The 72,089-nt window shown below is 38.2% G+C and overlaps 1 protein-coding gene across 2 annotated transcripts; it reads left to right on the top strand.

Annotated features, from left to right (window-relative positions):
- The first annotated feature begins 20,633 nt into the window (after window positions 1-20,633).
- On the top strand, window positions 20,634-65,646 carry NDFIP2 (Nedd4 family interacting protein 2). Of its 2 annotated transcripts, XM_058044881.1 has the most exons (9): window positions 20,634-20,808; window positions 38,963-39,119; window positions 40,460-40,587; window positions 44,316-44,375; window positions 47,386-47,473; window positions 55,812-55,936; window positions 58,965-59,031; window positions 62,123-62,228; window positions 64,102-65,646. In XM_058044881.1, exons 1-8 carry the CDS (start codon window positions 20,773-20,775, stop codon window positions 62,224-62,226), a joined length of 765 nt encoding a protein of 254 aa, XP_057900864.1. In that variant the 5' UTR covers window positions 20,634-20,772; the 3' UTR covers window positions 62,227-62,228; window positions 64,102-65,646. The 2 variants fall into 2 exon arrangements, with proteins under 2 accessions (XP_057900864.1, XP_057900865.1); XM_058044882.1 differs by lacking the exon at window positions 44,316-44,375.
- The last annotated feature ends 6,443 nt before the right edge of the window (window positions 65,647-72,089 follow it).

The following is a 72,089-nucleotide window of genomic DNA, read 5'->3' as shown; positions in this document are numbered from 1 at the left end:
CACCACAATCTGTTTTTCCTTTTTTTAATTGATTTATTACCCTGTGAAATGTCCAAGTTTCAACTATTGTGTGACAGAGATCAGGAAAAAAATCACAAACTCATGGAAAATAAGGTGGGGATTGACTCCCAAGAACTACATACACCATTTTTTACCAATGTGTTTTTTACCATTGTTATTTATTTCCAGCAGAGGTAATCACACTGGTGCCAGCGGACTACTCAGAGTGAGATACTTTTTAATACAGGCAAGAGGATCATAGTCTGCTTGCTTAAAAAATACAATGCAAGGAATGAGACTGAATCCACAAAGGATTGCACAATCAAAGTCTGCTTTTCACAGGTTAATATTTTAATATCCTGTCTGAGGAAGTGAGGTGCTGAAAAGCTGGAAAGAACATCCTAGTCTAGTGGGAAAGATATTGTGGAAAGGATGTGGTGGGAAGGTCTTTTCTCACTGATGTTAGTATAAATGCACCAAGTGGATTAGGCTAATCTTTAGCAAACAGGAACAGTGAAATAGTACAAAACCCAGCCAAATGAGAGGCTCTGTTTTCAGAAATCCTGAGCACTGAGGAGTGCTTACTAGCCATGACTGTGCTAGCAATTTCAAAATACTGGAGAGAATCCTCAGGCACTTTAATTTAATGCTTTGTATCATTAAACTGCAACTATGATCCCTAGGAGAAGTGCGGGCTTTGCCCAGCTATCTGACATTTCCTAGGCATGGTATGGGGAACAGCATGGGTAAGGGACCTTTCCCAACAGGCAATTCAGGTCAGGACACCCTGCTCAGGACAGCCTCTCACATAGCTATGGGAGTGAGGGCTGCTCCATGCCAATTGCCTTCAGTGCCAGCAAAGAGTCCTTGGTACATTTGATTTCTTAATATAGCCCAGCAAGCTGATGTGGAAATTTCCAGGTGCCTGATAATTTAGAAAGTTCGATTGCTTGAGTTGAATGTATGGATTTGGGGCCTAATTATAGACTGTTTTAAAAACTACATTGGCCTGAAGAACTGGATGAGTACAGGGCAAAGAGTTCTTCCTTAATGCAGGAGGGAACTTGATGGCTAGGAGACATGCCAGATGCCACTTGCCAGCTGGATCACTCCTCCTGAGCACTGTATTGGCTTTCCCCTCCTCTGGCTGCTCAGTAAATGTCCAGAAATGCTCCCTCCATTGCCCATTTGTTATAATTTAGGCACACAGAAAGACTTAGGTTACTGTCAGCAAACTGTTGTAAATAAAACAGCAATGCTAATTACTTGACTTGATTTGCTTATCTTCCTTTACTGTCTTTATTACAGCAATGCACCTTCCAACAAGTCATGCCTAAAAACTAATTGACAAACTAACAAGTTTCAGGCTGGAAATATATCAAATATATCCTCATGTTAAATGCTCAAAGTTGGAAGAAAAAGACACTGCACAGACACTTCACTCTTTGAAGTGCACAGCTTCTTTTGGCTTCAATGAACCATGAAAATATCAAAGGGATAACTTACAACTCAGTATTTTGATGTTCATCAGTCCTCAGATTGCTTTACTAAGAAGAACAGTGGCATCAGTATTGTACAGCAATGTGTTACATGCTTCAACTTTGTTTTTTTTTTTCTGTTGATATGATTGTCTCAATTAATTAATTCTTTTAAAGAACAGAATTTTCAGTGGCTGTTGTGAGGTGATGATTCTTTAATAACTCAAAGCAGAAAATTTTTCAGGAAAAGTGAAAAAATCAGCTGATTTTCTATGAGTGTATTCTTCTTTTTGAACCTATTTATGCTTTCAAGGTCTTCTTGAAGAAGGAATTGAAAATTTAAAGGAAAATTATGTTCTATAAATTTACAAAAAAAATGAAATTCACTGACCTAAATATAAACTGGTACTTCATTTTATAATGTATTGTGTGGAGGGATAGAATAGTGAGAAAATAGGATAGAATGTGAGAAAATAAAGATAGTGCAGAAGGCAATCTCACCCCTGAGGAGTTGCAGCTGTGCTAATCACCAAAGATTAGGAACAGGCCTGCCCTTAACAGGCCACAGCTGTGTCCAATGAAGATGAGAGCTACACTCTTTTAGTACTCTACTACTAAAAGAGTGGGTTAGCTGGTTGTGAGGAGAGGGTTGGAGTTTGTTGGCTGTGAAGATGGAAGAGTCAGTGCTGTACGGAGCTGTGCATGAGCAATCACCTGGAAGGTATGGGAGCTTTGCAATACAATGACAACAGTATTGAATTGTCTTTCTCACTCAAATGTTCTATCTGTAAAAATAACAACAAACAAAGCCTTGTTAAAAATCTTGTATGTGAGAAAGTATTTCACAGTTAGTTTTTGGTATTGAAGTTATCTGAAGAATAATTATAAGCATTGTGTTTTTCTCCCCAGGCCATCATTTACTCTGTCCCCAAATTATTCTTAGTTAATGCTTGTAGTAATTTCAATTGCTTTAACTTACTAATATTTATGTTTACAGGCTGGTGGCTAATGTAATTTGTCAGGTTACAATAAGTTTCTATTTGTTACTGGTATTGATCTCAAATTATTTTGTCCAGTCCAATAACTCTTTTTTTTTTTTTCCCCCCACAATCTATCTTATTTCATAACCAAATTATTAGCATATCTAAAAACATGGTGGAACTCTTCTGTAGTTGTGATATTCTGAAAGTTTTATCTTGTTATTAAAAAAAATTTCAGTACTCATTTTAAAGAAGCCACTGTATAACCTGGAGTACTCCTAAACTGGTATACTGCAGAGACTTCCTTCTTTATCTATATAGTACATTTTTCACCTTCCAGCACCTAATTTTATTGTTCAAGTATTTTAAGATTACTAATTTTTCATCACAACCCAAGGCTATTTTATGAAATGTCACAATATGCCTTCCCCCTTGCAACTGATTTTATAAAATCAATAAATTTAACAGTATTTTCATGTTCTTCTTGAGTAGCTGACAAATATGAAACACTTGATCCCTTAGGAGTAGCTTTATTTTAAGTCTCCTATTGATGTTGCCTTCTCATTGCCTTTGATTTTGGGACTGTGTAGTGAAGATGGTATTAATGATAGAGATGCTAAGACAGACAAAAAACTTTGGAGAAAGTATGATTAGATGAATTTGAAAGACTAACTGTTCTTCTGCTCCACTGAGATATCTTCTGACTTCTAAACTTAGCTTGTTAAGTCCTTTTGTTTTGCATTTTATAATTAATCAAGAGATCTACCAGCATGTCATTTTGCTGTTTCCAAGCAGTCTGATTTCCTCTTGTTAATTTAAAAATATATTTCTGCTATATTAGTTTCCAGAAAAAGCTGTTTGCTTATGAGATAATTAAGCAGCTTAAGGAAGAATTCTCTCAATTTTTCTATAACTGTGTTCTTTAAAATAAAAAGATATCCATTTTCATTCTCCATCAGATCTTTTCCACTTCAGTGATGGTGTCTGCCATATTTCCCTCTGCCCCATTTCATCCCCTTCAGAGCTATATAGCCAGTGATTCTACCACCAGCTCTTCACTGGTTTGGAAGTCTGAAAGGGAAAAGGAAGCAGTCTACATGAGTAGGGTGAAGCATATGGATGGAAATCAACTGCTGATTATCTTTTTGAAAAAAAAAAAATTAGGGGTATCAAATAAAGGTTGTGAGGGTCAAATTTAAAAAAGAGGAAACAAAAAATCCAGACAGAAAAGGAAATACTTCACACAATGTAGAAGTTTTTGCCATGCCACACTGGAATATTAAAATGTCACAAGAGTTCAAAAAGCAATGAACAAACATGTTGAAGGAAATTCTGTGGGGACTATTAGGTACAAAGACAGTGCATACACTTGGCAAGCTACAGGCTGGGCAATTATTCTGTGATGTGTCACTATGTGCTTGTCTTGTTCTTACTCCCCTCTCTGAGCACCTGGCAGATTTTGGGAGCCAGATCGAGGTAGTCAGCTTCCCTTATTAGTAGTCTAACAAAAAAGTGAAGTTGCCACCAGCTAACATCGTAATATTTCAAAGCATCTTATCAACTCATCATTTTGAATATGTAAAGCATATCCATAACTTCTACATAACTGATATAGGAAAAAAAAGTCATTGAGTAATGCAAGCTACAGATATCCCTCAAACTTTAAATGCTTGGGAGGTAGAGGCTATTAGGCCACTGTAATTACTGTCCATAGCTTTTACTTCTCATCAATACTTAAATGCAACCCAGTCAGATGCCAGGAAGGAATATTATAGAACCAAATGCAAGATTATTGTACAGCAAGTGCAAGGTGTTGCACCTGGATCAGGGCAACCTCTGGCAACAACACAGGCTGGGGGATGAACAGATGGAGAGCAGCCCTGCTGAGTAGGGCTTGGGGGTGCTGGTGGGTGAGGGGCTGGACATGACCCAGCCGTGGGCACTCACAGCCCAGAGAGCCAAACGTGTCCTGGGCTGCATCCAGAGCAGCGTGGGCAGCAGGGACAGGGAGGGGATTCTGCCCCTCTGCTCTGCTCTGACCCCACCTGCAGGGCTGCATCAGCTCTGGGGCACCAGCACAGGGAGGACATGGACCTGTTGGAGCGAGTCCAGAGGAGGGCCAGCCGCATGATCATATCTCCCACGAGGAAAGGCTGAGACAACTGGGATTTCTCAGCCTGGAGAAAAGCCTCTGCAGGTACCTTATGGCAGCCTTACAGTGCCTAAAGGGGGCCTCAAAGAAGGCTGGAGAGGGTCTTCTTACAAGGACAGGCAGTGAATGGCTTCAAAATGAAAGAGGAAAGGTTTAGGTTAGGTATTTGGAAGCAATGTTTTACTGTGAGGGTAGAGAGGCACTGGAACATGTGCAGAGAAGCTGTGGGCACCCCATCTGTGGAAGGGTTCCAGGCCAGGTTAGATGGAGCTCTGAGCAATTTGGTCTAGTGGAGGTGTCCCTGCCCAGGCCAAGTGGGTTGGAACTATGTTATCTTTAAGGTCTCTTCAACCAAAACCATTCTATGTTTCTATGATACTATATTATCGAAAAAAAAAAATCCAGGAAAAACCCTATTTTCCAGCAGAGTCAGATAATGGCTAGAAAAGACACTCTGACATCTCAAGTACTGGCTGTTCTCAGTATTCTTGATCCATTGCTTTGCTTTCTCTAGAATTTACTGTTTGTTTCATTGGTAAAATATGTGTGGAAATTGTGTAAAGATTTTCATGACAGTCCATCTAAGAATAGAAATTAGGCAAGACCAGTGGGGGAAAGACTTTAATAGATAACTGCTAGATCAGGGAAAAAGGCAGGCATAACTAGTTATTTTTTAAGGATATTCTTTCTATCTACACGCCATTCCTCCTTTAATAGCTGCATAATTTAAAATCCCCATTATTTTCCTGGGCATTTTTCTTATAATAATAGCACATTTTTAATGGATATAGTTGCAGATCTATACAAGATTTTACTCATCTGCTGTGCCTTTATCGTCATCATGTTTCTGTTTCGCTTACTAATGATTTGTTTCTGTGAAAATTTAAAACAGTCTGTCTGTTTTTAAACTTTGAGAAGTTTAAAAAAAATTATTTCAGAAAGATAATGTTATCAATTTTTAAAAAAATGAATTGCTATTGTGAATATATTAATTTCATAAGAGACTGCTGTGTGGGTTTACTGAGCAGAGTGGGCAGAAGGAACACATAATCAGTCAGAAAAATTACAAAAGGTTGGTTCAGTTGCTATTTCAAAGGCCCTCTGGTTTCTGAGGTAGATGACTTCAGACACCTCTAAAAGCTGAGGTATCTCCAAGGTAGGGCCAGTACTATTAGGATGTCTTGATTATCCCAGGGAATTTCAGATGGGTCTCACATAGAGCCTCAAATGATGGGAAAATGGTGGTAGGGGGAGTAGCTTGTTTGTTTCTTTGTTTGTTTGTCTGTTTTTAATCTAGCATTTCCAGTTGATTTGGTAACTTGTGTAGCACAACTAAGCAAAGGGAGACAATGAAAGGAAGTAATTGCAGTCATCCAGCCTTACTTTCCCAGGAACTGGGGCAAATCTAATCACTGCCACAAGTTATTTCACGGCTATGCTTTTTTAAAATCCAGTAGTCTGTGTTCTGTTCCATGGGAAATCAACTCTGTTCCAGAAAATAATATTTAAAAAAAGTTTTGGAGCAATACAGCAGATTGATAACATGTGGGTTTATTGGTTTGGGATTTATGAATAATGTTTTTAAAGCTATTTCCTTATTTTGAGCATATGAAAGCAGTTAAGGACGTGCAAAGTATCTGGCCCTCACATTCAAAGATGTTTAGTTTAACCTTGCTTAATTTAAACATAGGAAGTTCTACTATTGCGGTACTAACTGTTAGTGCAAAAGGCAGTATTATTTTATTCTAGACTTATTTTAAAATAAATTGTAATGACTCACTGAATCAATTATTCATACTTTGCTGAAGTGACAACATGGGCTTTTTTTCTGTACTAATATACAGGAAAATATAAAATTGTGTTTGTTCCTTAGCTTTGGACACAATGGCATTTTTAAAAAATCAAATACCAGTGTGTACTTTGGCACAACATTGTCAGCGTTTGTGCCTCCCTCTGACAAAGTGCAATGCAAGACCTTTCATCCAGCCTCTGTACAGACAAGGACACTGCTTCAGGGGAATGCCAGACAATGAAGTAGCTCTCTGAGGTAGCCAGTGAAAACATAGTTTCCCTTACATTTAGCTGCTAGAATAACTTTGTTTTTATCACTTTTCCTTTATAAGTAGCTAGTTTTGCTCTTGTTCAGGTCAATGAGTGTTTCTGCAGGAAATCTGCTTTTGTTCCACAGAAATTTACAGGAAGGAAGTGGTCCTTTAGGATGAGTTCATTCCTGTGCATTTATGAGTTTTCTATAGCAAGGTTTACAGCAACAGCAATTTCACTACATTTACCTGCAATTCAGAAATAGCCTTAAACTCTCATTGTTGTCAACTGCATGTGTTTATTTCTCTTTAAATCATGACAGACATTTAAGATCCTCCTGTGACCTTAGTAAACTAACTCTGTGTTTTCCTAAAACACCAAACAAATTTATGTGGTTTTGTATCCATTGCCACCCTCTTGAGGGGATAACTGGTGCTGAGGGGCTGCACATTAGATGCTGCTTCTCTTTTGCTCTCATAATGGGAAATCGGTCAGTTTGTACCATTGTCAAATGTGTTACCACGAAAGAAAATTAGATTGCACCTTGGACTTTGGAGTAAAAAGAGGAGGAAATTGTGACAGATTTTTGCATCTACTATAGATTTTGGATCATATAGAAGCTACTCAGAAGTCACAAGCAGTCATTACACTCATTCTTGCATGCTTCATTTTGTGCAAACAGTGAGTTGTTTAAGATTTGCAGCTTTTCCTGGTTGTCATGGGCATAAATAAATATGTCACAGTCTGGAGGCAGGTACTCCAAACCTTGAACTCTGTATGACATTCAATACAAAGTCAACATAGTGTTATTTATTTTTCTGAAGAACCAAATTGGAGCGCTTGGCTATGAATATTCCAGCTGTGGTGTATATAGTGCAGTATTTAAGGTATATTCCAGTTAGCAATATCCACGGGGATTGTGTTTGTGTCCTAAGTATTGGCAAATTTCTGTATGGAAAATACAAAGAACGAAAGAAACTTAATCACCACACAGTGGTTTGGTTTTTTCCTTACTCATGCTGTTGGGAAATAAGCCAGTCGCTAACTGCTGGGGCCTTCCATGGGCTGACTCATTGCCATTTTTGCCTTAGTCATTTGTTTCTGTACAGACAGTATTTTTTTTTCCTGATAGAAATATTTAATCTAAATTTTTCAGATTTATGAGCTCTTGTAGCCAGGCTGTGAGATGATGATCACATAAGCCAATTCCAATGGGGTTTACAAATAGAAGCACTGAATGTAATTATGTGCTTTTAGTGGCAACAGTACTACTAGTGAAATGAATTAGCAACTTGATCTATTTGATATATTAATTTGCCAGCCAGATTTGGACAAAATAGCCTCTTTATCTTGAAAAATAGAGGATACTGGCACTGATTTCCTGAACTGCACCATGATTATTCTCTCTGTCATACGAATCACTATACTTTTAAGTAACATATGTGAGGTATAATGTTTAGAAACAGCGGAGTAACAAGTTACAGCAAAGATCCATACTGCTTTGGCATTTGTTAAATCTGAACTTTGCACCCTGGTGATAAGCAGCCTTCTCAGAACTAGAAGAGGTTAATTACATGACAGATCCCTAAACTCCCATGAAAAAAATATTTCCTATTTAAGCCATACCTTTCTTTCCCTGGATTAAAAAAAAAAAAAAAAAAAGAAAAAGCCTGAAAAGCTGTATTTTTTCCCCTCTTAGCTCTGGTTTTATGGACATCTGGTTCAGATGGAATTAAGGGTCTTCTAGTTCATTCAGACATCTGGAACTAAAAATATTCATGACTTGGTATGATTCCAATTTTTTTTGTGTCCATTGGCTTCTTTTGCTAAAAGATATATGAGGAGTTTATATGAGAGGAACTTTCCTCCTTGTGAGTGCTTGCTCAGAGTTATGACTGTATCTCTAAAACTGCTGAAGAAGGAAGAAAATTGAGATTGTAAAAAAGCATTATTACTAGACTGAGTGAGACAAAAAAACTCCACCACAAACATTTAGACCATCATTTTCTCCATGACACCAATCCATAATTCCGCATTTGACTGTGATTTCACATAGAGTTCCTCGGTGTTTCATTAATCCTTGTCTAAAGCTACCAGAGAAGTCCTTCTTATAGCCAACTGAGAGAACAGAATTAGTCTTTTACAGTTGAGACAGATTCTCCATCCTGGGAGATATCCAAAATCTGACTGGGTAAGGTCTGAGCAACCTGACCTTACTTGGCCTGCTTTGTGCAGAATTGGCCTAGCTGAGCTTTGCATGTCCCACATAAGCCACATGATTCTGTGACTCTGATTGTTGTATTTAGCCTTCATGAATTGACAGCTAACACCTGGCATCTCTTCAGCTGTAAATGAGTGTGTCAAAACACACATTCAGTATCCTTTTGACAGCAAACAGGCTATAGCTAGATGCCTGTGTATGTGCTTGACACCGCGCCTCCCATTAGAGTCTGTGGACACCAAATCAATAGAGTTGGTAGTTACATCAAGTTTTAAGAATCTAGGCCCACAATATAGGTCCTCCTCAAAATGAATACTGATTTTTTGCATTTAAATTACAACTTAGGTCATCAATTTGGTGCAATACAACTTTGCAGTTTATGTGGGTCACTTACATTTTATGCAGAATTGGGAATTTACTGCTAGTCTAATTCATGTCTTGATAGTCTAATCAAAGAATTTTTATTAGCCTGAACATAATGATACTATCAATTTTAATTCCAATTATCCAAACATCATGGCTCATCCCTATAATCATAGGGTGAAAATACCTAAACTTTATAGCAGTTGTCTCCTTCTCTGGAATTATGCTCACCCTTCCAGTGTTACTCTGGTGACATAGTGATCCTGTCCTGAAGTTGATGGCTTCTCTCTGGGGGGGTCTGGGTGTGTCATGGCAAGACATCCATGGAGGAGATGTGATGTGGAGGGTTTCTTACTTCTCTTTACTGAAAATACGATGTTGGTATTGATGGTTTTCTCCTCCTCACTCTTGGATCATAATTATGTACTTCTTAACATGATTTACTTGGTTCTTAGTCATTGGTTCGCAGTTCCCTATTACAGCAAAATCTACTATGTACAACGTGTTTTAACATATATCAGATACCTGTTTTTTCCTCTTTTTTGTCACCCCTAAATCATTTTACCCATCTGCCAAGTTAGCATTCCTTTGGCAGCCAGTAACTGTCTGCTCCCAAGTTGCTTACAACCAGAGGCCTCTGTTATCAACCTGTGTCTCCACTGTTAAGGCTGCAGTTATCATCCATTGCCTGTACATCTCTACCCTGTATTTTTATTGTAGCATTATCATAGATCACTGGAGAAAGACAAATTACATGCTGCATTTACATGGATGTTTATAAAAATATATATTGTAATAAGCCTTATACCATTCAGCTGTACAAAGATAAGCAAAGGTTGAAACAAATCAGGTAACTGTCAGCTGGTTATCAGGCAACAGCTGTTACAGCTAAACAAACTAACCTCAACCTTCAGGCAGGTCAAGGCAAGTCCACATGAATCCTGATATGTCTTAAAATTGTGTTGACAACTTAAAACACACAGAGCCTGCTACTCATACTGGTACTGTATGTGCTGGGCTGTAAGACTGAAGGATCTGGACAGATAACTCCGCTCACTCTGAGCAAATGCCTCCATTTGAGGCACCCAGTCCTGCCTATAATGTCCTGAAAAAGATTTGAATCCTGGTGATGAATGCTCAGAGTTATGACTGTATCTCTTGATCTTCAAGGAGAGTGAATTATTAACATTTACTTTACCTAGTTCTGATAGTGCTCAGATAAACTAATGTTTCTAAAAGTCATCCTGAAAGGCACATGCTTGGCAAAACTGTTTTGATATGCAAATACCATGGTCTTATCTCAGATGGTTTATGTCAGTAAGAGCTCATACATCAGAACTGGTATATTCCACATTTGGAACCAAGTTTTCTATCAAGTCTGACGTCCCAAAGAGCCAAACAAACGCCACACTTCCTGCATGACTGGGACATCTGTCACAGAGTGAAAGTAGTGGAAACCAGCATGTCCTGCCAAGTGGACATTTGTGGGCTGAGGTAAACATTCTGTGTTACTTGTTAACACCTGAGTTGAAGTCCTGTTCCAGTAGCATTTCTTGAGTTCTAACTACAGGCACTATGTGTAGATTTATATTTACTGGGATTCTGGCACAATTCCAGTTGGAAATGCCAGAAAAAGATGCTGTAAAAATCTATGGGTCCCATTCAGCTCTAAAGCCCTGGCTTTGTTTCAATTGAAACACGGTATGCTAAATATCAAAGGCTAGGGAATTTGGTATAATGCATGCCTGAGGATGTCCCTCAAAAGGAGTTGGGATACGGTCAAGGGAAACTGGACCAAGGAAAGCAGTCTTAGATCTCTAAGTATTGGGAGCAAAGGATTATTTCTTAATTCTAGTCAAACTCTCTCAAAGTATCAGCCAGCATCTTAGACAATATGGTTTCTCCCATTTGTTGGTTTCAAAGTTTCCAAAGATTTTTGCAAATGATTTTCCACCTTTTTCTCCTTCTCTGGTGCCTATTCTTCTTTCTGAGACTCAATATTTGAATCTTGCCTGCAGATTTTACAGAGGTTTCCATTTCCAGTTCCCATCATCTTAATAGCAGTGTTGTTAGTACATGACCCAGCACTTCTGGAAGATCTCACTGAAGAGCTTTCCAAATCACATGGAAATAACCTCACTTAATTGTTACTCAGTGTACTTATGCACTTATGGCTGGAACATGCCATGATCCTGATCTCTAGTTACTCATTCTCTTTTCTGAGATATGTACCTGGGTTTTGGTCTGTTTTTCAATATTTCTGCTTTGGCCACATTGCAGAACTAGCATGGTGGTTGATTCCCACAAGGTTCTCATCTCCAAGAGACTATGGCTGGCATGTGGGCACATTTCCAGAAGCACAGGAGACTTATCTCCTGTTCAAATTCTTGAACATCCTTTCCCTCTTTCATCTTTCCTCCCTTATTTTGTGGTGAAAAAAATAGCCCCTAAACATCCTTTCCCTCAACTTTCCAGGTAGAAAGGGCCAATCAAATGAGATCTCAAAATACAATAAAATAAAGTACAATAAAATAAAATAAAACAGCTCCAACATTGAAGTAAAGTACCTTCTGCTATTTTTTTGAAAAACATATCCTTATTAAAGATACATTCTGCACACCCTGTGGGTCACCTGTCACTTCCCTCATCTCATGCACTTCTTTTTTATATCTGAATTAGTTTAGGAGATCTTTGCTCATCCATGCAGGATTCCTGCTGCCTTTGTTTGATCTCTTACTTGTTGGAGTGAAGCTTGCTTAAGCTTGAAGGAGGTGATATTGGATTTTGAAACCAGCTCTCCTGGAACCTCCTTCTATCTAGGGTCAAGGGTCATATCCTATGGGATTATTCCAAGAAGTTCTATGAAGAAGTTGGAGTCTGAGCTCCCAAAATGTAGTCTTGTAGTCCTGACTTTTTCCCTTCTCCCTCCTCTCAGGAAATTCTTCCCCCTGTATCCTTCAGAATCCTGTTACTCCAGTGGTGATATGCTGCTCCAACTTTCATATCCCTGACCAATTATTCCTTGTTTATAACTATAAAGTTAAGAAAAGCACCTTTCATTGTTGGCTCCTTGAGGAGTCTGAGAGAGTTGGGCACAGAGAAGAAAGGCTGAAGGGAATTCCACCCATGTGTAAAAATACCTGCAGGGAGGGACTGAAGAAAAGGTGACCACACATTTTCCAGCAGTGCCCAGTGACAAGACCAGGAGTGTGTATCTTAGAATGAGATTAATTGCATCACGGAAGTGCCTTTTTTCCTCCACTAACTATGAAAAATACCCAGATATCTGGATCCAGTGCAGACATCTGTGACAGAAACATCTAAATTTAGGTGAGCTAACTGCTCTGTAGTACAATAAATCAGGACAACACAGCTGACAAATATTTCAAGATAAGCGTTCCTCCTTTCAATTAGCACATGTGGGATCAGATCCTTACTGAGCTGCTTGGTTTAGAGCCCTTCTGCATATTACCAGCAGCATTTAAGGCTTTCAATCATAGCACTGCTTTCTTTGTCTCCAAATTGACAGGAATGCTGAAATATCATGCCTGAAGCTACCTACACATACCACACAATGGAACAAAAGCTAGCTTCAGTGGAAATCTCCACTGAAGATTATTTCTCAACATTTATTTTTCATTTCTGCCACTGCAGCCCTGGGTCAAATCAGATGTTGATGGAGACTTCCACTCAGATTCACCAAAGGAAGCTTTTTTTCCAGAGCTACATACTTCTTAAAACAAGAGTATGCAAAAGACCTGATGAACTTTTATGTGTTTGCATATTACTAATTCCTGAGCCGTGACTGAATAAAATTTAGGCAAGTGTATCTGAAATAGCAGTGTGTATTCTGGCAATGGGACACAATGTTGTTTGACTGTCAGCATGCTCGAGCAGTGGAAAAGAGCATTTTTCTTCATGTTTAAGAAATTATCTGTTGAGGTAAGTGGTCACATTCACATGCTACCTAACTTGTGTGGTAAATAATAGGTAAAATCTATGTACATCAGAAATCCTCTGAAAGTCATTTGAGGAGTCATTTGAACGAAGAAACGGAATGCTTACTCAATAGGAAACTCGAGGCACGGGGCCTTAGCCAGAATTTAGGCTGAGTTAGCACTTGCTGGCTAGGTCTGGTTGATGATCTGGTGGTTAACAACACTTCTGTTTTATTCTGCTCTATTTCTGTTTGTGTTCTGCCTTATGTTCAAAGGAGACTAAGCTGGCATTACAAGGAGCCACTTTAACAGCTCAACAGCTCTGAAACCACTGTGTGGTTTTTAATGCAGTTGCATTACAAACACAGAATACAAGGGGGGATGTTCATAATAAAAGAGGTTTATAATTTATGCAGAACTGTATTTTATGTAGAAGAAAATCAATTTGGGCACAAAGCCTGCTCAAGAGCTGGATTTATGGAGAACACAGACAGTGATGAACAACTAAATGTTATTTAGAAAAACTCACTAACAGTGCTGTGCAGGGCAGTGTTACAGCACATCTGATTTGAATAACCAGCATCATTTGGGTAACTGAAGAGCTCATTTTCGTCTTATAGCTTTTTCAAATAGATCTTTATATTGTGTTGTAAGCGTCAGGAGCAATACCAACACTTCAGACTTAATGGATCTAGCAGTAAATTATTGTGAATATATATCCAGCTTCCTTCTGTTCCTGTAGGACAGAGAATATGCTTTGCAGTTAATACCTACAGCAACATTGGCACTACAAGAGCCAGGAGTTACTTGTGTATCTATTGCTTAGTCTATTTTCTATTTTCTAGTTGTATAAGAAAATGGTTTTCAGATAACATCAAGTCCTTAACTGATTGGATTTTGTTTTGCATACAGCCAATTTAATATCAAAGTAGCTTTCAGATAACTGGATTAACAAATATTTGAATATTTTTTTCCTACAGAATATATGCTAAAACTGTTTTCTACTTAAATTCATGCCATATTGATGTTACAAAAAATGAAAAGTATTGCCAAGATCAGAATAGAAATATCTTGTCCAAATAAGACTTCATAACAGCATTGGATTTCTTCTTGTAGCATGCATCTATATTGACTTCTGATGCACTAAGCCTACAGCTGTCTGTATTTTCTACCATTTCCTCCTTTTTTTTCCCCCAACAGATTTCAAGGGTTTGGGGATTGCTTTGTTGTTCATTGGTTTCCAGCTGGAGGTCTTTTCTCACATATTTCCCACATTCCTTCACAGTTTGGTGTATATTTACATCCTTTATTCTGTATTTCAAATTTACTGTGATCAGTTTTATCAACTCTGACTGACTTCTGCACGTTCTGTTCAACCTCACTTGTTAAATGAAAACTTCAAAGCCATAGAGGGATTTTTTGTTTGCTAAACATTGTGTATTTACATAATAGCACATGTTGGCAACTGTCAACATCAGGTTTTTAACATCAGATCTGTAGCTGAAAACACACTGAAAAGCTAGGCCATATAAATTTTAGAAAATTCTAGTTCTTTCTCAGCTTTTGACATGTGGTGTGTTTAGGTAGTGTCCACCATCAGTGTTCATCACACACAAATATTTAAATTATTATATTCTATTGCAAGGGATTAAAAATAGTTATAAATTATTTTTTTAAGAGAAAATCTAGTTTTAAAGTGAAAAACTTCAAACTGGCACACACTCATGTGTCTATTCCTGTGACTCTCCTGCTTTAAACTGATTTCTCTCATGTACATGTGCCTCTCCAGAAAGGTGGGACTTGCCAGGTCCTTTTTTCTCATTGCTAGACCCTCCCCTATCACCTGTGTGAAACACCAGCAGCCTTTGCATTCATTCTTCATTCTCAGTGTGCCATATTATATGGAAATATGACTTTTAAGAAGAATCTACTCTGAGAGACAAGCACACACTGCCTCAGACTTTATTTATGGACCCTGTACCATTTCCTCTAGACTCATAACTTACTGCATGAACTGGCTAAGCAATCATCTTGCAGTGGCAGCTCATTATTCTTTTTTTTCTCCTTGCAAAACCATTGAGCTGTACTGAAGAAGCTGTACTGCTGCTGACGTGAGCATTGGCTCCCTGAACTTGTCTGAAGACTTATAAAAAGATGGTGTTCCTTCACTTCTGTGGTGTCCTGCTTTAACTGTGCAGCAAAGTCAGCAAAGGTAATTAATGTAGGCTGCAAGGGAGACAACAGAGATGTAGGGATTTATCCATGCTACCAGCTTAGACAAAGTACAGCTGTGCAACACACAGCTGTGTGGAGCTTGTCAGAATACAGCTGAGCTAGTTCAGAACTGTCTCTGTAATTTAGCAGGAAATAGCTGCAGCAGTAAAGAGATCCATGCAGGCTGCAAAATCTGTCCCAGACCAAGGCAAATATTTGAGATATTTCCCAGCCTGAGCTCTGTGTTGCAGTAATAACTTTTAGACCTGGTTTAGACACACCTGCATGGTATTTGGACATATCCAAAGGCCAGGTTTGCAGGACTGTACCCGTGTATAAACACACTGAACACAGATGATGACAGTGCAATTGAAAATCTACATTGGGCTACAAAATCTTAAAAGTAACCCAGTGTTCCTGCTAGTGATGGCTCTGGCATTGCCTATGTTGCCTAAAAAAAGGAGAAGAAAACATGAAGAAAACCAAGCCAAAGTCCTGCTGTTTCTTTCTAAGAAATTCAGTCCCAGTGGTTTGTTTAAGCCAGCTTCCTGCTTAAAGTAACTATCTAACCCCCTACAGGGATCACAAATTTTGTGCAGTTTACATAACCAGGAACATAGAACTAAAACCAAACAGCTTATAAAAGGAGCTTGAAAATACAGAGGAAAACAAATACAGTCAATAAATTCACAGCCTGGTTTAGGATTGGTCCATGAGTAAATTAAGTACATTAATTTCATTAGATTTATATTTGGAAAAAAATATTTATTTCTCACTGATGTTATCTGTATTAGACATTTAAAAACACATATTAAAGGCATAAAACAAAGCTATAAAACATGAAATTTTATTTGTTTCACAGGTTTTGGAAAGGTATGTACAGCTTTTATTCTTAAATTTTTAAATTATTTATATGGTACAGCAAGTAAACTACTATAGTAATTGCAATATTTACTTAAAATAGTACAAAATTATGTACTATAAGTGTAATATAAATATTTGTATATAACCAATATAAGTATTTGTTTATGTATCTTTATTAAGATAAAATTGACTTAGCTTTGAAACCTACCTACTCTGTAAGTTCCATAAGAAACCTTAAAAATTTGAATGAAGAAATGAAGATAAATACTGAAGAAGAAACTGGTGAATAAATGTAAAGATAAATACTATGCCTTTTTATTTGCTGGCCATTGATTGAATAATGAAGGAAAAACACGATTAAAATTTCTAACAGTCCTTGCCTTTGTGCAGTTCAGACTTGTCTGAATTCAGATGCCATCCTTCAAGACAACTTTTCACAGAACTGGGCTTGCAAGAGCTGTTGTTACCAAGAATCTTTTCTTGGCTCATTTTCATGGTGGAACAAAGTTTAAACTATTGTAAGTTTGCTGACTAACAGCAATTAAGTTGTTTTTTTTTTCCTAAAAAGACCTGTCTGAAGCAATACTTCCTTTTAAATGTAAATTTGAAACTATTTTGATTACATGCTATTTAGAGCACTATTTCTGTTTCTTTAAATACAGTTCTTTGACAGAAAAACAATACTTTAAGGATCCAAAATATAGTCCTAACCATTACTGTCATTGCAGGCCTGCTAAAGTTTAAGAAGGTCAAAACAAAAAAGTAAATTTTAAAACTAGCATTCAAGGGTTTTAGTCAATAGGACAGTCCACATAATTTGTTCATCTAAGTAATAAAGTCCTAGCACTTCTGAAAGACACGTTTCCTACATTCAATATGTATTCTGTACAAGAGAGTACAGAAGAAATATGGACTCGTGGCAGAGAGTCCAGCAAAGAGCCACAAGCGCGATGAATGGACTGGATCATTTCTGTGAAGAAGGTCTTTGAGACGTGGGGCCCTGCAGAAATGCCTCACGAGGGATCCCATCAATTTACACAAATACCTGAAGGGAACTGCTTAAAGATGGAGCCAGGCTCTTCTCAGCAGTGCTCTGTGTCAAAACCAGCACAATGGGCCCACACAGAAACACTGGAGGCTTCCTCTGAACATCAGGAGTTTTTGTTACTGTGAGAGTGACTGAGCACTGACAAGCTGTCACGAAGACTTGTGGAGACTCCGTTCTCAGGGATATTCAAAAACCCCCTGGTCCTGGGCAGCCTGCTCCAGGTATCCCAGCTTGAGCAGATGGCCTCCAGAGATCCCTTCCAACCCCAACCATTCCGTGGTTCTGTGATTTTAAGGAACCCTAGTGCTTGCCAATTTCTTTGCGTTATGGATTAATATTATGCCATGGTAAAAACCTCTGGAATCAGACAATTAAATGAAAATATACAGATAACACTTTTTTGAAAATACACAGATGTGAAAGAAGTGCATGATCTGTTTTTATATTTTGATGTTCCAGAAAGAATGAGAATCAAAAGAAGGCATATTTAAAGCCTAAATCGGTCACATGGCCTGCTTTGTTATAAGTCCCATAACGATACTTATATTCCTGAAGTAAATGAAGTTTGGTCTCTGTATATAAGTTAGACCATCCATCCAAAATTTGTCCCTAATTATGAAACTCCCTCTCCATACACAACTCTATTATCTCTACTGAATCTTCTCCTGCCTCTGCTGACTCTTCTCCCAAGCACGATGGAATATTTTCCTATTAAATGCACTTTGGTTCTCACCTATTGTCCTTTCTTCCCTTAAAAGACATAAATTGCACGAGTTCAAAACTGAAGGTTTCATCTTAATAAATGGTTACTCAATTTTATTCCAGCATTTGCAGTGTCAAATTCCAGTTTCTAGGATTGTACGGCAAAGCTGAGACACAGCACTTAAAAAGCCATGGAGATCAGGTGACAACTTCTTGAGCTGAGATGTCACATGCAGCACTTCAGAAAATGTTTGCTTTGGAGATAATTGTTGCTGTCGGCAGAGAAGATGTTAAACTAATTACACCAATGGTCCAATTTCCATGTCCTGTGAAATCTGGAAATATAATTAAGAGGGTTTGGAAACTGAAACACGCTGCAATGCTCTGTACAAACTTTCTTAAACTCAAGATGACCTTTACTAATAACTGTTCCTTAAAGGACAGAATAATTAAACGTTTATTATGTATAATGAAGGAATAGGAGAAAATCCTGTTAGGAAAATAATATTAATTAATTTCTTACCTATAGAATCCCATCCATTTCTAACCAGCTTTGTTTCCTAACTGCTGATGCTTTTGATTTGCAACACAGTTTGTACAATAAACAAAACAAATGCAACCAACAGAATAGGCCTGCACTTTCCAAACACGTTTTTATTTTCATTTGGATAGCTTTAGTAACTGCTGCAGTAGCCAGGTATGGGCTGCAAGCAAGGTCCCAGGCACACACACAGCGTCTCACGCTTCCACCTCCTCCTCCCCTATAATCCTGCCTATCTTCGCTCCCACCCCATCTAGAGACAGAGCTCCAACAATGGAGCTCGCTCCACTTCCCCTCCCTCCCACACGCACGCAGTGGCGCTTCACCCCGCTCCGCAGGGATGGCAGCCTGCACAGGGACACTCACTGCTGCTCAGGGATGGCAGCCTGCACAGGGACACTCACCCTGCTGCTCAGGGATGGCAGCCGGCACAGGGACACTCACTGCTGCTCAGGGATGGCAGCCTGCACAGGGACACTCACCCTGCTGCTCAGGGATGGCAGCCGGCACAGGGACACTCACCCTGCTTCTCAGGGATGGCAGCCTGCACAGGGACACTCACCCCGCTGCTCAGGGATGGCAGCCTGCACAGGGGCACTCACCCTGCTGCTCAGGGATGGCAGCCGGCACAGGGACACTCACCCTGCTCCCCAGGGATGGCAGCCTGCACAGGGACACTCACTGCTGCTCAGGGATGGCAGCCTGCACAGGGACACTCACCCTGCTCCCCAGGGATGGCAGCCTGCACAGGGACACTCACCCTGCTGCTCAGGGATGGCAGCCTGCACAGGGACACTCACCCTGCTGCTCAGGGATGGCAGCCTGCACAGGGACACTCACTGCTGCTCAGGGATGGCAGCCGGCACAGGGACACTCACCCTGCTGCTCAGGGACGGCAGCCGGCACAGGGACACTCACTGCTGCTCAGGGATGGCAGCCGGCACAGGGACACTCACCCTGCTGCTCAGGGATGGCAGCCGGCACAGGGACACTCACCCTGCTGCTCAGGGATGGCAGCCTGCACAGGGACACTCACCCTGCTCCCCAGGGATGGCAGCCGGCACAGGGACACTCACCCTGCTGCTCAGGGATGGCAGCCGGCACAGGGACACTCACCCCGCTGCTCAGGGATGGCAGCCGGCACAGGGACACTCACTGCTGCTCAGGGATGGCAGCCGGCACAGGGACACTCACCCTGCTGCTCAGGGATGGCAGCCAGCTGCCGAAAGGTGCTGATGACCTGAGCTGCAGGATGAGCTCTGCGTGCTGGCCATCAGTGCCAGCCAGAAGCCAGCTTTGCGAGAGCATTTGCCTTGCACATCTGCTACAGAGCAGCACTCGCGAAAGCTCCTCTCCGCTGCAGCCGAGAGATGAATCTCCGGCTATTTGAAGTTGCTGCATGCCACAGCTGCACATCTGGCAGTTCGGGAACCTAGAAATGAGCCAGCCTCGTCCCATACACCTTTATGGGTGCAGGCGTTTTTAACTGGTTTTATATCCAGGAGGTCATAAACATCTGTATATTTAATTTTAGGAGGAAGAGAGAGGAGGAAAATCACATTTCCTTGCCACAGAACGGTGCTTTGCCTTCACAAGAGCAGCAGGCAAACGGGCTCAGCATTCTTAATCACTTTAGGTAGATGCCAATTCAAAATCGCTGTCCGGGTCCCCAGTATGTCTTCCATGCCATATTGTACTTCTTCTTGCCCCACGGTGATCAATAGCGATAAATACCCAGGCAAGGCCTGGGCTGGGCACGTAACAGCCTCACTGCTGCCGAGCGAAGAGCGGCGAAAGACGAAGACCCGCTGCCGGCAGCCGCGGTAGAAGCGCCCCGAGCTGAGCGCGGCCGGGGCAGCGGCCGAGGGCGGAGGGCACACCCGCCGAGCCCCGGGCCGAGCCAGCCCCCCGGGCCGAGCCAGCCCCCCGGGCCGAGCCAGCCCCCCGGGCCGAGCCAGCCCCCCAGGCCGAGCCAGCCCCCCGGGCCGAGCCAGCCCCCCGGGCCGAGCCAGCGCGGCTCCCGGCGGGGCGGGGCCTGGGCCGCTCCGCCGCCGCGGGGGCGGGCAGGGGGCGGCCGCAGCGGGGCAGGGCCGGGCCGGGCGGCGGCGGCGGCGCCGGGCGAACGGGCGGGGGAAGGAAGGAAGGAAGAAGGGAAGGACGGACCGAGCGACGCGGCGCCAGGTCGGAGGAGCTGTGGCCGCGCCCGTACGTGTCGGCGGGCGGCCAGGATGGATCACCACCAGCCCGTCAGCCGCTACCAAGTGGTGAGTGCGGCGTCCCCGGCGAGGCCCCGCTCGCCTTCCCCCGCCCCTCGGGCCGGCGCGGCGGGCACGGTGCGACCGGGGCGCCCTTCCCCCGCCCCCGCTTCTCGGCTCCTACGGGCGAGGCTCTGGCAGGGACCAGCACCGGGCCGGGGCCGAGCGCGGGCCGTCCCACGGAGGGGCTCTGACAGCCGGGCCTTGTTCGGGCGGCGGGGGCTGCCTCCCTCGGCCCCCGGCAGCCCCGGCCTCGGAGAGGGCGGCTGCCCGGCCTGCTCGGGAAGCCGCCTTTGCCCGCCTCCCTCTCCCCTCCCGCCGGCTCCGCGGCCGCCGGTCCCGGCCCGGGCTCGGCGGATTTTCCCGGGCGCCTCCCCCGGCTCGGAGCGGGTGGCGGCTCCCGGGAGAGCGCGGCCGGGGAGGAAGGGACACGGGTCCTTGTCTCTGCTCAGTACGTGCCGCGGAGCGAACCGCTGGAACCTTGAGGCTTCTAAAAGCCCGTAGATGTCTGGCACGGGGATGGAGTGCAAGGCCTGTGTGAAGAAGATTAGAGGGAGGGAGGAAAGTGTGAAATGCAGGAAGAAGACTGACCTTCAGTGTGTTTGTGTCTGTGTGTATGCACACGCACTAACAGGCTCTTCTCAAGAACGGTCTGCAGCTTTGGGGGTCACTGAGACCAGTTTTTCTTTTGTTCCTGAACTTAATCATGGAAGTAATCATTTGGAATACAAAGATTTTCATCCTGCCCGAATTGATTGTCTTGTCTGTTTCTTGCAGTCATCAGTTTAATGTCATTTACATAAATCTTGCAGTCATTAGCTTAAGGTCAGTTACACTCAAAATATGTAAACTTTCCTGATTATTGGGTGTAAAAATGACTTAGGTGCAGTCAGTCTCCTCAAAAGTTTAAATTTTATCCTTAAACTCCTTGTACTTAATAGCTTTGCCATGAATAGAAAGATAAAGAAGTCTGAAATCTTTGTTATTCTCTGTGATTCAAATTTCTACTGCAGTCTTCTAGCTAAATCCTAAATTATTTATCTTAGTGTTTGTGTTTTACAGCTTGAGTAGTGAAAAGAATGTCCGCAGAAGTAATCACACTTATGTCTGTTCATATGTAAATAGTGGTATTTATATTCAGATTGTTCCTAAGTTATGATTTAAGAAAAAATAATAGGAAACACTTTTATTATATTTGGAATATTTATTTTGATAGTCTTACAGCACTGTAGATTTTAGTATGCTTTTGGGCACTTAGATACAGGGATTGTCACAGAGGTGATGAACTCACCACATGCCCTGTGACGTATTCCTTTAGGGCGGTAGTTGTTCACCAGCTGCTTTTTTTCTGGCACTGTGCTTCCATAACTTGGAATCAGTAGAAGTCCTGAAGTCATTCCTTCTTCTCTGCAACAGAGAAGAAAAATGCTGGCAGAGCATTTTTTTGAGAGCCTACAAACACTATCTTCCTTGAGGCCTGAGGTAACCTGGGCATGTTTTAAAAGGCCTTGAAAGAGCATATGTTATTAGAGGTCAGACAGGTAGAAGGGAAATTTTAATTTAGTTACTCAAAGGAGTAAGAAAAACCCCAACACATGAAGAAATAATTTGTCTCTGTAATATTTTTATCTTATGCTTGTTAGGAACTTCCAGTGATGGTGCTGATGCCCAGCTTTGGGTAAATCTATTTGATATGGCCTTCCAAAAGGGCTTAGCTTAATGTTTGTCTGCATGAGTTGGCCTCCTCAGTTTGCTGTGTACATTAAATTGTGAAGTCATTTGTTATAAATCAGTCTGCTGTGCTCCAGAGTTTAAAATACAGCCTTGCTGATTACTGCCCCATAGGAAGGAACATATTGTTTTAGTTTCTTTGTTATATCTGACTGCTGAAGACTGAGATTTTTGTAATGTTGTTTACTTACTGTTTTGGGTCAGAGAAAGAAAGGACCAAGGCAATTGCAGATATACTTAATTAGCAGCTGATTATTCAAGCATGTGATCTCAAGTGTTGTGATGTATTTGCTTACATAATGGCTATGATAGGTACTGAGCAATAGATTATTGCAGATTTTATGGTTGTGTCCTAGTTTCTAAAGACAAAATGTAGGAAAAAAAAGATGACTTAATATGGATAATACCACATTTTATAAATGTTTTATGAATTTAGTTTTGTGAGCTCTGGCCAGTTCTGCTGTGTTCACTAATTTTTTATTTGTTTGGGTTGTTTTTTTCTTTCTCCCATGATTAGTAATAAATACTTTTTGGCCCTGCTTGTACCTATTCTGCCTTTACTTCTAGCTAATCAGTTTGAGTCTATTCAGGGCAAGTTCTCTTCTAAATAGAAAGATTTCTAGGTGTGTTTTATTATCAAAAAGTTACTAACTTGTGTTTCCTGGCAGTAGCACTTCAGCGAAGTTGAAGAAGCTATCTTTCTCTTCTTATTTGTGGTTTCTTCACGTTAGTTAAATTAAAATTCTTTAGATTGGCAGGCACTTTAGTTTTGAGTTTTAGCACAAAAAGCCAGTTCTGTGACATTTTCTTATGAAACAGAAAGTATCTCATCATAAAGCTAACCCTCCGCTTTTCTTATTTTTATCTCTGTTGGAAATAGCTCTAAAGCTTCATTCTGTATCTTGTTCTTTTTGCGTGTCTGCATTTTATTTACAAAGCAGTTCAGAAGTGTTCAAACCGGGCTGCTGTTAAAAGCTGGTGGTTGGAGTTGCAGCAAAGTGAGTGTTGTGAGCAAAGAGCAGGCAGTACGTCAGCATTACGTAACTCTGTGCCGCGGGCATGTGTGATTTGTATTGCTTTCTGGCCCTCCTGTTTTGTCTCTCTTCGTAGGGCAGAAAGACAAATAATTGATGGGTAAGAATTTGTCATGCTTCCCTGCAGGAGTATGACATTAGAAGTAAATTAGCCAACCTTTGTTGTCTTGCTTTACTTCCTTTTTTGTTTTCCTTAGTCACTTGAATGACTGCATTCCTGTTGATGAATGTGTCTTAAATTTTACATTTGACATTCCTTGCAGGTAAAAGTCAGTTACAGCTGTATCATTTACTTACTGTTGTATTTTTTTCTATTTCTTTCCCTATTCTGCTCTTTGTTGGATAAGGCATCAAGTTTAGGAAAATTATATTAAAAACTCTTCAGTAATCATTCTCCTGATTGTTTTTACCTTCTAATTCTTTGTCATCGGTCCTTAATAGCATTACTATCTTGTCCGAAACGTTTGCTTCTAGTCCAGCCTGTTTGCAGAAAAAGTGATTGGAATGATGCTTTGTGATTCTGTACTGGAACAAAGAGGAGGAAATGCAGCTGTTTTCTACAGCATGTAAAACTGAGAGAGCAGCTAGGCTTTAAAGCTCAAGGTTGCCTTTTTTACTTAGAAATGTGGCTTTCCAGCTAACTGAGTCATGAGGGAAGACTTCGTGTGCATGTGAGTGATTTAGGCACAGAAATTGTGTTGAAGGCTGCAGGACTTACAAGCTGTACTGCTCATGAATTATAATAACCAGTCTTTCTTGATTAAAGTTTGGGGTCAGGTAGTCTTGAGCCCTTTACTTAGGGTTTAGAGCTAAACAGGTAAATGCTAAAATGGGAAGGTAACAAATCGATTTGGGTGGGGCCAAAGGCAGCTCTCCACAATGTCACTTCAGCTGTTACTGAACTTGCCATGCCACTGTAGCACTTGGTTTTGGTGGGATTTGTAAGTGATGGTTGAGGTAAGACTGATGGCAGCCTCCTGTTGTATGGCACTATTCAGGGATAACGAAATTGTGGCCTTTTAAAAGAGATCTTAGTCATGTATAAGTTGTGTGTACTTATAGAAATGGGGCTAAGAGATGAAAATTTGTTCTGTAAACACTATAGCAAAAAACAAACTAAGATAAGGCTTTATTTTCTGTATCTGTTACCTCTATTGTTGCTGACTCTTTGCTGTCCCAATGTTACTTAGTTAAAAACCTTGATCAAAGTCATCTTTGTAACTCTCATGAAAGTCAACCTACGCAGGAAATGTTAACAAAGAGAAATCTCTTCCTTCTTTCTCTTCCGGGGACCAAGCCTAATAGTGATTAGCAAATAAACTCCCAAATGTAGGTAATTCTATGGCTTTGATGGAAGACTGCTAGCTTATATCTGTATATCTACTGTGTTTTCTACAGTATTTATTGTCTTAGGAAAATTCTTATGTAATCGGTGTTACTGAACAGCTCAAGCTAGCTTAAGGAAATTCTGCTGCTTTCCACAGATATGGGGTGGTGTCATAACTGGAAGATAAAATTCTGCATCTGGAGCACTAAGTTGATAATACTGAAAAATACTGAGGAAAGATGCATTAACTGATAAGTGTTATAGTTGTTTCCTTGTGATAGTTACGCAGATATTTTTAGAGGTAGTAGCCTCAATCATAAGAGGATACAGTTTTTCATTGCATTGACTTTTTGCACGTGAAATACCTAGATTAAACTTTTAATGGCTTAAAAAGCAAATGAGACTCTCCTGAAATGAGATAAATGATGCCGTCAGACAATGGTCTGTCTTTGCATCTTAGTAGTTGTTTGGGCTGTAATATTAATCATTTAAATTTTTGAAATTATTTTTGCAGCGCTTACCTGTTAGAAATTTGTCTATTAAACAGTAGTTTCTCTCTTGAATGAACAGCTTTAATATTTTTGTAAACATTTTTTGTTATTTTTTACAGAAGATTCCTGCTACAAACAAGAAAGATTATAACTGTTGAAACATTCACAGATATAGTAGGGATGCAGTTAATACTTAAAGGACTACATTTTACCTTTTTTTCACTTTTTATTTAAATTTATAAGTACTTTCTCATTTTATATGGACAAGGAAATAAATTTCAAGTCTCTCAGTATGAGGCTTCTAAGTAAAGGTGCTGAGGTACTGAACAAATACAGTATTTTTTGTATACATTTAAAGCAGGGCTGTTTAACTGTTTTGCTGTTACTGTCTGATTTTTTAAATCTCTTGGAGGGCCACAGACATATCACCCTGCTCTGCAGCTGATTCATAGGAGGAAACCCTGGCTCACTGCTCACTGGTGCCCAGGGATATCAGTGGTTACAATAACTTTCTGGGTTTTTATGTGGGCAGTGGCCTTTCATTTTGATGTGGGCATAGAATGACCTAAGCAATTTTGCACACAAATTGGCTTAGTTTCATAAGTTTTACCATACTGAGAAAAAAAAAAAAAGAGTAAAGGCAGCAAAATGTACCTGATTGCTCCACTCTGGTTTTTCACCAAAGGTCTTGGTAGGCCAGAGTCTGCAAAGGTACAGGAGGAGAGGCTGGGAGCAGGACTGGCCTTTCTAGTGGCAGCGAGATCTTGGTGTGGCTGAGCCCATCTTGTGGAACTGGGGCATTTTTAGGTTCTTGAAAGATGAAGCCTGAAAAAAGAGGTACCTGATTTGTGCGGTGACATGAAGTCACATAATTTTAAAAGGCAGCTTCAGGCTGTGGTGTGCCTAGTAAGTCTTCTAATCATATTAGAAAAGTTCAGTAACATGAATAAAATTACTTCAAATAGTAGGGTTCTGAGCAGGAGTCAGCTGTGTTATGGCCAAACTGGATGTTCTTTCTGTGGTACTTGAAAAAGGAGAAGCTGTAAGCCTTCTCTCGGCTCATTTGTATCTGAAAAATGTAGTAGGGACTGCATCAGGATAACCTCAGAAATCAAGCACTGCATTAACACAAGATGTTAGTAGTAGTCTTCTAGATGGGGAAAATGAGTTAATTTTGACAAATGGCTAATTACAGGCATATTTTGAAATTTTCTGCCCTGTGACAGTGTGGACAAAACAAGGAAGATGTGGCAACCGGTAATGTTGTCACACCTAACTTTGTGAGACCTCAGTGTTCAACTTAGTCATAGATTCCAGTGTTTTCTGAAGTTTCATAGCCTCAAATCTCCCTCTAGATATCTAGCTCTTTTGAAAAAGGGAATGAACATATACCAGTACACTCAAATCAGGGAAGCCATTTTCAAATGAAGAAAAGCAATCCTAAGAGATTGAGTAAAAAAAGAATGAAAAAAATTGGCAACTTATAAAGTTGGAGAGGCACGGCCAACTTTTCCTACTGAAACTGAACTACTGCAGAGCCAAGGCTGTGGGTTTGAGCTGCCTCAGCCTTGGGTCTCCCACTTCCTGGGCAAGTACTGTCACAAGTAGCTGATTTTAGTAAATTGGGCACCCCCTTCACCAGCTGTGTTTTTTAATGAGAATGACTAACTTTTTCTGGTTTGTGCTTAAGTCTTGTCAGGCACAGAGCATGTCTGATTTACAGTGAAAGTGAAAAATAAATTTCCATTCTAACATGTAACTCCTTTTTCCACTTACAATACTTTGGTATTGTTTCCGTTATCGTAGGCTAAGATTAGCCTAAAACTGAGATTGTCTAACTTACTCCTCAACCACTCCATAGCCAAAACATTAGATATTGAGTCATGCCCCCCAGCCTCATCCATGGTTGTGCCTCCAGCTGTGTTTGGAATGCACAGAACAATTTTTAAAAAGTCCTCTGGTCTTTGAGTGGTGTAGATGAAATAATATCTGCAATAAGCTGTATATTGCTTTTTCTTTGTAAACCCCTCTTTATATTTCTTTAGTTATTAGGTGCTTGGCAGCACCTTCTTACTTATAAAATGTGCATATCTTGTAAAAAAATGAAGAAAAAGTTGGTCTCCCCACTATTGCAGTGTAACTTAACATATTCACAAACATGATTTGTCCATTTTAGCTGAGCAATATTTACCTCTTGAAAGTAATCTTATAAATGTTCACTGATTGTTCTTGTAGGGGAGGTCAGAGTCATGTCCTTGATAAAGATGTATATGTAGCTTCAGCTATTGAAGATACTTTTGCTTTTCCCTGATTCATCTGAAAAGATTATGTAGGAAAGGGCCTTGAGGAGAGGTTATTGAAAAGAGAGTACTTATAGTAGCAGTTCTTCTCTTTCTGCAGGAAAGAAGTTTAAGGTTCTTTTGAAGTGGTGCAGGCTGGTGGATAAACATTGCATTGGCAATGGTTAGTTTAATTAATGCTTGTCATCTTTGAGGAATAAGTGATGCCTTTGGTAAAACATGAAACAATTGGATTTGGAGTCTTGGCTGATACTGAGGTCAATTGTCCATTTTGATCGCGGTACTTAGGAATCAATTGTTGTATCTTGAAATTTACCAGAAACAGTCCTTAAGGTATTTTTCAAGAAATGTACCGAAGCATTAAGGCTCTTAATTGAATCTCCAGAGTTGTGGTCATAAAATTGACTTGCATCAAATACATGGAATAAATGGTTAGGAAAAAAGACTTGCACAAGCTGTTTGCTCCTTAAAATCTGTTCCAAATTCCAGAACAAGTGCATAATTCAAATAAAGGAACTGGCCACTAAATCCCTGCAGTGCTGGGCCACAGTTTATGTTGAACACTGGAACAATGGCTTATGTTCCATTCTTGTGTGCCTCTTGTGTGCTTTGTTTTGTTTAGCTGCCTTATAATCAACCAACCTGCTGGAAAGTGTCTGCTTTCAGGTGTGTGCATTATCTTGCTGGCAATTGAGAGGTCCAGAGAATTGTCCTTTGTGCCACATATTTTGTTGGATCACTTTGAAATGCTCAGTCAGCACTCTAACAGTAGTGTTGAAAAAATTCCTAACTACCTGTTGAGACCTAAACATGCTTTTTTTTTTTTTTTTTAAGGAAGGACCCTGAATGTTTATAAGTGTTGTGTGAGTTGGAAATCAAAATGAAAATATTTTCACAACAGCCTGTTCTTGAAATTCACAGTGTGTTCAGCTGGTGTTGTGTATGTGTGTTTTTTTTAAGCTGTCGAAATTTGTCTGTATTATCTCTGTAAGTTGAGAAGCTCACCTACTCCATTTCTGTTACTAAGCAAATGGGTTATACTCAAAAAGTCAAGCATGACTGACCTGCTAATAAGAACAGAGTTTGCTCTTATTGATTAATACTGTCCTCTGATTTATATGTTTTTAATTAATGATTTCATGTTGGGCTACTGAGCCATATTGTTGAGTAGGAAACTCTTTTGCTAGGCTGGCTTTATTTAAGTACACATACTCATATGTAATACATAATATTCCTGGTTTGTCAATAATCTTGAGACTTTTTAAATTTTTCATATTTTTTCTGAAAAATTTTCAACAACACTTATGCATGGTACAGGAGACAGACACTTGACTCCTTTTTTCCCTACTTCTTTCAAATCAGAGGCTTGAGGTGAAACTGTATGCTGCTTCTGCAGTTCAGTTTCCATAATACATTTCCAGGAGGAAAGTCTTCTTCATCTTTGTTATTCCCTCTTAAAATAAATTTATCATGTTAGCATCCTCCTGCATCGTCTTTAAGAAGTTTTTGTTCTTAAGCTCTCTCATTGTACTTTAACTGAAATATGTATGACATTTAGAGTAATATTCAGCATTTTCAATCAACATTGAATTTTGCAGCCCAAATGAATATAAGCTAAAATGGAAATTGAGCTAATTGTTGAATATTGAGTCTGCTCTTGGTGATGTTTCCTGATTTTACAGGCTGTTCCCTCTGCTTTTACAGTTTTTATGTATGTTCTGTGTGACTTAAGAGTGACCAGGATCTACTTTTGTACTGATTCTGTAAAGCTGCTGCTGAGTCAAGACATGACCTGTGGCTGGTGGTTTGCTGAAGCTGTTGGTTAGTGGCAGCTGCCAGCAAATCCTGATGCAGCACTGTCCATCATTAGGGAGTACAGGGAGAATGAGCAGGAAGTTTTGTATGAGACACAAGACCTGCCCTTGTGTTGGGTACTGTCAACAGTTTTGGTTGCTCTCAAGGGGAGCTACAGAAAGGAAGGGGAAGTGGACTTCTTAAAAGTGCTCTGAAATAAGTGGTGGGAATTGAAGTGACCAACACCTGCAGAGTCACCGAGGCAGTGGGTAAAAGCAGTTGTGGAGCTGTTATTCACCAAATTGTGCAATATTAAAATTGTAGAGTGTTCACTGAGGTTTGATTTAGATAAGAAAGTACACAGGAGAAGCAAACACAAGATTATACAGGCAGATGGTACCAGCAGATTCAAGAAAACAAACTCTCATGCATCAAATCTGTAAGAGATGCAAGTGGAATAGGCAGAGATGTACACTTCACCAGCTGTAATGGAGCTGCTGTGCACACTGGGGAATCTGAGGAAAATGGATGTCAGAGAAGTGATTAAGGCTCATGTGCTGATTGATGATGGTGTTGGAGACAGAACACGCCCTTAGACTGACCTCGGGTCTCCGTAGCGTGCTTCTGTTTTGTTACTGAGTTTCTTCTATCTAGAAAGTGTTCAAGGAGGAAAACCTGATTTTATACTTTGTTTATAGAATTAAACCAGTTCCTCAAGCTCTTCTCAAGTTACTATTTGACAAACAGAAGGCTACATGATAGGTGGTAATGTTTTTAGTAGCTTCTACATTCTAGAGTAGGTCAGAGTTGCAATACCTCATTCTGTACAAGCTTTAGAGTAAGCTTTTAACAACTTCTTTTTCCTAGAATTTTTTTTATATCATGTGTGAAGATTTGAAAATGTTGGTCCCAGACATTCTTTTCATTAGTATTTAGTCATATCAGCTTTTTGTTGGCACATTTCTCTGTTAATTCCTATAACTATGTAATACAAAGAACACTAGGAAACAATGCCCAGTTTACAATTTTACAATGAATATGAAGCAGGTATCTGTTGGGATCATACAAAAATTCCAGTATTCAAAATTATTGTGGCATTATTCTTTAGTAGACAAGAAACCTTCAAGAAAAGGGCATAGAAATGGATATACTTTGAAGAATAACCATACTTTTAGCATGATTAGTCTTAGAACATTTATTTTTCGAGAAGAGTTCACACATTCACACCAGATATATTCTCATATTCACTAATGCCTGTACTTTTACTGTTAGTGGGAGTGATTAGAAGGAATGCATCTCAATAAAAGCCATAGGGAATGAATGCAGCTGTGTATGTCGTGCTTCTAAATGTGTAATTAATTGGCTAAATCTGAATTATAATACATTTAAAATGTTATATGTGAGGTAGTTGTTGGGATGGACGGAGGGACACGTCTGTGCAGATCTATCTACACACACACTATAATGTTTTTATTTTCTTTTCCTTCACAAAGTCCTGATTACCATTGTTTTATTTCTTATGTGTTTTTTTTTGAATCAGATTTATAAGACTCTTTAAAAAAAACCTTGAAAAATTCAATAGCCTAAAGATCCCTAGCTAAAAGAGTACTAAGATAATTTAAGGGTTGCTTAAATACATGTGAAGCACTTTCACTTGCTACAGATTAGTTAATTTTTGCACTGTGGTAGAAGAGCCATTCTTTTGGCAACTTATTTTCCAACAACATTCAGTATAAATCTCTGGCTTCTTTTCATTTCTTTTTCAGTTGAGGTTTGCTTCCAGAGGTTCTGGGTTTCCATGGTATCTAATCCCTGTTTAACAGACACACTTGGTATTTCTACACAGCTGTGGAATGGCAGCAATGGACTTCTGTCAGCTTTCCTGCTTCTAGTGGAGATTTACACCTTTGACCTTCTGACATATTAACTACTGTTGAAAACTTTCTGCAGAGATGCCTCATTAAAAAAAAACAACAAAACCAACCCAACAGAAACAACCAATATGCCAACCCACTTGGTTATCATGAAGGGGGTGCTGCTAGATCTGGGTGTTGGATGGCTGATGCTTGCCAAGTGATGGGATGGTGAGGAAAAGAAAATTATGTGCATCTGTTCTGTGCAGTTAAGAATTCTAATCAGATTTGATCACTTAGTTTTGCATACATAAAAGGAAAAAGTAGCTGAAAATTTCTATACTTCTGCATTTTACTGAAATGCCTTATAAGCTTATTTGCTAAGTAGTTCAGTGTTTATTAATCTTAAGGTTCACCAGTCTTTAGAGGATGGTGTTTCTCTGGAGGGCTTGTGGCTGTGGCCAGGACTATATTGCAGCAGATCATGCATTTGGTAGAGAACTGGAAGTAGTTGCCTCCCTGCTAGCTGGTCTGCATGGGTTCATGGGAAACTGGTGTTAAAACACAAATTTGAAGAAAAAAACATGTTGTAAACTACCTTATTTGTGGAGAAAAAAACCCTGATAATGTGAAGAAAGCTAGTAAGTTAAAGTACAATGTGGTTTGTTTGGCCTATTTTCTCAGTAATCCTTGTATTCTAGAAAACTGTGAAATACTACTTTCAAAAAGCTGTTGTGGGTATGGTTTTTTTTCCAAATAAACAAGAAAATGAAAACATTTATTTTGCAGAAAGACTTATTTTGTTCTTCTGCTCTTAAAATTATTCTCTAAGTGTAATTACAGATTATTTGGTTTAGTTTTGATTTTTCAGTGGCTACTGGTGACCTAAATCAGAGCTGATTGATCTTAGCACTTGCCTTCAGCAAGTTTGCTGGTGACACCAAGCTGTGTGGTGTGGTTGACATGCTGGAGGGAAGGAATGCCACCAGAAGGACCTTGAGAGTTGGGTGGGTGCAAACATGATGAATTTCAACAAGGCCCAGTGTATAAGGTCCTGTGCCTGGGCTGGGGCAATCCCAAGCACAAACACAAGCTGAAGGATGAACAGATGGAGAGCAGCCCTGCTGAGTAGGGCTTGGGGGTGCTGGTGGGTGAGGGGCTGGACATGACCCAGCTGTGGGCACTCACAGCCCAGAGAGCCAAACGTGTCCTGGGCTGCATCCAGAGCAGCGTGGGCAGCAGGGACAGGGAGGGGATTCTGCCCCTCTGCTCTGCTCTGCTGAGAGCCCACCTGCAGGGCTTCATCAGCTCTGGGGTCCCAGCACAGCAAGGACATGGACCTGTGGGAGTGAGTCTGGAGGAGAGACACCAAAATGATCAGAGGGATGGAGCTGCTCTTGTGTGTGGAAAAGCTATGCAAGTTTGGATTGTTCAGTCTGGGGAAGGGAAGGCTCCAGGGACTCCTTTTGGCAGCCTTACAGTGCCTAAAGGGGCTGTGCAAGAAAGCCAGAGAGGGTCTTCTTACAAGGAGATGCAGTGATAGGACAAGGGAGAATGGAGGAGGGTAGGTTTGTGTTAGATATAGGAAGAAATGGTTTCCTGTGAAGGGTGTGAGGCACTGGAACAAGTTGTGTGGAGAAGCTGAGAGCACCCCATGTGAGGAAGTGTTGAAGGCCGGGGTGGAGTGGGCTCTAAGCAGCCTGGCCTAGTGGAAGGTGTCCTTGTCCTTGGTGGGGCAATTTGGAACTACTTCAAGCTCTTTAAGCTCCCTTCCAACACAGACCATTCTGTGATTCTATTCTTGGTGATTATAGTTTAATGATATCGGTTTTATGTGTTTTTTTAAAAATAAAAAAATAGTAGCTGATAGTAAGAGCTATTGATACAATTAGGTGGCATTCAGAAAACAGAAACATCATGAAGTGTTTTTCTAATAGGTTCAGAGTCAAATTTTATTTCAAGATCTTTTTTTTTTTTTGCCTTGAAAATCCCAAGATTAAGATTTTGCTATTTACATATAAATAAATCTAATTTTTAGACTAGTAAAGCTGAAAAATGCAGTATGTGGTTATAAAACAAGCATTAAATTTGCAGCCTGTATTTGTTGAAGTTATTTTTATGTAGCAAGAGATCTCTGCTTTCATGCCTCATTTGTAGAGAGCAGTTTATTGCAGATTTAGAAATCACTACCAGTAGGCAAGTGTAAAAGGACTTGAATTTTTCAGCAATTGAAAGCATCAGTTGAAACACAGATGTGAAAAGCTCCCTGTTAGCTTATTGAAGAGGATAGCTTTTATTTTAACCCACTGTTTGTTGCACCTATCATATTTATAATGTTATGGTTTTTGTGGAATAATTGTGTGTACCAGTATGGAATATGTCATGAAGCTAATGCAGAAATGTCAGAGTTCTTTTTGTGCACTACACTGGCAATCTTGAGTCTGTCATGCCTTTCCCTCCAATGCTAGAAGCTGCAATAAATGGATATTTTTGGTTGACCTCTTGTCATAATCTGAATAATTGATAAGAAGACCGAAGTAACTTCTACCAAGTGAAGATAAATCTTAGTTGCCAAGAGTGTTTCTTTTTGTGAAGAAAATGCATCAATGGACTGTTTTGCATACAAAGGTTGAGCTTAGATGATCTACTTGGCTGTCTCCATAGTTTTATTTGAAACAAAGTTCTAGGTCCAACATCATGGAATTTCTGTGTATTAGTATTGTATTAGTTTCAATACAGTTTGGAAGAACCCATGAACTCGTCCTGTAAGGTCAAAACTGGACAAGTCAAAGCTTCATTGAAAATGTAATTTCATTTGAAAGATAGAAAGAAGGATATGTTTAAAGTGCTTTGTAATTTATGATTGCTAATGAGAATTTTGTGTAGCTCTGTAGTGCCCCAGACAGAGCCATCACTGTGAAAATTTACCTAAAAGTCACATTTTGACAAGATGAGCTGGTAATAAAGGTATTAAAAGAAACAGGAAGGAAAGCTGGCAAGTTGTTTGAGATTTTGTTTTGTTTTTAACTTGTATGGCAGTATCCCCTGCATAATTTTTTGCTACACTAAAGAAATTATGTAAGCAGAGTGAAAAAGAATGTTTATAAGAAAAAGGATTTTAAAAATACGTGCAATATGCTGTTGAAATTGTGTTGCAATAATTTTATAATATACTGATTTCCATAATCATATTTTATAAAAGGAGTTTATAAAAGAACAGCTTTTGAAATGTAAAATCAGGTAAGAAATTGAGTGGTGTTTGTACACTGTGACTAGAATTAGCTTGTACTACTTCAATGCACTTCATCAGAGATCATCATTCTGATCTTGTGCATTTTTGGTACAGGTGATAACAGACATCTTATTATATCCTTTTCCTCTGTTTTTTTATTTTGTAATTTGATAACTTGCTTATACCACCACTCTTGTACAATCAGTCAGTTCATCAGAAATGAAGCAAACTCTGTTTAGCCTGGAAAGCAAACATCTGTAGGTCAGATCAAGTTGCTATCTGTAGATAGATAAAAAGTGTTAAGTAGATAATGAGATCTTCCACTTTTAGTTTTTATTTTGATAAGCCTAAACACTTGAATCCATCCCCTCAGTAAAAGCTTTTGTTCTAAGCACTTTCTCGTGGGTCGTGTTTCTTCGTAAGCTGTCAGGTGACTTCAGATACTGCATCTGATTACTTAGGAAATAATTATACAAAATAACAGATTTAAGTAAATCAATTGTAGAAGGAATAGTTGTGTACATTGTATAAGAATAATTTCTTTTAAAAATTAATGCAAAAGTAGAAAAGAAATATAAGTGTATTTTATACAATATTTTGGTGCTGAAAAGTCTGGCATTGATTTTAACTTCTGAAATGAAATAGTGAATCACTTTTTTGTAGATCTTTTCTGGAAAGGAAACTGAAGATAGTGCAAGGTAAAAATCATATGAAGGAAACTATTATGTTTTCCTGTGTTGCTCACCCTTTTGTAGCTACCCTGAGACTGAGTCATTGTTGGCAGAATAGCTGTTGCTCCTCAGCTGGTCTTTGAATTCTACGTGTCCTATCATAGATGCTTTTTGAGAATATAAGCCTGTAATGTACTGTAGTTTGAGGGCTGCAAAAGCAGGGATTGAAATACTGGCATTAACAGTTTAAGAGTAATGTGTCTAATAGCAAAGTTCTCACTTTTTCTTTTTATAGTGAAGCTTCATGTAGTCAGCCAGATACCCCAAGTACAGACTAAACCATGAAAGAAAAAAATTTCAGTGTCACCCACTTTTGAAATGTGAGGGAGGGAATAGGGGAAGGTACTAATTTACAGTTCTCTGTGGTTTAATAGGTCTTGGTAATTGTTTTGATCATAATGTTCACAACAGCAACTGTATTGCCTACTACCAAATTATGGTTCATTGGAGGCATGGGAGGGGCTGAGATAATGAACTGCAAGTTCTCCTCAGTCCCTTAATTAAATGTTTGGTGAAACATTCTTACTATTGGAAAAAGAAAATCTTGGATACTATTTATGTACTTTCAATGTAAAACGCTGCTTCAGGTGACATTTGAGTACATAGCATAAGTAATGCCTTGAAACAGACATTTTCTGTTCCTTTTTGGGTGTTTTTAGCTTGGTTTCTATGGCAATGAAGCCTATGAAGAGTGTCAGGCCTCTTCTTCCCCTGTCTCCAAAAATAACTTCTAAATTTACCTCCAGTAGAAGCCAAAATAAAATGTGAAGGGGGAAGCTCAAAGGTAGTCAGATTGCTACTGGTTTCAAGCAAGCTGGTGACTCCAGAGAGTCAGTGTGCTGTGAAGACAAGGCAGAGTTGCTACAGGACAAAATGATATAATCACTGCTGTCGGCCCTGCTGGTGTGGGCAGAATTTCCCGTTTACTGGGGCAAGTTCTGCTGCAGTTGGGGGGTTTGGTTTTGGTTTTTTTTTTTTTTTTTTGCCCTAGTGCAGGAGTCCTCTGAAAGAAACTGAAGTTACTGAGGAGAGAGTAGGATACAGGACACTTGAACAAGAACTAACAAAAGCTAGTTTGTGTTCATGGAACAACTTGTGTTTATTATTCTAGCTGTAAACACTCAAGCTACTTAATCCTGTTATTGTGCGGTTGTTGTTGTTTTATTTGATGGTGCCTTTTTTTTTTAATAAAAGGGGTGAAGATTTCTTTTAAGTTGCTGCTTTAGGGTAACCTTGGTGCTTTTCAGAATTTCTGAGAGGCCTCTATGATAAAAGAGAGGATAAATAGAAATATGATTCCTAAGTATAAGTCTTACAAAATAAAGGCACTCTGAGCAGCACTTAAGGGTATAACATGTCTCTATTATATGGAACCCTTAGGATGGAATTTTTCCATTTCCTAATTGCAGTTGCTATAACCATTGAATGACTCATTAACTTTGTCTTTGAAGGCAAGAAGTCTCATGTATATTTTTCTTGTCTGATCTTCATGTTAACTCCATCATCTACTAAATTACTCCACTGTTAGTATATTACAGATAATTTGGAGTAAAGCAGCTTTCAAGAAAGCATGTAGAAGTTGTAAAATTAAATTTCTGAGGAATGGCAAAGTGTTTTTGTTTTGTTTGTTGGTTTGTTTTTTTTTTTAGGAGTAATATGCTCTTGGACCAATGATGTGCTTGTGGATCTCTGTATCTTCAGAATAGTGACAGCATTTACTGTGGTGTAGTAAGGAAAAAAGTTGCAATGATTGAAAAGGAAATGGGGCAGGAGAGAAAGAATGGAAGTAACAGAGATCCATTTAAGTTTGCTTTAGTTTTTCCCCTGCCCAAAGACCAGGTTGTTTTGGTGGGGTAGTCAGAACTACACACACATCCCAAATCAGTGTGAGTATGCCAGCCATTAGTGTAAGAACTATACCAGTAGTGTTTTGTTCTTTATACTTTAAATAATCAAATTCCTTTTATTTAAGAATGGGCTTATTTTGGCTATATCCTTTGCAACACTAGATTTTTCTTGTAAATTATTGTACTTAATTTAGAACCATAACATTTATAGCTCTCAGCTTGCTTTACTGATCTGATCAACCTTTTTACAGTTGTCTGATTTGTGTTCTCACTTGCTTTCTGTATCCTGGAATATATTAGGTTATTTTGAAGTGCTTTTGTTTTCTTTGGCTTTAACTACTCAAAATGGCTAAAAATATTTCTCATATTGCTGCTACTTCTGGATCGCTGATTAGGCATTAAATGACCTGATTGCTCAGGACCCAGAAACCCTCAAAAACACCTATCATTTTATTTGAAGGTGACCTCTGAGCATCAGGAAACTTTTTTTTCCCCCTTATTTTTAGTAATGTGAAGGTGACTGAGCCTGGAAACATGTTTTCTGTATAGCTCATGTAGTCTCTGTTCTTGAAGGTATTCAAGATATTTGGATGTGGTATCGTACATCCAGCTGTAGATGCTTCTCCTTGAGCAGAGAGGTTGGACTAGGTGGGCTCAGAGGTCCCTTTCAACATCAACCATTTTGTGAACTTTGATATAATCTGCATATTAAAGCAATTTTTGTGTCAATGTTACAGTGCTTAATAAGAAATTCAGTGTTCTTCTTAGAAGGCACTTTTCCCAGTAACCTGATTGTACTGTGCCTAATAGAAAATAATTGTAGTTATATTCTTAATATTTGTTACTGAAATAATATTTTGCTGTAGGGTGTTTGTAAAAAGTACCAACTTGAGGTTATAGAATTCTTCTTTTAGATATATTTAACAATCTTATTTTTTGTTCTGGGTTTTACATGTGGTGCTTCAGTGGCTGCCTTCTAGGAATCTTATCTTGCAGTTCACACTACTGGGAACTAGCACTTCTCTAATTCTAGTACTCTTTCTTTTTAAAAGCTTGATACGTTCTAAGAACTATCAAGTTAGCTAAAATAATAAAAAATATCTTCTCTAAGAAAAGATATTAGCAGCTGGATCTGAATTCCACAGTTTCAATCAGCATTCTTCCTTTATCCAAATTCTTATTTCTATATATGCTTTAGTGGGCATGTCTTTTTAAAACTGCATCTTAATCAAGGAAAAATAAAATCAAACCAACAACTTGAAACTTTGTAGGGAAAGGATTGTTTCTAGAGTGTAAAGAAAAGGACAATATTTTGAAGTCTTAGAATTTGCATGGAGAAGCTTTTTGACAAGATGCAAGAGAATGAAGGTCCCAGTTACAGAAGTAGATGTGGGTCTTAATTCTTTTTCTTCAAGATAAATACAATAAATAATAGTATTTCTCACCTGATATGCTTTAAAATATGCTGATACATTTTATGACTGTACATAAGAATAAAAATTTAATGGTATTAAAATATTAATATAATAGTATTTTGCCATATAGTAAACATGGAAAGCTCCAGATTTTTAAGATTCCCTGAAAATCACTGAGAAGAAGAACATTCCAGGGAAAAAAAAGGCAAGGCATCTAACATAATCTTTTGCTGATTGCCTAAAAGAATTTAGCTGGACTACTTGAAGTGGTCACATGCTGTTTTGTAAATAATTTGTTTTGTTGATGACAGTGATCTTGTCTCTCTTTGAACATGTCTCTGCACGTGTTAGGTTGTCATGGGAAGTATTCCCTGAATGCCTCTGAAATGTGTGTGTTTTTCTCCTAAGCTTCACAATGAGGATGACCCCCCAGAGTCTTCAGCAGCTGAGCAGCCTTCCACGTCTGCAGAGACTCCGCAGGCTGCGCAGCCAGCAGCCTCACCTGAGGCAGAGACTTCCCCTCCTCCTTACTGTAGCATAGCTGTGGAAGCAGCTGCAACCTCAGGTATTTTTCTCAAATAGCAGCTTGTCAGGGATGAGCACGTATGAATCAGCTCTTGGTTCAAAGTGGAATGATGCTGCCATGTAGGTTTTCTTTTCCATGCACACAATTGCAGTAAAAAGCTGTCCTTTGATGTGCAGCCCTTTGGTTTGTTCAGAAGCAGCACTCTTGTAAATTACGCTGATTGTTCCAAATTGCTAGGCAAAATGGATGGTCATTAATTAGCTTAATAATAGTTTTATTCAAGTCTGCTTATAGTTCATTTCCACATTTAATCTACATCTTTGAGTAGTGCTCCATTATTAGAACTCATTAGCAAGTTTCATTGCCTCTTTATAAAAAACTCTTCAGACTTCTTTAGTATGTGACATGGTTTGGTGAAAATATTGCCATGAAAAGGTTAATTTTGCTCGAAAGGCTCTTGATAAAACTTCTCATGAAAGATGAGTAATGGGTCTCTTTATTCATTTATTCGCTGCTCCTTTTCTTAGGAGATTGTGGCTTTTCTTGGGAATATGGGAGGTTTAGCAGCAGGCAACATTGAAGTTCCTGTTTAAGTAAAGTTACATGGATTTGTGTCTCCCATGTGCCAAATAAATATTTTAGGAGTAGCTGCCAACCTAATTTTTTAAGTGTTTGTTAAAAGAACAGTTTCCTGTCCCTGTTCTTTGAGACAGTGTTTGCAAGTATAATACATAGCTGTGTGGAATTATCCCTATATATAACATCCTTGTGTTGGTGTGCTGACAAATCTGTTGACCATGTGACCTGTGCTGACAAATCTTTATCACGTAAACAGCCTTTTAACGAGCTACTGCTGGGTGTAGGAGGAAGCTCATGGCATATTTTAAGTACTTTTAATTAATATTGTTAATAATTCTATTCTATGTGGTGATGTCTTACTGTTACAACACAGAAAAATGAAGTCTGTGGTCGATTTTGATGGCTATTACTGGACTGAAATAATAGATTGATGCTGATACTTAAAAACTTTTTTAAAAAAAGATTTTTGTGTATATATCTTTCCTATGGTTAGATAAAAAGCATTTGGTTGGAATGCCTGGGGATATAACTAACTAAATATGATTTTTTTCTTCATGAATTTGTTGATTTCTTGCCAGCTTCTGTGTTAAGGTTTCTGCTTTGGGTAGCAGCTCAAAGTACCATTGAACTACTAAAAGTTTTTCTTTTAAAAAGAATTTTAAGAACTTCAAATGCAAATATCCTCAGTTTTAGCCTCTGTAAAAAATATTCTTTAGAGGTAAATAATGATGTGCATGTGAAAGTTAATATTCTTGACACCTTTCTGGTTTAAAAATAAATAACTTCTTTATTTTGAACAGACACACAGAATGAGTTTTATCCTGTGCCACCTCCATACAGTGTAGCTACCTCTCTTCCCACGTACGATGAAGCGGAGAAGGCCAAAGCTGCAGCCATGGCAGCTGCAGCAGCTGAAGTTGCCCAGCGAGTAAGTGATACAGTTCTGCTCTGGTTCGGTTTTGTGAAATGTGTTAGGCTACTTATTGGTAACAATTTGGCCCATTTTATGACCCATGACTATAATAATGGTGGATTGATATTTAAATATTTTGGATGTTTAGGAATATTTGGATGTTTATATAGATAGTGTAAGTTACTTGTGAATACTATAAAAAGCACATCATATTCAGTCTTTTGAAAGACATAGCTGTCTAAACAGCTTTAAAAGCCAATTTTTACCCTGTTTTACTACTTTATCCAGTATTTTGTCAACTCTTAATCAGGTATCCCCTACTTATATAACTTTGTAGAGTTATCACTAATGTGTACTGTTGTGGATGGTAAAAATGAAAGAATTACCAAATACCTTTAGAGAAGAAGAGAGAATTTTGACAGTCTGGAAGAGATACGACCCAAAATCATGTAGGTAGCTTTTAAAAAAAAGGTTCCTGTTATTTGATCTATGGAAACTTAAATACTGAAGTTCAAAGAAATGTTCCGAGTACTTAAAAAAGCCCCTACATGAGCTGTGGTAAACAATTAATAGGCATATATCCAGTGTCTCTAGTTTTGTAAGAGTTAATCTTATGAAGAATATCGTCTTCAAAATAGAAGATTGGTATCTGTAGTTAGTGGTAAATATTAGTTTTGTAAGCAAGTTTAATCTTTTCTCTGAAGTTCTGGGTTGTGGAAATTCAGCTACTATTGACCATAATATACTATACCCAAAAAAGCCTTCTTGTGCTTTCACTAAAAACGTCTTCCTTGAGGTCAAATGTGATTATATTTGATATACATTTAAAATCTTAGTGGCTGTGATGTGCTTGTGACTGGGAAAAAACCTTTACTTACCCAGCAGGAGGCAGGTCCTTGCTTGACTGCTTCACAGTGCACAACACTCACTTTGAGATATGCACAGCTGATGTTAAAGTAGGTTTGTGTAACATCACCAGTGATGATGTCACACAAAGCTGTTTGATTGAATTCAGTAGGAAACCATGGAGATTTGACTTGCCAAGTTTTAGTAGTGAGGGGATGATCTCCATTGTCACATTTTATCTGCTCTAACAGGAGCATGGATTCTTTATAGTCTGTCCTTACTGCTTGTCACATAAGTAAAACTTTTGCTGAAATACTGGTCTGATTCAAGTCCTTATTCTGAAATTACAAATTTGGAGCATTAAAAACCCAAACTCTAACTTGTAGAATATCTGTGACACTGCAGACAGGATGTGCATCTCTTGCAAGATTTTTGCTCTCACATCTAGAACCCTATGATGGACAAATTTCAGACATACAAGCAATCTCCCTTGACAACTCAGCCTGAGGTTCAGGCAATTTCCAGAATAAAGCTAAGCAAAACAAATGAAACCCCAAAACAAGAGAGCAAGTATTTTTAGTCTTGTCATTTTAAACTTTTATTTACTCTTTCTTAAAAGTTCAGGTCACTGTAACAGAAACATCTTTTGCCCTTCCTCAAGCAGTCTGCCTGCCTCTGGTCAAACCACAAATTCTTGAAAAATTAGTTTCCTCAGTTGATAAATACAGCTTCAAGTTTTGTAAATGCATGGAGATGGTCTTGCATGAGAAAGTTTAGGCTGCTCATAGTTCTGAAGGGGATGGGACTTCAGAGGTGCTGTTCCTGGAGAACGTTCTCAATGTTCTGTATCAGAGTAGAATTAGAGAACTAAAAGTAGATACAACTTTTGGCTGCTCTTTCCTGCTTTTGGTGAAAACATTGGACCTGAGAAACAGCAGTTTTTGGTGTTCCCTGAAGCAGATTTATTATTCATGGCCTTCAGTTAGAAGGGAAGGGGAAAGCCACTATATTCAGCTCTCTTCAGTGGTGGGTGGGGGGGAAGAAGGACAATTGGGGCTGACCCTGTGAAACTTACGTGTTGTGGGAAGAGAAGTCGCATTTTGATTAAGTAGGGAGGTAAGTAGAAGGGAGCAGAGTCTAAGTCAAAATAGGAAAAGGCAAGGATGAATGGAAGGCAATGGTATGGACAGGGTAGAAGGACTTAAATGAGAGACAGAAGGGAAAAATCTTAACTGAGATGGGAGGAGAAAGGAGCCCAAGTGGGGACAAAATGTAGTACTAGGAAAGGAACTGAAGCTGGTGTGTGAGAAAAGAGGACCAGGGAGGGAAAAGGAGTCTGGAGATAAGAGGCGAGAGAGTTGGATACAGTGATGAAGTGAGAAATCAACTTTTTCACAGTCTGCTTTGCTAGAACACACAGGGGATCTTGAAATTCAAGAACTACGTGACACCACAAGAATTTCACTTATGAAAAATCAGTAGGAACACATCATTCCCCCAGTGCAGAGATGGACTAAAAGATTCTAGACTTAATGGCAATACTAAGTTAGTATCAGAAGTGTATCTGAAAGTCACATTCTTGCTGACTGCTGAAGAGCTCACGTTTATCAGCAATTCTGCTTAGTTTGCTTCTGTTTTTTGGTTTTTTTTCCCCTCTTTCTTTTTCTTTTTTTAGCAAATGCATGCACACACACTAGCTGTATTTGAGAAACAGCATTAAGGTTGCAAAGTTGGGATTTGGGGGAAAAGTAAGAAATGCTGAAGCTGAGTTTCAGCTTTGTACATACTATTAAAATTAAGTGCCAGTGCAGTTTTAATTACTGCTGTTTTAATTATCTTACCACGTGATGCTTCCACAAAATCCCTTCCTTATTTAATACCTCTGGACTTACGCTGAGATAGACTAAGACTGTGTAATAAGGGTGTCTTAATGTGGCAGGTGGCTGGAATAAGAAAGAAGGCTCTTGTTACAGTTTGAGTGGTGCTTTGCCATCTTTAGGGGAAGGATTTAACTCTGAATACCCATGGAAGAACAGATAAGTAAATTATGTAACAGTAGTGCAAAGTTCAATTGTTTTCTCACTTTCACAAGTGACAGCTGCAGACATTATCTGACCTGCATGTTACACACTTTGCAAAACAGACAAGTGATGTAACATATAGATTTTTCAGTTTTTATTTTCAGCCTTATGAAATTAGTGCCCTTACAAATGTGCTCTGCTGTGTTCTAAGCTTCTGGTTTCTTCCTTGTAAACGAGGATATATTGCCTCTTTACTGCAATAATGTAAACAATGGGAAAAAGTTGAATGTCCTTTTGTTACCTTGAGCAATGTGTGAGGGTGATCACTTTCATGGTGGACTCCAAAGTGTGCAGTGAAGGTTTAAATCTACTCATTAATCAAAAGAGTGGAAAATGACATGGAAGGGCAGCACACTTATTACACAGCTTTCAAGTTTTTGCCCCCAAATCATGTAGGCCATTTCAAAATATCTTTAATGTGATCATATGAAATGTTTCATCATGGGCCTGTGTTAACAGATAATATGAAAATTCCAAACTTAACATTTACTGAAACTTTCAATAATTTTACAAAATTCTTTGTGTAGCTTGTCTTGCAGGAATAGATTGTGTATAAACGTGTGTTCCTTTCAAATGCTCCCAGAGATCTCATTTTTTCAAAGAAATTGTACTAGCCCTGTGTCACCAGTGGTGATAGCATTAGTTATCCTGGCTTTTTCTTTTCAAATCCTCAAGGTCAGTTTTGAAAGGGCAATTTAAATGGACAAAAATGCTGCTAACAGTTTAATAACTTTGTTTGTATGTTGCAATGAATGGCTTTTACTTAATGCTTTTCAGTTGCATTTGTCTTATGTTTTTCTGTTTTTACATGCTTAGCACGCCCAGTTTAGGGAATCTAGGAGTCTGTTTGATGAAATATTCCTCAGTCGTCCAGAGGTATGGTATAGTTCTCTCTAGTTTAGACTTTGCTATGAATTTTCCTGCTGGCAAACAAATGCTTCTGGGGTTAATTGTGCCTTTTTTCCCCATTATTAATTTCTCCCTATTGGTTTGTATGCTGAAGGTATAATTTATAGGGTTTATTAAGTAATTTGACCCTTTCCTCAGAAGTTTTTCTATGTAAACACTGCATTGTGAAGAGTTATATCACTCTTTACTTTATTAGGGTGGTTGTCTCCCTATATGCCATGCTGGATTGCTGTTTGAAAAAAAAGCTAAAAAACATTGAGGAGAAAAAACAGTTCTCCTCTTGCAGAATACTACAGAGAACACTGAAGTTTATGGGGGTTTAATAGATTCAACTTCAATAGATGCTCTGTACCATTTGATATTCTTTTGTTTAGAGAAATTACTCTGTGTGACATGCCATTTATGTTGATAATATAATTTGCTGTTCAGATGTTTCTCTGGTCATAGGAGCAGTAACCTTTCTGTTCCTACAGATGTCAACTTATTTAGAAAGCAAGGATGCTGTCCATCTTCCTTAACTTGGCTAAATTTGCCAAAAACCAATGGTATACTGAAACAGTGTTACGTATCTTACAGATTTGTTTGTGTTGCGTTACATTCTTCTCATTAAAAAGAAAAATAAAGATAAAATATATGACCTCATTGATAAAAACGCCACTATCTAACAGAAGCATTTTGTAAAAATCTGTTTAACTCTAAGCATCAATGTAGAGGACAGTTGTTCTTCATTCTTCAATTGTGGTAAACAATTATATTTTGCAGAAAGACTAGGGTAATTGACACCAACCAGATCAAATGAGAGCACTGAAAGACAGTCAGTATTAGTGGGGCTTGAGCAGTGGTCAGTTAGTGTTTTCTGTCTGCAGGACTGCTCATAAAACCTCAAAATCCCCAATGATGTGTGGATATAGGCTGATTTGATTTCTTGGTATTCTGAGTATTTAATATCTTAAACACTTACATTTTTGTACACTGGTTTTTGTAGACAGTAAAGAGAACTCACTTTAATCTTTCTTTTTGACATGGAATGTGATAAATTAATACTTGTTCACACTTAGTACAACAGTGCTTTTTGCAAATATCTGCTGTCATGTTCCTGAGCTGTATTTATTGACCTGTGTTTCTCACATGTGTAAGCGTCAGAGAAGCCTCAACTATATTTGTTACTGTCATTGAGCAAAATTTCCTTTTTTCTGAGGCAGCTTTTACATGGAGCATAATTCACTAATTGTTTTGGAAATGCCAGTATGAAGTACAGTAGTTAGCAGACAATTTTTAAAAAGTCAAAAATTATTATGTATGGGTTTTGTAGACCTTGTGAAATTAAAATTGAAATTGCTTTTTTTTGTCCGACTTGAAAAAGGAAGTTTTATGGCATGCATTTCAGAGATAAACACGTTGAAATGCAGCTCTTTTTTTTAATGCTGTTTCAGCCCTTCTTTCCTTCCCATTCCCTTCCTCTCCATCATCAGTCTTGTATCTGCAACAAAGTTGAGCTGAACAAACTGATGCTTTTTTAGTCACTTAAGATGACTATTTAGGAATGCCTGAAATTATGTGGAGCTGAATTGTAGCCCCTTAAAATTCTTGCTTAACTGGCTTTTTGTGCTTCCATTGGAATTGTCTGTGTGAATAGCAGTGTTTTTTAAGTAAGTTATCTGATACAGTGTCTTGGTTAATTAATCTGAAATACAGAGCACAGCTGGAATTTCATAGCCCTATCACTAAGGGTGAAGCTGACTGCTCTGAGTTGGTACAGCAGTCATTCAAGGATGTTTTTAACCTAATTGCTAAACCCTGGTGAATTATTTTGCTCTATTTACAAAGGGGAACATGTGACAGAGCTTTAGGTCACTGCTTGTTTAATGCCCTTTTAGTCATAAACATTATTTCTGTAGTAAGTGCTTGTGGGTGAAACAGCCAAGAAAATTTCCCTTGATCACTCTTGATTTCATTTATTTTTATAGGAAATTTCTTATGTCAGTTCCAATACATTATGGTAATAGGAGGAAAAATTAGGAAAAGAATTACCTGTGCTTCTGTTTAGACCATTTTACTGCTACTACTGACAACATTATTTAACTTGTATCATCCTGCATTGTTTTGATGTTACTCATTTAAGTTTAAAAATGGTGTTTAATTGGTGTTAGCACTTCCTAAAGAGCCTGATGAAAACTGTCATTGTGAAAACTTGTGTTTGCTGGAGCAATGTTCCACCTGTTCCTAAAACTGCATATATAATACCCGCCAAGTTCTGTTCAAAATCGAGTGCTGAGAAACAAAGCATATCTCACTTTCATTATTTTAAGGTCCATTTTGACTCAATGGGAGAAATCTTTAGATGGTTTTGACTGACGTCTCTGTTTGCTTTTGTTTTACTTCAAGTGCTGTGCCTTTTGAGTTTGGAAGCCTTTCAGACACTTTTAATGTGCTCGCGCCCTCTAGTGACCCTGGAGGTGTTCTTTGCCTTCCTTATGTTTTTCTGTGGGTTATAAAATTGGTTAGTGCAGTGCTGTTGCATCAGCACTTGAACTTAAGATACTAACCTTATTCTATAACTTTTATTTTATATTAAGGAAATTATTAGAAGACCTTTCCAGCAGGAAAAGTATAGAGCATACTGTGTGATGTCTTTTCAAAAAAATATTTAATAGTTTGGCTACGTATCAAGATAGTTACCTTAAAAAAATGTATGTTGGTTTTCATTGTCAAAGTACTAATCTGGAATAATTCTAGCTTCATTTAAGATGAACAGACAGTATGTACATATCTTCTACAGAAAATTTGGGCTCTGTCAATATAAACAGCAAATAAGATTTGTTTTATACTTAGAAATTATTTTTTTTAAAACTTCCTTTATGTGGACATGTTACAGGAATGTAAATTTTCTTCTAGCTTTAGAAGCATGATTAATACTTTATCCTATAGGTAGTTATTCTAAACTTTTCACTAAATTATCACTAACCTGTAAATCCAGGAAGAAGAGTATCCACCACGGGATGATTTCAGTGATGCAGATCAGCTTAGAGTGGGCAATGATGGCATCTTCATGTTGGCATTTTTCAGTAAGTTATCTTGTATCCCAGACCTACTGAGGTATATCTTAATTGTGCCTTTTTCCTATGGAGTATAAAAGAGCTGTGATAAATTGCAATAATGTACTGTAATGAACAGATTTTTCTGCCTGTGCTCAAATATAAACACTTCCTGTTCCAGATACAGCAAATATGTTGCCTTTTCTTTGGTGGCATCTGTCGCAGATAAGGAGACAAAGCAAAGTTATAGTAAATGCTTGAAGGTCTAGCACTGGAAATTCTATCATCTTCTGGTTGGACCACCAACGTGAATTAAAGACCAGATCACACAAATCTGGCAATTGATTTTTAACTGGAAAAAAATTGAGAGAGGTGATGTGCTGAATAAAAGTTGCTGGTGTTAGTGTAGTGAATTAAACAAACATGGATTGATTTTTTGGAACAAATCCAACCCTACTCATTTTCAGGTTGAACTAACCACTGTTTATATAAAAATGCATTGTTTTCAGGTAATCTCTGATTTCAACAAGCCCTCCTGTAGCTCTTTGTCATGTACTGTGTGTACACGGTGCATGTCTTGTAACTTGTGTACTGCATTAAGCAAAGTTAGATTTAGCAGCTAGAAGCTGTTTCTACGAGGAAGCTGTGTTAGTTTTACAAATTGCTTATTTATTCTGAATTTCTGAGGGTTTTGCCCTTTCTGCAATAAATGTTTGGCAACCTGGATGGAAGTTTGGTATTGAGAATATACCAAATGTTCTGCTGAGAATTCATCATGATTAAAGCTGATTGATTATCCACTGAAGCCTCAATTATGTCTTTTACCCTAGGTTTTGTGGAAGTTCTTATGTAGTCTTTTTTGCAATCTCTTTAACAGTTGCAGATGCAGGTTACGATGCTTTCACAGGTTTTTTTATGTTGGTATATGATGTGGTGTTTGCCTCTTGGGATCAAAATATATGTGTCTGCCTCACAAAACAAATCTATAAAGATGTTTATAGAGTAGCAAAGTGAGTTTTGTAGACTGACCTCTTTCTGTAGTTGGAGCAGAGAAGGAGTATATTCTTGGGGTCAAAGGGAAGTATGACTTAATTTTTCTTTTCTACTTTATTTTCTTTTCCCTTTTCTATGTTCTGTAACATAACTTTTTGTATTTAACCTATTTAGTTCCTTTATTGTGTGAACTTGTTCTTCCTTTTAAATTCTGGTTCAGGCCTTCATTAGCACTGCACTAGGAGGCCAAGGGAATTGTTTGCTTTAATATGTCTTAAGTCCTTTAAGTCACAGATGTCCAAAATTGCATTCCCAGAACCTGGTGTCCACCTTCAAAAATGCAAGTATGTACTTGGATAAATTGGCAACCTTCTCTTCAAATAGGTATTTAGCTGAGTCTGACTGCACAGAACAGTACTCTTAAACATTGGACAAAAATACTGTGTAGATCATAATTTTTCATGATTGTTCTGAGACTATTTTGTTGTAGACTTTGCTTGCCTATGAAGGAAGTGCATAAAATGAGTGTGTACACATTGTAAGGTATTTATGCAAGTGTGTGTTTAATTGGAATGTGTTGGTTATAATGGATACTGGTTACACAGGGAAATTGATAAACTTTACTTGCTGTTTGTGCTCATAGTATGAGGAGTTCACAAAACCAGTTGTAGATAGTAATAGACCTGAAATGTTAGTTTTTAGTAATTTTTCTTAGGAAATTGGTGAATTAAATGAAAAATGATCTTAACATAATGAGGGTATACTTTGTGTGGGTCGTGTATTCATGCTTGTCCAATAAGGAGATAAAAGTCTCCAGGAAGTTGATGTAAGCAGATTTAGGAGAGCAGCAATTAAAATGAAATTTATAATAAGGCTGTCTTTTGGGTTTTTCCCCAGAATGGGACATCTTTAAATGCAAGTAGAGGTGGCAGATCACAGAAAGCCTCAAATAAACTCCCTGGCATAGTTAAAATGTAAGAGAACTGTATCAGGAACTGCTCTCTAGTGAAACAGAATGAACAAATGTCTTGTTCCAGATATGCTCTCCCACTTCCTCCCTGACTGTCAAGTACAGCACTGGAAGATCTTGGGGATGGAAGCAGGGGCAGATAGCTTTAAGTATAAGAATAAGTTAGAATTCTTTAATTTCATTTTATGCAAGTGAAGTGTAGCAAAATGAACTTTATGCTGAGCTTACCTGCATATTGCAGTCACTTAGCGATATGCATCCACCATCTAGTGGTAGCTGCCCACGTTGCATAAAATTGCTGTCTCCAGGCCATCTAGTGGCCAGATCTGTTTGTTGGGGGGTTTTGGTAGGTTTAGGAGCCTGCTGCATGCCTGTTATAGACCTGTTTCCCATCTAAGCTATAAAATGTTGTTCTGTTTAGCAGGATGAAACAGAATAATACAATACAAACACAAGAAGTGAAGTTCTTTGCATGAAGAGCTGGATTTTTTGGCTTGATCCAGAAACTTAGTGAAAAACCTTTGAAAAACAGTAAATATTATTTCTGATATATGGTAAAATCATGTTTCAGGAAATTGGTGCTGCCCTTAGTCTGTGATTATGTTGATAAGCTAAGAATCTTCTCTCCATTGGTCAGGACTGGTGTCTGTCAGTTTCTTATTTTGAGGGAAATGAATATATAAGTGAATATTCATTTTGCTATGAATGCAAAATGGAAAAAAAATTCTATTGGACCACTTCATATGTTTTTTTTCCATTTTGTATTTTTAAGTGCCTTGTAGAGCATGGTAGAAATTTTCTAGAATGCCAGAGGAAGTTAGTAGGTGAGTTTCTTGGAGTATTTTTTTTTTGTATGCACAACAAAAAGGAGGAATTTCGGAGCTGTATCTTCCCAATTTGAACACAGCTGTTATTGTGATACAGTAAGTAACTGTCACGGACAAAGGGTTTGGTTTTTCTGCTAATCTTCCTGTAGTGGAAGTCTTTTGAATTATGTCTGATAAACTCATACTGGTATGTTATCTGAAGGAGATCCTTTTGGACGTTATTAAAAGTATTAAAAGGTTTATATGGTTTTCCTTTATATTTAAGGAATGCTTTAGAACCAACCTTTTTTCTTGTTTGGAAAAAAGGAAGGAATTGTGGAGCTTATCTGAATTCTTTGAAACCACGTAAGGGAGTTTTGGGTTGTCCCTACAGCATAGGAAAAATGAATTTGAACTTCACAGATAGGTTAATAAGGAGATAAAAATGGAGAAAAGTGTTCAGTAGTACAAACAAAGCTTAAATTCTCATACATAAATCTGACCTTTTTGAACATCTAGGCTATTTAAGAACTGTATACAACTCACTGCAATAAAACCGGGTTTTATAGGGAAATACAAATGTACAAAGTGTCCTAGACACTATACTGGAACAGAAAGTTACCATACCAAAGTTTTGTAAATTAATGTTCATACAGTTTTCAAACCTGTTAATTGTCTCAAGCAGTCAATAAACTGCACACAAGCTGGGATACCTTCTTTGGGGGTTTCAAGGGGGCCCAATTTGGAAGGCAGAGTTGTAGCACAAGTTCAGGGTGAGCACAGTCTCCTTGTATGTGCTTCCTGAGGCGTGGTAAGCATGGTTGAAGTTCCCATGGGAGGCTTCCTCTGTAACTTTAGGAAACCTGACTTCTGCATGTCTGTATCACAAATGTTCTGCAGGTTTCCCTTAGTCATGCAAGAGAAGCTGAGGGGAAGTTACTTCATTAACATTTTAAATGTTGGGAGATAGGGAAACTGTTTTGAGTTCTTATTTCTCTCTGGTTATTAGGGGAGGCTGACTGACCTTCAAACGCAGTCACTTAACTTCTTTCTTACTGCAGAAACAATTTGACTTCCACAGTTTTTCTGTATGCATTAGATATAATACAAAACAATTGGAATGAGGGAGCTTCTAGTTGGGTAGTAAGAAAAACATAGCAACAAGAGTAATGAAGAAGTAGGAATAAATTGTCAAGGAATGTTTCTGAACATTAATTACTTAGGAAACAAGTTATCTGTTTTCTGTGGAAGCTGACAGCCAACACCCTAAGTGATGATCATCAGTCTGTAAGTGAACCCTCAGAATGGAGCAAAGATCTATATCCCAGTTAAAGAATGGAACAAATTGTATGCAGGAGTGGGAAGAACAATTCGTGCCATGAAATCCTGGAAAGAATTATTTATTATTGCAGTATATTTAGTAAGTCTAGGCCAGGTATAAAGCATTATGCTCTTTGGTGTTTGCTATATATTAAAATAGCAAGTAAATGAACAAACAAATTGTGGAATGAGGACTATAACTGAGCATTAGTTGCTTTTTGTATATGTAGTTGCCATTATAATCTTTTTACAGGCTTGATTCATGGCTAAAATTTGGAACATAAAGCTTCAGATCAGTTTTATTGCCTTCTTTTCATAATACTTAAAAACTTAAGTGAATAATGTGTAGTTGTGGAAAGCTAAGTAAAAAAGATCAGCAGGTGAAGTGCTGGAGCAGCTAAGGAAAAATCACAATGTAATGTGCTTGTCATTATGGTTGTATTTCAATATGTACAACTCAAAAGTCTTGTACTTTGTATTTTGGGGTTATTTTACTGAAAACCTTGAGGAGAAATACAGTATAAATGTAGGGACTGCATTGCATCACAAACACTCTATTAAAAAACACCTTGAGTCCAACCCTCCTTCTCCCAAAAACCCATTTCTTATGTGGGTCATTATCACCCACATAGTTGTTGTCATGAGGAGATAATGCTAAAGCTTATATTCTTCTTATATGAATTGCATTTATATGGACTTATTCCTTTTGTAATCACCTCAGGAATTACAAAATTCAAAAACCATACTTTTATCAGTCCCACTTCTCTGAATGGTCTAGAGTATTAAAAGTAGACACTGAAATGATGATGCCAGTGCAGTCGGCATAAGTTTAGTCTAAATGTCTGAAATATGTTAATGGAAAGTTGACAGTAATTGAAAGTTGGGCTCAAGTAGGCGTGTAAGCACTTTTGGGATAGAAAACAAATCTTGCAGAGTGGTTTGATTTGCAGAGGAGATCTACAGGATGCACACAGACTCTGGCTGTGTGTAGAAAATGGGCAAGCAGAAGTTAAGAATTCTTTTTTAGGGTCATGATGTGGTTGTAGCAGCTCACCAGATTTTTTCCCCCTCAGTTTTAGGAATGACTTTCCTTATGACAGCCCATTATTAGTGTCATGGCAGGTACATTGTCTGTGCAGGAATGTCATGGAAGCTGATGTTGTATGATGGATGAGATCATCTCGAGCAGCTGAGCAGTGGCATTTACATTGCACAAAGTGGATGCAGAAAAGTAGTGGAGGATAGCATTTATTGCAGCAAGGAGCTTGTACAACGACTTAGTTGTCTCTAGTAGCTAGAGAAGGAAGTTGGTAATTCTAGAGAAATTTTCTCCCTCAGCTTGATGGGGGAGCTTGTGCTGTGGCTTCTCTATGACAACATAGGGATGAAAATTATGAAGAACTTTCATTGCAGTAATAAGTTGAGACAGGAATTATACAGGAATTTACTGCAGCAACTCTTACCAGATGCAGTGTAAGCTGGTAAAGCTCAGAGCTTGCATGGCTGACAGAAGATACACATGGATGCACATGATGGAAAAAGATACACAGATGGGCAAATGAGGCTGATCTTGATGTAGAGAAAAGCAATTGGAGGGAGTTGCAGTCTGCTCAGAAGATGCATTTTTGAAAGTAAATATTGTATTTCCTAACCAGAATGAAACAAGGAAAATAATTTTCAAAGTAGTGGTGGGACGTGAGATGTAAGAGAGAAGTAATGGCAAATATGGAAAACATGTAGACATTATAGTTGCCTTTCTTAAGTTTGTTAAAATGATGCAACACCAAGGCAGTTTGGGAGAATCTCCCTGATTGCCTGTGTTTTAGAGCAGTGGAAGTTACATCTTCCTTGTGCTGCTGACACACACAAAAATCTGAAGACACAGATTTTTGCTTAGGTCCTGACTGTACAAGTTTTCTAGCAAATGGTTGCAGATAAAAAAATAATGAGATTTTTCTTCTGTATGTACTTCAGTTTTATTGGAATATGTGAACTTGCATAGTTTACAATTTTTATAACATTGTCTTTTTTGCTTGTATTACCTACTTATGTAACTTGATAGAACAGCAGACTGATTAGAGAGGAAAAAACCCTACTGTGAACAGGACTGGAACATGCTGATGCCTTTACTTTCAAGAGTTGGGCAAATATCTTGATGTTAAACATCCATCAAATACTTATGCAGTGACTTATGCATTCTATTTTGAATATTCCTTTAGTTCAAGTTGAAAGTAAGGTAAAATGGTTAGTGTTCGTTTTTAATTATAAAAAGCTATTTTTCCCCTCCTGTGTTTATGATTGGGAAATCTCTGATTTTTATAATGCATTTACAAATGAGTTGAGGTAATTAAAAAAAATATATTAAAATTGTACATATTCTGAGAATTTCTCTAGTGCTCATAGACCATTAGAAACATGTGAATCTTGTGTTCTTTTTAAGATACCAGTCTTTAGGTATACCTCACTATAATAAAAGTCACCCTTGGTAGCTTGAGTAGTGGGGAGAAAGAGCAGTGAGCTCTTATGCTGAAGCAGGATCAGAGAATGCATTGAATAAGGAGCTTTTGAAATCTGTTACTGTTAAAAGATGGTGGGTTTGGAGAACTTGCTTAAAATAGGGAAATCAAAACAATTTATCTAGGCTCTCTCAAATGTAAATGTGTCTTAGAAAAATAGGTAAATGTTGGGGTCACAATGTTGCTCTGTAGGGGTGGTTTTTAGCAGGAGTTGAATTGGTTTTGTTTGTTTCCTCTGCATATGCCAGTTTGGATCAGCATTTGCTCAAAGTTTTGGGTTTTTTATTTTGTTTCTTGGCGTCCTTTTAGATTTAATTGTATAAAAGTAAGAATTCTTGTTGCCGCCATCTTTTACCCATACCTCTGAGCAATGCAAGATGTTTTCTCACTTGAACTAAATGACTATTTTGATGTGAAGTCCTCCAAAACTTTTGGAACTTCCATGTGTTTAAAGTTCATGGAATCCTGCTGCAGTTTCACAGACTTGATTTTGCATTTGTGAGCATATCATTGCATCTTCATGTAGATTATTGGAAAAATTTTAATAAGGTTTTAAAGTATAAAAATAATGGGGTTTAATAGATAGTATTTCAAAATGCTTTAATTAAAAAAAAACTATTGAGCAATTTTCTGTTCCTAGTTGTGTGTTCAAACTGTAACTGAAGAGACAGACTCATTTTTCCTCTGATGATTTAATGCCTGAATTTCATGTAGCTAAGTATGGGATTTTAAACACTGAGAATTTGTTGGCAGGGGTTTTGTTCCATGCTGCCCCTCTTTCCTTCCTCTTTAGCCTCCTCTGTGATTCTTATGTTTACTGTGGAGTTCCCTAATGTTTTCAACTTTCCACTGTCATATTCTCTCCAGAATTCCTGAGTTACCTTCCTCTACCAGTTTCTCCAGCTCTTCTGTTTGGTGGCTCTCTTTTTGGATGCCCTCACTGATTTCTAAGCTGGGTCATTCCCCTAATTGTGAATTCTCACAGTCTGATATAATGCATGCAGCCTGAAGTCAATGCAGATGATGATGCTGATTGCCAAGTACATATGCAGATATGAAACTTTAAATTGTTAAACTGGGGGTTTAAAATGTTAATTGAAGCATTAGTAGTAGTTATGCTCAATGTTCTTTTTGTTCATTGATTTTTTTTAACTTGTGTAAAGCTGCCAAGGCTACTTATGTCTTATGAATATAGAGCTAAAAGAGAAGGCATAAATATAGATCTAAGAGACTCATGAAACATCAGCTTCTCAACTTACCTTCATTTCTACACTAAGTTTTTGGAGCAAGAGTGGATACTTTTATTCTGTTAGATCAAAAATGGATAAAGCTAAACATTGCAGCCTTTATACATGCACATATGTGTGCATGTAACTATATTTTTGGTTATAAAGGTGCAGAATGGGTTTTTCTTCTTTGTTTTAATCCAAATCTTGTATGTTATAGTCCTTTTTGTGAATTTACTTTTCGTGTCCAGTATAATCTGATTAGATGTCTATGGCAGTATAATACTTTCTTTTATGTTGGAATTTTCTCTAGTGTAAAGTCGTAGGTTCCAGCCTGTTTACCATTTGCTTTGTCATTAAGTGACTATACCGGGGGAATGTCTGGGTTCAAAGTCAATCTCTGAAAGCCTGAATTACCGGAAGAGAATTAACTGACTGTGTAAGCATGTCCTTAGTAGTTTAAAAGTGAAATTACTGTGAAGTCTGTTTGCTTAGCTCTACAGATTAACAGAAGCTACTGTTTCTTTTATTTTATAGTGGCATTTATTTTCAACTGGATTGGATTTTGTTTATCCTTCTGTATAACAAATACCATAGCTGGAAGGTATGGTGCAATCTGTGGATTTGGTCTCTCCCTGATCAAATGGATTCTCATTGTACGGGTATGTTTCTTGATTCACACAATACAGACTCTGTACAACAAACACATAATTTATTCAAGGATATAATAAGGGAATTGAAAACCACTATTTTTTCTTTTTTTACTTATGACATAGCATTTGATGTTCACATTTCTAGTAAAATAAATACCAAATGACTCATTCCTTGTACAAGTATTTAAAAGTCTACAGAAGTAGAGCAAGTACCTAAAATATCACTGGTATTATAGTGTCATGCATGAAAGATTTATAGATGTCTTAGACTGTTGGGAAAGGAATATAAGAAAGCATTTCTTCCTTGTATTTGATTCTTTTACTCCTTGTAAGATACATATGGGACCAAGTCCAACTTAAATATGAAGTTAGTCACATTTTTACAATATTAAATGCTTAAGTCTTGATGTTTTCACTGCAAAACTCGATACTTTTCCAAAAGGCACAGTAGCTGAATGCAAGTTACTTAGCTAAGTGGATGTTAGATGAAATGTAATGGTGCTTTCTGACCTTGAATTTGGCTTATCTGTGAGACACAACATTTAAAATCCTGTCCCATTTAATGAAGAAAAAGATCTTGGATAACTTACATAGCTTTCATATTCTGCCACCAGTAATCTTTTTTTAAATATTTTTTTCTCAGTGTATGTGTTAGTAACTTGACTTAGACTTAGCATGATAGTAAAAAAATTGTTGAAAGATTGCATGGTCCTTCCTGGATATGCACAGCATCCTTAGAACTTTTTTTTTTAAATTTCCTTTTTGTTCGTTCAGAGCAGGGAAATGCTGCTGGACCAGATGTGATTCTGATGTATTTGTTGGAATTCAGGGGCTGGGATAGAATATATCTTAATAGAGAGAGAGAAGACACAAATTTTTCAGCTGTGCGTTCATTTGGGATATTTTCAGCTTCCCTTAAGGCATACTGAACAGAGGGCAAAAATTGCTCATTGTGTCACTTTTATTATTCCTCTCTGCTGGAAAATGTGCTCAAAACAAATATACAAATTAATATATGCTAAACTTCCTTTAGAACACAGAATTACTGTGTTCTAGACTGCAATTAAATTATTGTATGTAATCCATTATTAATTCCGAAATATTAGAGCTGGCCAATTTCAAGACCTCAGGGATGGAGTTTTTCATAATGAAGATCATAATGTTTCCCTATTGTCTCCCTTCCTAGAGACAAGAGCAGAAAGCTCGTGAGGTGTGTGTTGACAGTCATTATAATGTGACACACAAGCAGGCCTCTGTGCACCAAATTGTTCTGTCTTTTTCTTTCAAACTCTTCCTTTTTCACTCAGGGTCAGTAGTACAAAATTTTTAGTGTCTAAACAGCCTGAATTAATGTATGCTTGATGTGTATCAGTTTTTACTGGGGAAAAGGAAGGGGGTAGGGCGAACAAAAGCACAATTTTGCTATTGGGGAGGTTCTGCAGCCATGGCTGATTCTGCCCAAGGAGAGTAGGAGAGGGGAGCAGTGCACGTGGGCAAGTATTTGATTGTTGGTTTTAGTGAATCTTCTTTTCAATTGAATGAAATTGTAACTATTAGAAAACTATCTTGATAGGTTTGTGTGTGTATGAATATAGATATATATTTATAAGCACACAAAGATATAATGTTTAGAGAATCGAAAATACTGACTAACAAGTGAGATGGGATCAATGTCAATGTGTTGTCAAAATCCTAGGAATTGCGTATTTATATATGGATAATGTAAAATACCAATTCTTTAGTTCAACTTAGCAATTCTGTTTCTTGCTTTTTTTTCTTTGATTGATGGTAAAAATGAATACTTATACTCTTATATACTCAAAGAGTTCACATAATCTGGCTCAAAGAATTCACATAATCTGGCTTTATTCTGGAGCAAACATGTGGATTAATTGAAGAAAAAACCACCTTTATCTACAGTTCTTTATATGTCTTAGATTTTCATCTGGTTGTATATGAGGCCCAGTATCTTTTGTTTGGTTGGGGTTTTTTTTGTTGGATTTCTTTATTTTGTTGTTTTTGTGGGGATTCTTTTGTTTGTTCAGGGTTTTTTATTTCCCCTCCCATACTTCTTGTTAGATATACTGAAATGTCCTAGAAAGGGCAAATGGGAAGCACTAAGCACAAAAGTCAGGATGCAGTAAACATAATGAATGATAGCAGGGTAGAAGCGTATGGGAAGTGTGCAAAGCTGCTGAGTATGTTATTTTCCTCCTCTGGCAACTCTTCACTCATCTCCCCATTTCTACTTTTTGTGGGGGTTTTGGAGACTTTTGATTAGCCTTTTTATCAGTGAAGCATGAAGTCTGGAGTCTGGTAAAGGCACAGATACCTGTCTCCAGTACGATCACACCCTGCCCTCCAGCTGCCTCCCACATCACAGGGAGGACAAAACTGTCTGCCTGGTCACTTGCAGGAACAGTTGAAATGGCACTTCAAGGTTCATTTAGTTGCGTTCAGCTCACTGCTGGGAACTGAATGCTGGTTTGAAAATGAAAAGGCTTTAATGAGTTGGGGGTCTTTATGGGGCTGGTATTCATGGCAGCGATTAACAGTAGGGGGTATACAGAAGGTCAAAAGCTCCCCTTTTGTAGGGTCAGCAGAACATCCCTGTCTGATAAGATTAAACTAATGTGGCTTTTCGTGTTAATATCTAAAGCAGCAGGCTGCTGTAATGTGTTTGGGATGGCAGGCACTGAGGGGAAAAGGGGAAAATCAACAAGTGGTGACTCATTAGAATAAAAAATGGCAGATTACTGGCAAATAATACAAGAGTGTTTTCATATATACATATATATTTTACATGGGTACACACACGTATTTTTTAGAGATTTTTCATTACTTTGCTGCAAACCAACTGATAATAGAAATGTTTTATTTGTGTAATAGACTGCTGTACATATACTAGTTTTGAATTTTAGTAGGATATATTTATTTTAACTTGCTCTTTCCTCCTTGCTTTCTCTATTTGCATAGTGCATTAAATATGTCTTAGTCATCTATCTTACTGCAACTAAGCCTCCTCTATGAATTTCAGTTTTCAGATTATTTTACTGGATATTTCAATGGACAGTACTGGCTTTGGTGGATATTTCTTGTACTTGGTAAGTGGCAGTTGAATTCATTTCTGTTTTGATGTGGAAGTACTCAAAGATGAATCATGTAGCTGTAAATAAGAGTTTTGTAACATGTTTAGCTATGTGCTTTTCCTTAGCTGGTGATAATTTTGTTTTGTTTTTATTTCCATACTATTCATGAGGTTATTGGTAACCATAGTGGTGTTATTGTGTGAACTGTGGACTATTCAAATACCCTTCAGCTCAAAAAATTTTGTTCTGCATAAGGGATTATGTGTAAAACCAAGACTTGTAACTTGTGCTTTTTAAATTGCTTCTACTGTTCTAGGGGTGCAGAACTGTGTAATGAAACTTTGGCCTTATGTGATAAGTAGTAGTTACATGTATAAACCTATATGTCAAGTATTAAATTTTAAGAAATGTGTCTGAGCCCAGGAAGGTGGAGCCTGCTGTCTTGTGCACAGGTCACAAAATGTCCTTTTTGAGTCCTTTGAAATGCAAACTGCATCAGCAGTTGCTCAGTAGGATGAGAGAATGGTTTCATGCTTCCTGATCACAGTGGTCCCATGATGTCAGCTTTCTCTTAAGAGCTCTGTCTGCCCGTGTTTCAAGTCTGATGCACATCAAATTCTACTCTTGTGTTTGTTTTTAATGAAGGTATACCAAAGCCCAACCACTATAACTTTTCTCCAAGTGTGGATTTTGTAATTTGGATATGGAATCTGGAATGATTTTCTTTTACACAAGTGAATGCTGCTATGCATTTTAATTTCTGTTTCCAACTCTGGAAGCATGGTAAACTGTTGCTGGTTCAGTAGGTGGCACTCTTCCCTTTGAGTCAATTGATTCAAGTGGCTAACAGCAAATGTTAGAATGAAGCATTGAGTAAGTTAAGAAAAAAGACCAATTCTGAGATCTTCATTGTGACTCACTATTTATCTTGCAAGAAATGTCAAAAATCTTAAACAACATTACCTAAAAATTTCTCTATCTGCCTCTTAGTAGCGTTTAAGGGCATTCATCTCTAATGTCCACCTTTCTCTGCTATTGTGCACTTGGTTGCTTGATATACATAAAACCTGCAAATGTTTAACAGCTCACAGCATCAGTCCCTTGAATGCTTTTGTATTTTTTGAGGTTATTGCATTGAAGTAGGTGAAATGACTCTTTGCAGGCACAAACATCTCCAGATAAGTCTTTAATTAAAACAAAGCCTGTGGTGCCTGAAATTGAGGTTTGACACCTTTTTTCATTAGGATAAAAATAGTGTTCTTCCCCTAGTGCTCCCTCTATGGAAAAAGCCGTCATTTTTCTTTTTACTGGTCTTATGCACATATTCAGGAGGTAGCTCACTTTTATTTGGGAAAGCCTTATTTTTGGTCTGAAGTGTTTGAGGATTTATTTTTTCTTTAAATCACAAGTTGGAATAAAAAGCACTCTGAGGCATACAGTGTGCAGCTGGCAGTCAGCATTCCCTTGTCTTATGTAGGTTTTGCATGAAGTATGCCAACAAAATTTATAAACTGATGAAGTGGCTTTATGGTATTGCTAGAACACCATAGAAGAAGTCTACGTTAAAAAGCTATTTATAATGACATGGAGGAGTATTATCATGTCATGGGAACACTGCCAGCCAGATCTGTGTTTTGTTGTTTTGGATAACCTTTTGTTAGAGCACACAAAGTACTATGTCCAGCTTCTCTCCAGAAGTGAATGAGTTGGAGTCTTTCTTTTGCATAGCCCTTTGACATCCTCCAGCCCACCTACTGCCATCTCCTCTCTTCTGCTGTTCATCGATCGTTTCTTCTCGCTTTCCTTCTTTCGACAGCTGGAAAAATCTGCTTGTGCGTCGCGGAAGAGCAAAGTGGTCTACTTCCAAAGAGCTGTCATGTATCAAAAAATTGGAGAGACACATTTCTAAATTTCAAATTTAAGTGTTAGCCAGTGTTTCTTATTGAGGATCACATGGAAAGTGGAGTGGTTTTTCTTTCTTCCTTTAACAGAGAAATGTAAAGTATGGGTTGAACTTGGACTGATTTTCCAACGTTTATGATGCCAAAAATACTCTACCAAGCACCTAAAGAGCCGCCTGCCCCCATTTTGCTGTTTCAACTTCTTTTCAGTTGAAAGGGGGACTGTCTCTGGTAGCTTTTGGGTAGCAAGTTTTGTAGCAGACTTGCAGTCAAGATCTTACTGAGGAAAGCTAAAACAATCATAAACAAAAATCATTTAAAGAGGAATTGATCGTTACAAAAAATCGAGGGCTCATCCAGGATAGCAGGATGGAAAAGTGCATCATGTAGGAAAGAAAATAATTAAATCCTTTACTGAATTTGTAGAACCTCAGTTTAGATTTTCATTTGAACCTTTGGAGTTTTAATGCACATGTGTGTATTCACATAAGCATATATCTTCAAGGTGCCATTATTGGAAATGTAACTTCTCTGTGACTATTATGTACATCTTTTTCCTCTTAGCTGAAATATTCTTTCAAATGCAATGAAATGTAAATAGTTTAAAAGATTTTGAAATTTAGAGTTGACAAAAACTGTAATATTGACATATGTTGAGTAATTTTCTTTGGCAATTGTTCTTCCTTCTCTTGGACTGGTGTTTTTTTACAGATAGTTAAATCTCAAGTCCTAATCTACTATAATTCATTACTGGCTTCTTGCTAGAGCAATCCTTACTTTCTTATTTTTCCCTCTTTTGACTCACAGTACATTTATTGTGCTTATTACTAAAGGTACATTTTGTGAAGCAGGTACTCTTCTAACACACTAGTAATTTATTTTGAGAGCTCTACTTGAAAAGAGTTTGCAAAACAGATTCTTTTATGTTTCAGGATTTTTTTCATCTTTGTAAGTATTTTCAAGCAGTCTTTTTAGCTGATGACGCTTGAAGTCTAAATCACTAAAATTGGTGGAAAACCTTTCATAAAATTGAATTCTTGCATCACAAGATGAAAGCTGACTTAGTTGTTGAATTTGTGAATGATAAATGAAGACTTCAATTTACTTTGTAGGCTAGGTTTTAAAAATTATGCGAATAAGAATAACGTGGGATAGTGTGTATTTATGTTAATATACCTAATTTTGTGCATTTTCTACACTTCCAGGACTCCTCTTGTTCTTTCGAGGCTTTGTTAATTATCTTAAAGTCAGAAATATGTCTGAAAGCATGGCAGCTGCTCACAGAACAAGATTTTTTTTCTTGTACTGAAGGTAAGCCATTTTTAGTGATGAGGTTATCTTTCCCAGGAAAATGAAGAAGAAAGAAATATTAGAACTAGACAGTCAAACTCCTGTCATGAAGCAGATGTTGCATGGTTTTTGAACATCTGTCACAAATACTTTGTATATATATTCTTCATGGGCTTGGAGATATGTGAATTTTCTTACTTGAAAGCATCCTCAATGCCTCTAGTTGACCCTGGAACTAATATTCCACAACAAATATTAGGAGGAATATATTCTTCCTAAGAAACAGTATCTGCTGCTGTCAGGATACTGTCCTTTGTGCTGGAAAAACTGGCTTTTGTAGCCAACCTGTCGTCAGCAAGTTAGGAAGCACTCATCTGCCTGCATATTAAATCTGGTTGACATGGGTCTGAACATGCAAACAATAGTTGAGTACTGTCTCTCTTTACATGACTGGATTAAGACAGTCATGTACAAGTATGATTATTGTGTATGCAACAATGTGCTTTATGTATCCTTCAGGTAGCTGACTAATCAGCCTGGCACGTATCCACTCTTTTTCTTTTTTAATACTATTTATCCGTTAAGTGGATTTATTGGACTTCACTATGTAACTTAAACCAGGGGTCCTTATTTGCATTCAACTTTTTTAAAATTTAAATTGCATGACAAGGTAAATTTAGCCTAGAAAACGTATTGCAGCATTTTCAGTGCTCTGCACTTAACTAAAAATGCTTAAAGACTATATTTTGGCATACCTGAGAAACTATGTTTGCTGTGAAAAAAAAAGTATTTCATAAATTTTCTTCAGGATTGATCACAGGATTTGATCAATTTTTTTGAATTAAGGTGCAACACATTTTCAAAGTCTGAAAACAGAGACACTATTTGACTGGGGGAAAAAACCTGATTCTTTTTACAGAAGACAAGCACAAACATTTAAAAACAGCTAATGATGAATGTGTGCTATACAATATACACTTGATTATGAAAAGAAATCTGTTAATGTAACTGTGACATGATATTTCTTTTAAATTTGCTTTTTTTTCCCCCCCAAATTATGCAGTAAGTTAATTAACTGAGATGTGTATTGCTTTTTGGCATTCAATATAAATTAGCAACTACATGGCAGCATTGCCTTTTTGCAACAGTTAGATATGGCTCCTTTTCTTAGTGTTGTGGTAACCTCTTCAGAATACTGTAATTTGTAGATGTGACTGAAAATATCTGTTAGCTTTCAGTACAGTAAAGTTAAAAAATACTGTTTTTAAAAAGAGTTGTTAGGACTAAATGGTATTTGGGAACTGTAGTTTGAAGAGAATAGTGAAAGTGTAGGGTAATGCAGTCTGGGATTCCTTGCTCTTCTGCAGTTAAAATTCTGTGTTGGGAAGAAGCGCTGTTTAACCCAGGACTTACTGAAGTTAATGAGCTGTCCTATCAGAGTTCATCTGGCTTTGAATTTTTTCTTTACCTGTAAGCACTGCTGAGATGCATGGCTTGTGGGCTTATAAGGTCAGTGGGTTGTTTAGAGAGATGAACACATAAATATTATGTTTTTGAAGCATCTTAAGTACTGGAATAAGAAGTTCAAATTAATTGCTATTGCATTTAAATGTCCTTGTTCTTGCATAGACAAGTAAGCTCCTCTAAAGTGACTCCTCTACACTAATTCTTAGTTTTAATAAAAAATAACACCCCTACAGTTTGAAATATTCTCAGGTGTTCTTCTGAAATCATAACAGAATAACAGAAAATGTTTGTGGTTTTTCTCCCATCCTGTCATGGGGGGTAGGGAGGCTGCTGTTTTGCTTGCAGTTCAGGTTTGCTGGTCACTTAGCAACGCTGCTTCTGGTGAGTCACGGCGATGAACTGAAGTGCAATTTTTCTTTATCTCCAGACTGCATCGAACAGACATTCCTTTCCTATGCTGGTGTGAAACTTCCAGATGATCTCTAGCCCTCCAAGTTAATAAGATAGAAGACTACTAAAACCAGAAGACAAATTAATGAAAATACGGCTTCAAAAATGAATGACAGGATGGCTTTATGATCAAGTACCAGTTCTGGTCATTCTAGTAAATATTTATAATTGCTGCCTTTTGTTTTAGCACATTTGTATATGTGCTTGTTAAAAAGATAGTATTGAAGTAAGAACAAACTATCTATAAGTATAGATTAGGTACAGTCAGACTCAGTTAATCTGTGCTTGTTGTATCTGAAAGATTTGAGTGGTAACTTGTTCCACAGCTTGTGTGTACCACTGACTTGGCGATCTGAACTTCTGAGTACAATGAAATGCATTAAATGATTCAGATTAACCAGTTTAGACAGGTTTTTTATATAATTTAGATTCATCTAATGATTGTATAGAACATTTTTAAGTTTACTAAACCCCAAAATTCCTTGTCACAAACTTATATTCGCCAATATTTTATTGAATTCAGCCCAATATACTGGTTTGTGCTAAAACTGATACACTTTGAGTCCCCTGTAAATAACTCTGCATAAATGACTGTTTTAATTGCTTCTTAGGAAATATGTCAAAATATATTTTGTAACAGCATATTCTCTAAATTTTGTTTAATCCTAGAGCTATATACATATTTTTTGTTAATTGGCTGTTAAAGGTTTAGTTAGTAGTAGATGTAATTTTGGAGGCTTGCATTCTTGAGGTCACTATAAATACAACATTCACATTGAGTGCTTCTCAAAAAAAATCATACAACTACTTTATAATGGTTCTTTAGAATAAATACATTGCCATTTCATAAGAACAAACAAGTTTAAAAGCAAGGTAATTTGGGAAGTAATTATGAAGGGAAAAAAAATCTTTTAAAGCTCTGAAAGTAGACAATGTGTTTTACTTCTCCCTTTATTAATTTAAGGAATGCCATTATGTTCTTATAAATATCTCTTTAAGGGGTACTGTCTGCAGTTCATGCACGTGTAGTTTCTTTTAAAGTTTGTGAAATTTATGCTTCTTCTTTAAATAGAAGATGACATCTCTCAGTCCTTTGTACAACTGGAATCTCAGTTGCAAAAATACATTGGCTGTTGGTTGCACCTTTGAGGAAAAATGTACAAATAGTTTCCTCCATTTTTCTTTTTAATTACAATTCTGTTTTTTTTATTACTAACGTTAAAAACAGTGAGGTTTATGTTGTGTTAAGCTAGTGCTGTATTGAGTTTTGTATCTATAATTAATGTTTAAAATATACATATGTAAACATTTTCATTTTCCTAATCTTTCAGAGATAACTGTTAGTGACTAAAACTTTAGGGGCACTTCTACTTCTCAGCTTTTTATGGAAGAGAAAGTTAAGTATTATGTTCAATATCGTATTGGGATTTCCTTCTAAACTTCTGTTTGTTTCTGTGTTCTTTTGCATTCATTGTCCAGATGAAAAAGAAGCGAATAATAAAGCATTGCTTTGTTTTGCTAATTATGACTTAATGCTTTTTTGGGTTTTTTTTGTACTCCATGTTGAGAAATGTACACTGCAGTATTTGTGTCAACATGGAATTACAGACAAATTGCTTGGCAAAATAGGTAGTAACCAATCCTCCCTGCTCCTTTTCATTTCATGTTTTATGACAACAAACTGTGAGGACATTTCTTATGAAGAGGTAATGCAACCTTGCAAAGCAGGCAATATTTCTGCATTTTGTATGCTTACCAAAATCAACTAGCACTATTTTTCAACTATATCAATTTTCCCATATTAAGTAGCAATTTCTGGTGGAATTACTTCTGTTCATTCCATGCATTTTATAGGAAGCTTCATACACATACTTTGTGTACTACCTTGGAAAGAATCTCATTTGGTCAGAAAGAATATGCAGAGTTAAAAATGTACACGTTATCTAATCCTCTGTAGTTGATGCATCAGTTTGGAAGCCTGAAATCTCATCAGCAGGAGGAAGGGAACTGGGACAGTATTTTCAAAGACTGCAATCTATTCCAGATGTGTTAAATGCTGCATATTTTCCTTGCTATTTCCTGTGAGCTTGGTTTGGAGCAGCTGGCTCTGTGGTTTAGGGACACCTGGCCAGCTTTGCTTTGTGTCTTAGGGGTATGGGGGAGAAGCTCCAGTATCGCAGTGAAGTTGACTGTAAATAGATTTTGCATGAATGCAAATAAGACTTTGAAGCTTGGGACTAAAAGAGCTGAAGAAGGGAGGTGAGGAGAGAACGTTCTGGTTTATTTGAGCAGATGGCAATGAAATTTTTCTAGTTTTGTCATCTACTTCTATTGCTGTAGATATCACAGGAAGATTGACATCTTGAATGTGATTCAGGTAGCCTGTGGGACTCTATTAACACATTTCAGAAATGATCAGTCACTCATGCCTTCAGTCCTCTTACCAAGCAGAGATTGCCTCCAAGCTTGTTTGACTGTCTCACGTAAGGTATGGATACAGTCCTCATCCTGCAACACCTTTCAACGTGATTTCAACACCCTGTTCTTTCTGCATCTGCTTCCCTCCCATTGAATGATGACAACAGGTGAGGAAAAGTGGCTTTATTTGTGTGTTGTCATAACATCAGAAAGCTTTTAATCTCTCTCCCACTTTTTGAGAATGTTTTCCCATAATACTCTGCATTAGTCCCTTCTGTGTCATTGCTTACATTGTTCACTTGAGCAAAAAAACATTCATCTCATGAAATGACAATATATAGCTTCCTGGGCTTTTGAAGAGAAGATGAATAATCTCTGATATGGGAGTAAATATCTCTTACTATGGCAAAAAATATTTCTAATCACACTAAAACATGATTAACATGTGCATAGCTACCCAGAAGCAGCAGAGTCCAGGCTACTGTTTCTCCAAGTTATTCTTTTCCACCATCCAGAGATCCTTATCTTTTTTCTTTATAATATGTCATGGACAACTCTTTCAACACTACAATTCATATGAATGAAGAAATCAGTGTTTTCAACTTAGTATTTTGTCACAAATCTCATGATGCTGGTGCCTTCCTTACCCTTTTGCTTAGTGTGGTACTTACCCAAGTTTAGGGTTGAAAAAAGTGTGTTCCCTCCCTGAATGCTTTTTAAAATCTCAGAAGTGGATGTGATGCATTCATTGACACTTGTTCCTGATCTTGGCAGGACTTCTCTACAACTACCTGGTGCAAAGAGTCAGTGAATTTTGTGACAAGCTGCTTAGGAATTAACATTTTAGTCATAAAATTTGCACTTTTTAAAAGGGAAACTGCTGTGTACTAGAAATGTTATCTTTTCAGTAACAGCAACAGCTGTAGGGGTAACATAGACCAGAACAATACCACTTCTTACTAATCGTGTCCAATATAACACATTTTTCAGTGAGTGAAAATTTTTGAGTACCATGTTAAATTATTTATGTTGCAGTGTTATTTTACTTCTAACTTTGATTTTCACATTTATTGTGAATGGTGAATGAACACATCTAAATGGTGAACATTACAGTTGTCAGACTGAGTCACTTTGTTTGTTCTTAGAGGCTTATGCATTTTTGAGGTGTGAATCTGAAAGTTTCAAAAGCAATGAAGTATCAAGAATTTAAGAATCAAATTGATCACGGAGGTATACCCAAGAAATAAAGCAAAAGCCACTGTGTTGTTCTCTCCACTTCCTCAAATAAGTCTATCAGTTTTTTTACTTTTCACCATTCCTGGGTATGAAAAAGTATCTTCAGTTCTGCAATATCTTGCCTTGCACATCATTGACCTTAATAACAACTCAGCAGAAGAAAGTGTCCTTCCAATTATGCCCTTATAGTTGAGTTGGTATTTGCAGTCTTCCCACGTGAGCACACATATAATTCATGATATAAAAATTCCCTATAAAGAAAATAATTTTGTTAGTTGAGAAGGTATCTGTCCTATGATAATAATTAACTTGAAATTTTGTGCACTTGCTGTTACTTCTAAGGAATGTCTGGGGTAAAGGGTTGATGAGATTCTTTTTTTACCTCCATGATGGGACTCTTCAATGGGTTGTCATGAAGCCAGTACAATCCCTAAGGCAGGCTGTAGGTGTTAAATCTGAGTGTGTGTGATGGAAGACGTGCCCCTCTGCTCTGCTCTGACCCCAGCTGCAGGGCTGCATCCAGCTCTGGGGTGCCAGCACAGGGAGGACATGGGCCTGCTGGAGTGATTCCAGAAGGACACCAAAATGATCAGAGGGATGGAGCAGCTTTCCTATGAGGAAAGAGCAAGAGAATTGGGACTGTTCAGCCTGGAGAAAAGAAGGCTCTGGGGACCCCTTATGGCAACTTTACAGTGCCTAACGGAGGCCTACAGGAAAGATGGGATAAAACTATTTTAGCAATTTATGTTGTGATAGGATAAGGGGTAATGGTTTTAAATTGAAATATATTAGATTTAGACTAGATCTAAGAAAGAAATTTTTTATTATGAGGATGGTGAACTACTGGAAAGGTTGCATGGGGAGGTGGTAAATGTGTCATATATGGAAATGTTCAAGGCCAGGTTGGAGTATGTTCCTTCTTACTAGATAACCTTTAAAGGTTTCCTACAACTAACTTCATAAATGCTATCACAGCATTTTTGGTTTCTTGTTATTTCCCTGTGGCTTTTCTAAAGACTTACTCATGGTATTTGTGCTATATAACTACTTTATATAGAATTTGATCTCTGTCTGTGGTCCATGCTTATAAAGCAGCCTACTATATTTTGTGTGTGGGCAGTATACTTTTAAGTTATCAAGAGAAAAGATGATTTGTGGTTTTTTTTCAGCAGACTGTTTATTACTTCTGCATTTCAGCCCTAAACTGTTAATTGTAATGGTGATTTTTACATACTTATTTCCTTGGATTTCCTTGGATTTTTTCTCATCCTTTTTTTCATGCCTGTGTTAATGCTGGGCAAGTGTTTAGCTCAGTCCCACTCCCCATCTTTTTCAGAGCTTCTAATTATAGACCATCTGCGTTACAAGAGTGATTAAACAGCTCACATTACAAATCACATGTGTGATTTAATCCAGATTTGGGGCTTGTGAAATGCATAGAATTAGTCTAGTATTATTTGTACTCCTGATTAGTACGGAGTTGTTTTGCACTTCAAATGATAGATACCATACTATTAACTCTTTTTTTAAACTATTAACTCTGGCTTTAGGTTTGAGTTGGAAAAGTTACCACAGTGACACAATCTCCCTGATCCTGAGCTAATAAGACCTTTGCAACTGATCTAGCTGCATCCAGAGCTATCTTTAATTTCCTAGACTGTGACTAGTATCATCAGGACTACTGGGAATTATGGTGCAGAAATTTAGATGTGGAGCCAGCTTTGGTTTGACATGGCTGATTGTAATGCAAGTAGAACACATTTGGTGAGGCTGAAACGCTTGCCTTTGGGGCCAAGTTGAGCATGAGCATCACTCTCTTCAGCACACTTGACTATCTATTTTAACCAGTTCTTTTTTAATGATAGTGATAAATGAGTATCAGATTGATATATTTAAGTTCCTTTATGAAGCCAGGTTTAGATGTATTGCTTGGTTGTACAATGGGTTGGCCTGAATTTCTTCTTTCAGGATTATTTCTACGTTTATAATAAATAAATTTCACCTTTCCCAAGAATCCCAGCTCCCATATGAGTGCTATTTACAGGGTTGGGCAGCTTCTTACCTGCCTTCCTTTGGAGTAGTAATTTCCACACTCACTGCACAGTCAGTCAGTCATTCAGATGGGAGGGGGACCACAGGAAGTAATCTGCTGTGAGCTCCTGTTCAGAGCAGGACTGGTGCTGAATTCAGACTACGTTGCTTAAGACTTTGTCAGATGGATCTTAAAAACCCCAGAGCACATCAATTTCCCACGCACTGTGGGTGACTTGTCCCAGTGCTTGATTATCCCCGTGTGTTGTCATGCCTGACCAAATATTGATGAGGGATGTGATCAGTGCCTCCTTCCACAGCACCCCAGAGCTCTGAGCTCTCTCTTGACAGGGGAACCCTGCCATGAGCAGAAATGTAACCTAGGTCTCTGGGTTACTGAGCAGCCCTGAAAACTGCTCTGCTGTCAAGTGACAAAGGGCAGAAGGCATTTGGAGGGAAAGAATGTTCAAATTCTAATTGCTCACATTTCCAATACTGAAAAAAGGATTGTGAGTCTCCTACTATTTCCTGCCAGCTTGTTTAAGCATTGTAGCACTCAGGGCACTGGATGCTGTGAATAATCTTAATTGCTCCTGAAATTATCTCCCTCATGAGGCCTCTTCCTCAATACATGGCATCTGGGTATTCTCTCATTATTCCTGTTTCCGACTAACTAACTGTAGGTTTACAAGTGCCTGGATCACTTGCTACAGCACTCATGTAATGTAATTTCATTTGCCTAAAAGTTTGCATTCATTTGCCATCTAGTCTAAGCTACTTACCAAGGATTACTCTGTCACCAGATCAAGAAGTGCAATTTCAAATTATACTTATTTCCACTTAAAGCCATATGTCCATGGAGTCAATGGAATCAGCATTTAAAACATTGGGACTATAAACTGCACCTTTCAATACCTTTCAAAAAATGTGCCTAAGAAAACAATAGCTTTTGGTGTCACTGGGACTTGCTGAAGAGTTCCTCAGTTATAGGAAAATTGCTTTTCTTTCTGTGAAATTCAATTGTGCAATTTTCCATGGTTTCCAGTGTTCCTGCCCTTGGGGAACATCTGTCCTGTGGCTGAGGATACCACAACTTCCAGAGTTGCCAGTCCCCTGGGTTTCTCCTGGATCCAGCCTTGTGTTTGGCAATAGACTTCACTCTGTGGTGTTTCGAATGGAATGGTTTGGGCTTTGTGAAATCCTGTTTTCCTACAGACTTTGTTTCATAAGCAAATAAGGATCAGCTGTTTGCTCCCTTCTGATCCAAGAGTTGTCAGGACATGATGAAGCAAGCATACAGATTTCAAAATTTTTTCACAAAACATACCATTGAGCTGTGGGACTCCTTCCCCCAGTATTTTGGTAATTTTTGTGATGAAAAGTGGCCGAGTTCTTTTACAAAGACCAAAGAAACCAGTTTCCACAGCCAGGCTACTTTTTGGTGTGGCTTGTGGGGGCTGTATGTTTCCATGATAGAGCTGGCAAGGTGCATTAGGAGTGCCACACACCAAGCTGCTGCTCAAAAATTTTCATGTTCCCAGCTCATTCATTTAGTTTATGAACAATCTTTCTGGATGTTATTTTGGGATTATTTGCTACTTGAGTGATTTTGAGGGGTCACCCAAGCACTCCGAGGCATACAGCTCCATTTGATTCTTGAATCCTTCCTCTGTAACTGCAAGAGCTCCCCCAGCTTTGAGTTTTACTTAGACACTTAGCACAAAAAAGAACAATCCTGCTGCAGGAGTGCTGTTCAGCTGCTAGACAACACTTTCCAGATGGGAAAAGTTAGGGACTGGCACTGGCATGGATTGAACTGATTTTCAGAGGCAGCCTGGGACACCCAGTGCTGTGTAGCTGCCAAAAGGAGTCCTTGACACCCAGGCCAGTGGTGCAGAATAGCATTTGTGCAGATACAGCAGCCCTGCAGCAGACTGACTGCATCCGTGCTGCATATATATATAATGCTCAATTGTCCTAAGACTTCTGAGATGATAGTGTTTGGAGGATTGAGACAGTAGAAGAGGAAAGAGAGTTCAACCTGGTGCAGTCTTAGTCAGCCTGCCTGTTGGGAGCCTCCTCTAGAGTAATTTCATGCCTGAACTGCATCCAAGTCCAGTCAATGGGGAGAGAACTTACTCAGAGCAGTCCAAAATAGCACCAGAGAATGACCTAACAACTCCTGTGTTCAGAACGTTGGGGTTCTGGTTCTTGCTTTCAATCCATGACTCCTTCATTGAGCAATGCGGGCATAACCTTAAAACCTATTTTCACAGCACC

This window comes from Melospiza georgiana, chromosome 2 (assembly GCF_028018845.1).
Source record: "Melospiza georgiana isolate bMelGeo1 chromosome 2, bMelGeo1.pri, whole genome shotgun sequence".
Lineage (NCBI taxonomy): Eukaryota > Metazoa > Chordata > Aves > Passeriformes > Passerellidae > Melospiza > Melospiza georgiana.
This window is presented reverse-complemented; position numbering and strand designations above follow the sequence as displayed.

Bases quoted from the DNA above. Each gene is read 5' to 3' on its own strand.
- NDFIP2 (XM_058044881.1), top strand. From the start codon at position 20,773: ATGGATCACCACCAGCCCGTCAGCCGCTACCAAGTG. The intron at 39,120-40,459 runs GTATTTTTCTCA...TATTTTGAACAG, and splicing joins GGAAGCAGCTGCAACCTCAG to ACACACAGAATGAGTTTTAT. The intron at 44,376-47,385 runs GTATGGTATAGT...CTGTAAATCCAG, and splicing joins TATTCCTCAGTCGTCCAGAG to GAAGAAGAGTATCCACCACG.